Source organism: Mauremys mutica, chromosome 5, assembly GCF_020497125.1.
Source record: "Mauremys mutica isolate MM-2020 ecotype Southern chromosome 5, ASM2049712v1, whole genome shotgun sequence".
In the NCBI taxonomy this organism is placed as follows: Eukaryota; Metazoa; Chordata; order Testudines; family Geoemydidae; genus Mauremys; species Mauremys mutica.
The window spans coordinates 98,771,158-98,841,966 of record NC_059076.1 but is presented as its reverse complement, the minus strand read 5'-3'; the positions used below and the strand labels follow the sequence as shown (position 1 = coordinate 98,841,966).

Below are 70,809 nucleotides of genomic sequence, written 5' to 3'. Positions count from 1 at the left end.
ATGCGATAAGACCACCTATATAACATATTGAAAAGAAGGTTCTCTAAATAGATTTTCAAACTATTTTGCTACATGCGAAATTTCTAGAGCTTGCCAAGGAGCACTTTGGCCCTGTGCTTGTATTTGCATTCTTTAAAAAGGGAAAGCCAAAGGGCCAAAAATGCTGCGTTTCTGGTGGCGTTTCCTAAGATAATCGAGGAATCGGTGTGTGTGTGTGGAATTTTCTTGCCAATTATGTAATTTTCATTTCGTTAGCTATATTTTATTAAATATTTCCTCTCGGTGGCGGAGGAGGGAAGGCTTAGTCGAATCGCAGTGTTGTATAAACACTGGATATTTTACATGATTTAAATGTGTAGATAATTAGTTTTATTACATTCATTACCCCTTTTATGTGCTCTGTAACAAGTCAGTAATTAAAGTAACAAACTCATAAAGTCTTTACAGGGGCATTTAGGCTTATAGAGTATTTGCAACGCTAAGTAGTTTAATTCAAAGCTAGTCGATGGGCAAAGCGAATCTACAGCCTCTTCTGTTACTCAGTGTTTTATTCTACATTACAAATGCTCGGAAGCGCACTTAATTAAAACAATGAGTGGGGTTTTATTTTTGTGCATGTCACTGCAAGTTACCGGTAACTAATAAAAGAAGGAAAAAAGATTCTTAAGCCACTGAGGATCCTAGTGATAGTTTTATTGCCCTTGCATGTTGTACAATGTGTATTTGATAAAGAACGGCCTTTGGTGGCCCGTGGACACTTTTTGTACATCGGTGAAATGAAAATAAATGTGAACATGGTTTTGGTGCGAGGCTCTAAATGGTTTTTTTTCTTTATGGTCAGCAGACAAGGGGATAAAAGCGATGCAAACATCTGTCTCCAGTCCCCCAAAAACGAAAGGGCAGCAAAGAGTGATGTGAATCTAAGTGTTATTACAGCCGGGATTTGTCTTTATTTACCCGCTCGCTCATGAATATGAATACACATGTGGGCCAGGGAGGTACCTATTCACCTCTGAAACAACACATGGCATTTTTAAGAATTTCAAAGTGTGTCTCTTCCAGGGCACTTATTGTCTGATTTGCTCTTTCCTGGATCTGGCCTGAATTGTTTCCCTGGCTGTTTGTTTGTAATTCACAGCCCCTATCTTTCACCCAGGAACAACATTCTGGCACGCTGCGGAGTGTAAGTAAATAGGCGAAGATTTACGGTCTGATCCAGAGGCCATTGAGGACAATGAAAAACCATCCTTTGGAGCTCGATAGGCCCTCAATGCAGAGACCCTCAGCGACCGATCGCACCTCGTGGAGGGAAAATAAACCCTGCTCTCCCGGCGCATTTTACGGCGCGAAAGCCACAGGCAGGGTGGCGTGTGACAGGCCCTTGTCTGGTCTGTGATCATACCCCTCAGCCGAGGAGCCGGGACTTCAGGGCTCGGCAGCGGTGGGCGCACGAGCGCGCCGGGCCGTGGCTGTGACCAGTCCCTGGCGTGCAGGGCTGCCTGCGGAGAGCCTCGCTGGCACTGCCTCTCCCTCGGCTCTTGCCCCTACCCACACCGGTCCCTGCGAGCCGTGCCAGCCCGCTTGCTCCAGCGCTGCGCAAGGCGCGTCCCTGGCACGTTGTCGTCGGCCCAATCCTGTCCCCCTCTACTCGGATCCAGGCTCGCCAGCTCCGTGCTCCAGTCCCGTCTGGCTTCAGCCTGCCCGGCAGGGATTGTTCCCCCTCCCGCTTCCGCCCTGCGCTGGCCGGCACAGCGCCTGGATCCTGCCAGCCCGGGGGTTCTCAGCGGCGCCTAACTCACTGCACCCCCCTGCCCGTCGGGCCAGCTCTGCCCGTTCCCCCATTCCCACCGCTGCCCCCGATCGTGCCAGCCGTGGCCTCCTCCTTCAATCCCCCAGCCAGCCCCTTTGCCCTGCAAAGCCAAACGGTGCTGCCTCTGCGAGGGGGTGAGCGCCTCACGCCCAGTCATTACACGGGCGGATCTTCCAGCCGATCTACGGTCCGCTGAGCAAATGCACTTGACTCAATTATCTCCTTTCTGCGGGTTTATTTATGGGAGGTGGGTTTTGTGTGTGTTTGTGTTTTTTTTTTCCAGTGTAAAATCTTTTGTGGATGTTTTGATTCGCTTCTGCAGATGAAAGTCACGCTGGGCTTCTCCGAGGCGGACAGGCTCTGCTCCGGCCCCTGGGTTTTGTTTCGAGTTGTTCTTTCTACACGCGAGCTGCTCTCCCTAAAAGTTGTAGCAAATGGTTAATTTGATTATTGCAACTATAGGCCAACTGCTTCAGCAGCCTTCCCCCACGCGTCTGGTGAGGGGAGAGCGAAACCATCTATAAGAAATAATCGAATCAAAATGAAGTGTGGAAAAACCCCTTCTGATTTCCAAGCGGCACAAATAGAATTAGAGCCCCCAGTAGCTTTTTTCCAAAAGAGACCTTTTGTCTAGATCACAAATTCAAATCCAGCCAACCAGAGCTGGGGACAGTTCCCTGCCCGGCTGTTTACTGATACAGGCTCGAGAGTCAGAGAGCTGTGTGCAGCTTTCTCTCCAGATTACTGACTCAGTAAGGACAGAAGTAATGCTAGAAGCAAAAACAGCTCAAAACAAAGGAAAGTCAGGGACGGTGCGAAGCGGGGGGAATGTTTACATGTTATCAAGTACCAGAATTAAACAAGGCTGAAAGTTTAAAAGAAACGTTTCTGTCCTATTCTTCGCTATTCATAGAGGAGAATCTTTTCCTCCACCCTGAAAGTCAGAAAGAATGTTAGAGGACAGCGAAACAAAACAGCAAACAAAATGCCATTGTATTGAAGTAGCGATTCATGGGAAAACGCTTGTCAGGCCCATAATGTCTCACTTCTATGAATCTGTTTTACCGCAGGCTAAACACAATAACATGGGGATGAATAAAATATTAATACCAGTGAGAATTTCTTTTTGATTGCTTTATTTGGGGGGAAGCCTTCCAATTATCCCGCGGTGGATGTCACGTCAGAGTCGATTTTTCACTATGCAATCGTCGATTTGGTTAAAAGAGGAAAATGGGGCTTTTATTTTATCCATTAGGCTTATTACTGCGGATCACTATCCTCTGACCTGTATCATTGCGCCGGAGTAGTTATCAGACTAGCTCCCCATAATATAAAGCAAGAAACAGCAACAAAAATAGTGATCAATTCATTTGCCTCGAGAAAAAATGCTATTTTATGTTGGTTTTCCCCTTCCCAGATCTCATCATACTATAACGTGTAACGTACATGTAACTATTCCCAAGTGCTTTTGTGGGTATACGCTACACTCTATCTATCTATCTATCTATCTATCTATCTATCTATCTATCTATCTATCTATCTATCTATCTATCTATCTATCTATAATATTTGAGTGCCTCCAAAGCATCTAAAATAGAAGATAAACTCACTCTTCTTTCTCAGCCTGGTGTTTTGACTACGTATGTATCAGAGGGAGTGGGTGCGTGTGAAGAAAGTATTGAGGGAAAACTGAGGAATTGTCTGGGGAGTGAGGGGGCGAATGGAGACATAATGTATCTGCATCTCCTAGTACGGTGCATTTATACTAAAGGTTTGCACCACCAGTACAGCTACATTGATATAGCTAGACCCATGCAAAAGTCACCAATGTAAGAAGCCCTATTGAAGGAAGGGGTTTCGCAGTTAGTTTCGAAAGTGGTTAATTCCTGGACTACATCTAGTACAAAAGGGACCGACGCTGATATTTTTCAGCTTCTCAGAAAGTTGTTTGCAGGCAGAGGAGTGAATGTTCTGTTATGTGCGTGCGTTCATGTGTGAACTGAGTTTATTTGTGTGTTATGTGCGTGTAAGAGTATTGCTATTTACATGCAGTGTGCGAGTAAAGGCGTACGTTGCGTGCATTCGTGTGTTGTGCCTGGCTGAGCGTTTGTTGTGTGTGTAATTGTGGGGCTCTGTGCTGAGTTTGTGTTATGAGTTTATGAACGTTCTTCTTTTTCTGTGCATCATTGCTGTGTTTTATACGAGTGTGCAGAGGACAGCTTTTTGGCATGAATGTTCAGGTATGTTGTGCGTGCCATGGGGGCATGTGTTGGGGCTGGTCTCTGCCGGGGGGATTGCCCGCAGGAAAGAAGCAGGGAAGCGCTCGCCTCTGGCACACAACAGGCTCCCTCCAGCAGAGGGACCTGCGCGTCACTTTTTGCTGGCGTTCCGTTACCAGTGGTAACATCTGCTGGGCTGGAGGGGGGCGTTTGAACAGACGCACAGATGTAAAGGTGACATCTGCCTGTGACAAAGGAGAGGGAATTAGATTAGGCAGGGGGGCCTTTCCGTCTGCAATAAAACCGAAGGAAACACTAGCCCTCACTAGGCAGGCAGTGCAAGAAGGGGAGCTGAAAGGGAGCCGAGAAGAGCTCGATGGGCAGCTGCTTGTATAGCCGGGGTGGCATGAGTGTCCTGGGGACGAGAGAAGCAGGGGCTGCCTTCTCCTCCAAAGCCCAGCGGAGATGGGTCCAACCCAACGCTGCCTGTTACTACGGGTAACATACAGCAGGAAAGCAAGGTACTGCAGTGATTTGCTGCAAGTGAGCCTCAGCTGTCAGAAAAGCCATCAAGGATAATTCTGTAATAATGAAGGCACTCAGGGCACTGTGAGTGGCATGGGAAGTGGCTGGCCAGACAGTTACAGATTGGGCCATTTCTTTTCTTTTTCCTTTCAAATAGGTTTAGGAAAATACAAACAACAGCCCCTGTTAGCAGAGTTAAGCACTCCAAATCAAGGAAAGTAAAGGTGGCCCATTCAACCTTATTACTGACCTGCACCTGCATTATGAGCCAATCTTTAATTGCAGGGGCACACACTATTTCTGAAATGACCCTATTTAAGAGCCTTCTGGTCTTCTCCCTGCAGCCTTGTAGGCAGTATTTTGTCAGTTGCACAGAGAATCGTTGATGTTCACAGTGGATATTGTAGAGGGAGAGTCCTTTACTTAGCCCTTCTTTCATTCACTGTGCATCTTATATTCACATGACTTGAGTAGACACTGTCTGGCATACCCATAGTAGTACACAGTAGCAGAAAGTATTACACATGTAACCAAAGTTGTAGAAAAAATAGTATGTAATACTGGATAGTGTTTGAGGAAGGGGGAAGAGCTAGGTTTGCATAGCCTACCTTAGGGCCTGGGCCAGAGACCACTGAAGTCAGTAGAAACCAATTTAATCTCTTTAGGTTGACTTTGACTTCAGTGGATTTTGATCAGGCCCTTAGTGTTCCAGAAGGACAGATAAATGGCTGGTGTCAATTCAAAGCTTAAAGTAGCTACACGGGCATGGAGTATGGGTCTGATACCTTAGTCATTAATGAGACTATCATTAGTAGATTGAATCATATCTATTGAGATGGGCGTAATAAAATATGTAGAGACAGTTGGGAGAGTGGTCACTGAAAATAACTTAAAGGAGAACCAGTGTGGTCCTGCTGAAAAAGAAAACCATACTCTGTGTGCATAATAAATCAAGCCCTCTGCTTCCCAAAGTGGAAGAACTGGATAGGACAGAGGAGAAGATGTGACAGGGCACATTAGTGAGACTATCACAATGATATACCCCTATGGTGGTTATTAATCAGACTGGGCATGTCTGTATCTGTGTAGACCTAAAGAAGTTAAATGAAGAAGTAAGAAGGGGGAAAGGTATGTATATAATCTCCAAATCAAAAGGGCATAGAAAAGGTAAGACCTTTTCTCATTGGCACTACAGAAGAAACAGCCAGTGACAACAAGCCATAGTTTGGCAACTCTGAATTTAAGGCTTTAAGGATACAATATGGCCTAATACTTCCAGCCTCCACCACCCACAAGGGAATGGACCAGCAGGGAGAGCGGTAGAGATTACTAAGAGAATTTTACAACAAAAAGACCCCCGGCACCGCACCGAGCCATGGGCAGCCCTTCTTCCCTTCCCCACTCCTCTGCCAGGAGTCACTGAAGTGAACCTCCTTCTGCTGCTCATGGGTCAACAGATCAGAACAGTGCTACCAACCGTAGAGGCAAATTTTTATTCTGTCGCTAATTGGCCCTGCTTAAAGGATGTGAGGCCATGAGATACCAAAGGGGTATCAAACTTTCTTCTTTAACCATAAAAATGCAGCTGAGAGCTTATTCAGATGTAAACCAAGGGACCCAGTCTTAATAACACTAGTTGAGGAAAGCATATTGGGCCACCAGCTTTTTTCACTATGGCTATAGTTATATTCCAACACAGCTGAGACTGCTCAAGATACTCTGTACAGAAGAAAGAGGTGGTGGCTTTAGCTGGTTCCAAGCTTGGTCGAATTGCTGTGTGGCCCTAGTCTTTATTTTGATTGATGGATTTAGATTTTAAAAGCTTACTGTAATAGGGTGGCTTGGACTTGGGCTGGAGAGACTGAGCCTAAGGCAGCCCTGATTACAGGATATGCCCCACCTGAGTGGAATTGGGTGATTCCAATATAAAAGGCAGCAGGAAGGTGCAAGGAGGGGTATGGCTAAGAAAGAGTAATTGAGACTGCCAGAGGGTTGGCTCTCTGGCAGTAAACTGGGGAAGCTGAGGAAATAGGTAATGATATGGACCTGGGACTGGGAGAGCAGCTCTGAGGAGCAAGTCCGGCTCCTGTAAAGCCCATGCCAAATAAAGCCTGTGAGTGGGAGTTAAAGAAGGGAAGGTGAGCAGAAACGTTTGGGACTTTTGAATTCTGTTTTTTGGCAAAATCTGTGGAGATTCAGGCTGTGGAGAACTGGTGAAGACTGATTTAAAGGATGTGAGTCTAGAAGGTCACTGGCGAATGAGTGAGTTCTTCGAGGAGCCTGGGTGAAGGGGAAATAGAGGCCTGAGAACCACAGAGGCAACCTTAGCCAGTAGTGGGTACTCAGGAGGTATTATGTGGCCCTGGTGCTCCACTAAGATTATACATACTAAGATTAACTGCCCTGTGCTTTTGGTGCCCCTTCCACTATTAAAAGAGTACAATCAGCAATTACATTTAACTGCTATAATACAGTGGTGACCACCTGTACAATCAATGGGCTTTTAGCTCCACCTACGGTACAGTTACTTCTGTATTGTAATACATCCGAGTCCTGCTGTATTTGGTACCTCTCCAGAGTTCAGTCTCAGTGACTTGCCTTAATCACTCCCCCCAACTGCCCCCCATCCCACTATTTTTAGTTCCTGTAGGAGATGTGGTAACCCGCTTCCCTGGAGAAGAACATAATCATACATAACCCATTCATAGATTCACAACCATGGTCCCCAGAGATACTACATGGACTCATAGAAATATGGGGCTGGAAGAGACCTCAAGAAGTCAAGACCATGCGCTAAGGCAGGACCACATAAACCTAGATCATCCCTGAAAATTTTGTACAACCGGCTTTTAAAATCCACAACCACCCTTGGAAGCTTATTTCAGAGCTTTTCCTTAATATCTAACCTAAATCTCCTCCCTTTTTGCAGAGGAAACCCATTACTACTTGTCCCACCTTCAGTGGACATGGAGATCAATTGATCACACTCCTCTTTATAACAGTCATTAAGACTATCAGCCTCCCTCCCCCCACACCAGAGTTGTCTTTTCTCAAGACTAAACATGCCCAATTTTTTAATCTCTTCTCATAGGTCAGATTTTTCTAAATATTTTATCATTTTTGTTGTGCTCCTCTGGACTCTCTCGTATTTGTTCACATCTTTCCTAAAATGTGGCACTCAGAATTGGACACAGGACTTCAGTTGAGGTCTCACCAGGGGTGCTGGAACTGGGGGGCCAGCAGGGCCATGGCTCCCCAACTTTTAAAAGTGTGAGGGCCATGCCCACCCCCTTCTTAATATCAGCATAGTTTTGGGGGTAGGAGGCCACATTGTCCCCACAAACTGCAAGCCTCAGGCAGGCATGGAGTGGTGCCAGCAGGGGCTGCAGTTTGTGTTGGGGGATCCCCTGCCGTGAAGTGCAGCCCCTGCCAGCAGCACCAGCCTCTTCCTGGTGGGGGTGCTGAGGTGAACCCTCAACTTGCCAATGTCAGTGAGCCCTGGGGGACATGGACTGGGGACTTCTTTTGGAAAACCTCCCTGCCTCCCACCCAGGAAAGGTGGAGGATGTGGGGCTCCCCACAGCGGCCTGAGCTCCCTGGGTGGCTATTACCACTGCCTGGCTCAGGTTTCCGGCCTGGCCAGGGGGAAGGGCCCCAGGGGCAATTAGAGAAGCAAGGGATGGGGCCACAGAGATGGGTGGGACATTGTGTACCCCCCACTTCTACTGAGGTTCCGGTGCTCCTGGGTCTCACCAATGCCGAACAGAGTGGGGCAATTACCTCCCGTGTCTTACCTACAACACTTCTTTTACTATACCCCGGTATATTAGCCTTTTTGGCAACTGCTTCATGTTGTTGACTCATATTCAATTTGTGATCCACTATAATCTCCAGATATTTTTCAGCAGTACTACCATCTCCCCCATTTTTGTATTTGAGCATTTGTTTTTTTTTCTTCCTAAATGTAGTACTTTGCACTTATTTTTATTGAATTTCATTTTGTTGATTTCAGACCAATTCTCCAATTTTTGAAGGTCATTTTGCTTTCTAATTCTGCCATACAAAGTTCTTGCAAGCTCTTCCAGCTTTGTTTTATCCGCACATTTTATAAGCATACTCTCCACTCCATTATCTAAATCATGAATGAAAATATTGAATAGACCTAGGACTAACCCCCTGTGATACCCCACTCGTTTGACAACAAACCATTGATAACTACTTCTTGAGTATGATCTTTCAACCAGTTGTGCACCTACCTCATAGTATTTTAATCTAGACCATACTTACTCAAAAAGAACAGGAGTACTTGTGGCACCTTAGAGACTAACAAATTTATTTGAGCATAAGCTTTCGTGGGCTACAGCCCACTTCTTCAGATGCATGGAATGGAACATATATTGAGGAGATATATATACACATACAGAGAGCATGAAAAGGTGGGAGTTGCCCTACCAACTCTAAGAGGCCAATTAAGTAAGGGAAAAAAAACTTTTGAAGTGATAATCAAGATAGCCCAGTACAGACAATCTTGATTATCACTTCAAACGTTTTTTTTCTTACTTAATTCACCTATTAGAGTTGGTAGGGCAATGTGTGCAGATTAGATTAAAATGGGTAAGTAATGTCAAACTGTGACATACCAGACAGCTATAGATGATGGTTTTGGGTGACGTTGGTTTGGGTAATACCTTGAGTTTCTTGTTCTCCTGGCTGGAAGAAATATGCTCTTCAAAAAAAGTGCCATGACAGTGCTGAGAGAGTGGCTTGTTAGCTGCTCCTTAGTCAAAGCTGTGATTGCCTGAATGTGGGGTTACCTGCTGAGGTGGTAGGGGGAAGGCTTACAGGAGAAATTGCCTTTAGTTCCCTTGCATTTCTGTACCCTGCCTTCCTTCCAGTGGTTAGGCTATTATGGTTTTGTTTAGACTGGGCTTTAAAGGTGTGTTAGACTAGAGAACCCATTTTAAAAGTTTAGCATAGATAAGGCACACCGCCTTACACATGTGCTAAGCTGGTTGTTAGCCATTGTTTAACTTTAGACGGAGGATATGGCTACACTAGGGCAGTGGTTCTTAACCAGGGGTACATCAGCTCATCTACATATTTGCTTAGTTTTACTACAGGCTACATAAAAAGCACTAGCGAAGTCAGTGCAAACTAAAATTTCATACAGACAATGACTTGTTTACACTGCTCCATATATCATACACTGAAATGTAAGTGCAACATTTATATTCCAATTGATTTATTTTATAATTTTATGGTAAAAATGAGAATGTAAGCAATTTTTCGATAATTGTGTGCTGTGATACTTGTATTTTTATGTCTGTAGTTTTTAAGTGAGGAATGCCAAGAATTCTTTAATGGGGAAAAGGCATTTAATTCTCAGAATTATGAGTGATCTGGAGAAACTGAGAAGGCAAAAATTACCTCATGGTTATGTATTGGCTGTGGATACAGATAGTTGGCCACTTCAGAGAATGTAGCCTTATAACATACAAAACTAAACCAAGACTGCACTACTTTTCCATGACCAAAAGTAAAGCTATCTCGGGTCAGCTCATATCCAGTCTAGCCCAGATCATTTGCATCCTCAACGGAAAATATTCTTTGGCTGAATCCTACAACCCTTTCTGACTTTGGTAGGAGTTTTGCATGAGTAAGGACTGTAAAATGAGGCCTTTTTCTCTGATGACATGATTTCACCTATCAAAACCAAGCAAGTGGAGTGCATATTGTAGGATGATAAAGGGTAAAAACAAGGTCTCACCCTAGTTGAATATTGCTGGAAATCCAACAATTGTGACACTGCTATGTCCATGAGCTGTGACACTGCTATTTCCATAACAACACTGGAGTTTTCAGCTGATATTATTAAAAGTTTCTGTAACAATACTGAATCCTATATTACCCAGGGATATGATACTGGAAGTCGGTGATGAAGAATAAGTAGCTTTTTGAGATATGGACAGAATGGGGTTACTAGCTACAGTTTTTAATGGTAGGAACTAAGCATAATTGATAATACTTCCTAAATTTAATTATTTTATTTTGTGGCCTACAATATCCCCTTGTTTTGGCCTAATTGTTTTGACCTGCTATAGTGGGGAAAAATAGTTTGTGTTCTGAAAGTAGAGGGAGGTGATTGAGGTTATCGAGTATTTTTTGAGATTTTTTTTCCGTAATATTTACATACCTCTTTGAAATGTTCATCCGCTTACAAAAACATTCCCTAAATTCACTTTGCCAGGAAAAGATAGAACATTTACACTGGATATTATAATAGCTCACCCATAAATTAAGGTTTATTGTTATTTGTAATATATAATTGGAAAAAGTATAAAATTATGAATAATTTTCAGTTAAGTTTATAAACGTTAACCGTGCTGAATTATTGAGAACAGAAAGCACAAAACTATTTCACTGAAGCTGTTTGACATAGTGGTATAAATGGTATGCTGTGAAAAGTCAGTATTTAATTACTGAAAGAAAACAGTTAGCCTTAACAAAAGGCAGAAAATAATATTCAGATCTACAAATATGTTTTTTTTCATTTTGCTTGCCACAACTGACAATTGAGATTTAAGGATATTTTTGCATATTTAAATTCTAAATTAGTCAATTGCAATTTTTATGTAAACATATTTTATTTTATTTTCTCTTCCATTTGATCAGACAGGCATTTTCTTACATGAAAGAGATTCGTCAAACTTATCTTCTGTTTAGTTTTAACCTCTAATTTTCATGTAAGGACCTTGTATTCTGGGCTTAATTTATAGACACACTGCAAAAATTTCAATTTTAAATCTCTCTTAATTACCCTTACTACTATCATTATAACTGTTGTCCTATCCATAAGATTACAAAATGTGTCATTTTAAAGATACATTTACTAATGGCGTTTTCAGTTTCTGCTTAAGTAAAATGTTTCCAACTTCATCTAAATTCAACTACCCTTACAATTTACATTAGACAACACTCCATCAATAAAACCATCAAAATGATCTACTGCATTGTAGACAAAAGTTATTGTGTCAAGTTGACACTAATCAGTTAATTCCAGTAAACCTTCAGATAAACAAAAGCTTGTTGTCTATTACTGATGTGTGTGATTAGCCCCCTGTATGTCCTATAGCTATGCACATCTATAGAGATGTATCTGGCAGACACTTTGCCTGAGGGCTCTATATGTAAACCAGGACAGGATCTATAGTTAATGATGTTGACCCTGAGTCCCCCAACAGAGACTGAATTCAGTCCTCATAACATCTCGACAGCTGATATGTATACTGCGCTAATAATATTATCAATTACTTATGCTACTGTGATTCACAGTGTTCAATGCTGAAAAAAGATTCTCTTAAGTTTCTTTCACTTCCCTTCATCTGTTTTTTCATAATAAGGGCCATTTACCTCATAAGTCTTGCTAAGACACTTTGCTGTATCTTGCGTCATATTGAGCCCCATATTCTACATTGTGTATTTGGACCGCAGGAGCAGAATCTCATTCACTTATGCTTTAATTTAAGAAGGATTGGATTGAGAATTTATCAACAGCTTTTATCCCTTAAAGCTACTATAGCCAGAAGTCAAGATTTTCAAGAGTGACTAGTGATTTGGCATGCCTCCATTTCTGGGTGTCCAACCTGAGATACCTTAAAGGCCCTGATTTTCAAATGGCAGGTGCATAAGCCCCTTCTGAAAATCAGGCCTTTTTAAAGGTGTCCCAGGTTGGACACTGAAAAATTGACACATCCAAGATCACTTTTGAAAATCTTGGCCAGAATAATTCAGGCTCCAGATCAGAGTGGGTGGATCCCTGCTTCCATGTTGACTTCCATAGCACTGAAAGGGTGAGGATCCAGCCGCATGGCAGAATCAGAGCCTTAGGCCTGTTCTACACACATTTTTTGTACAGGTAAGACTAAGTTGCTTCGGCTTATTTACCCATCTAGTTATAGTGTGGATGCATTTATAATATCCACAGTATAGTGTGGATGCCTTGTACTGGTATAACACATTCTGCTTCCTGTACAAGAACAAGCTATATTGGTATAAGCACCTTTACACACTTTTGTCCATAGACAAGACCTTAGATTATCAATTTTTCTGGGGCAGAGACCTGTTTTATTCTGTGTTTGTGTTGCATGATGCACATTTCAGATGCTACCCAGACAACAATTAATAATAGCATGAGGAAGGATTTTATGCCCTTACAAAGCTCCTCTCTTTCCAGCTCTACTTGTGGGACCAGGAATTAGCTCTTTAGACTTCCACTCCAGATCATGTGCACTGGCAAGAATACAGGAGTTGAAATCAGCCCTGCTACTCCTCCAGGAGCCAGAACAGAGAAGCTGAGCCATACTTACATACAGTGAGCAGCTCTGGCTGAAATGATGACAGGGGCCACTGTTAAAAATTAAATTCTGCCTTATTTTTTGTGCAGTTCTTGTGAGTCACATTTGCGAATAGTAGCGAGAGATTTAATGATCGCATCTTTTTTATCTTATTTCACTTCGGTCGATGGCAATTTTTTTCTGTTAATGTCGACTTAGAGCTCAAAGTAATTTAGTAATTGATTCTAAGCACGGCAGCTCGCCAATGGCAGCTTTCCATTCAGGGAAATATCTTTGCTAATTTTATCCATCAGAACAAGATTACCATGCTAATCTCTCCCAGCCACAATACCGTGGTCATTTGGGACACACTGATGCAAATGATGTTATTAAACACAAACCCTTCACCCAGGACAGGAGAAAAATGAAAGCAGGAGAGAGATGAATGAATAAAAACAAAATCCTTTACAAGAATTACCTAGACTGAGCTGGCTTGGCTTGCAAGTCTCCCCTTCGTTGCATCATGAGGTTTTAGTATGTGCAGTGTTCTTATTTTTGTAACAATCTTTTCTAGTTTTGTTTTGTTTTTCTTAAAGGACCTTTTTCCCTAAAAGGATTTAGATAGTTCTGGGAAATCTTAGACTGTAGGGGTTAGAAGTGGTGGATGTTAAAACTGAGTCCTGAAAGGTAAGGGTCTGTCCTTTCTCTGGAACAGTTTGTTTTTATTCTACAGCTATCATTAGCATCTGTTAGAATTTCCATTCCAAATCCCTTTTCTCTTGGGTTGGAATGGGATCTAGCATGTAGCTGCTCTGAGTCAAAAGCTTAGGTGAGGCCCTGTGATCCCCTTTAGCTTCACGTGAACTCATTAATTATGGGCCCTTTTGAAAGTGCCCCTTAGTCGTCACCTGTGGCTCCTGGGCTGTTCACAGGAGTGCAGAGGCTCTCCCTCACGTGCTGCAGCTTTGGAGCCCCCTATTGGGAGTGTGTACTGCAGTCTTGGTACCTCCATCTTGTAAGGTGCTGAGCTCTCTGGCACTAATCCTTCCAAGCACTGAAGCGTATGCTTAACTTTAAGAAGCTGTGCAGAGCTCTATCAGTTCGTTTATACAGGAGATGTCAGCAATAGATAACGTGAGGCTCTTCTGGCTCTGCTTGGTTTTAGGAAGACACCCCAAAATCTAACCCCTTTCAAAATCAGTCAAATTCTGATTGAGTGCCAGTTTTGACCCTTTTGTAATTTAGACCTGATTTATCAGATGCCCAACTGTTTTTCTTAAAGAGAGATTTGTCATCACATAAGTTTGTCATCACAAATAGCATTGAAAAAGTGCTGGTCTATCCAAGCTAAGTTTTTTTGTTTGGTTGGTTTTTTGTTTTTTTTTTAATGGCGTTTGGCTCATTATCTGTTGGTATTAAATGATATCTTAATAATCATTTGCTGGTTTTCTTCAGGGAAGAAACCAGAACACTTCCTTAGGTCATGACTGATGCCATCTGGGAAGTAAAGAGATCCCATCTATTTCTGAAGCTTGTATTTTTTGTGTTTAAATAATTAAAATGCTTAATTTCAGAATTTCTCTCTTGCCGTAATGTATCATCTCATTAGACAATCCAATGTGAATGACAGAAAGTAATTCATTTAATTGTATTAACATTTTTTATTATGAAACCACATTGGAATTGTGTATAATTTCATATATTAAGTTTTCTGTCATTTATTTTACTTAATGCTATTTTCTTTATCATTTATTTGTATATTCTCTCTAGCTTGTTTTGAACCAACTCAAAAACGAAATAGCTCCAAGCAAATAAAAAGAAAATAAAGGTACACTTTCAAGAGCCTTTTTTTTTAAAGTATGCATAGTCATACTAGACCAAATTATACAAAGAGAAGTGTCTTTTGACTTGTACTTCAAATGCTGGGGGAAAGAAAAGCTCAAAACATTAATTTTAAAGGTTTAAAAAAAGAAGCAAACAACTAAAACTCCTAGAAACATTATAGGGCTGATAGTGAGTAAATTAAACATGTACAAATTCTCAAGGGCAACATAGCAGAATCACTTGTGGATGTTATGAATCACAGTCGACTTTTATAAAGCCAATATTTTTGATAGACATATGTATTGTGTTAGCAGTTTAGAGAGTTCACAATACATTCTAATTCTCGAGGAAAAGCTCAGATCTGGAAATTTACTTAGAATCCAGCTTTCAGTGCAGCAGGGGTCATTGCAGATGTGATACTGTCAGCCTTCGGGGCAAGGTGGTTCTCTCAGCAAGCACCCTTTCTTAATGCATGCAAAGACATCACAAATTTAAGGGTACAGCAATGTCAGCTATCTAGTGTGAGAATTGCTCCCTGTTAAAGTGGTGGCGATTCTATTGACTAAGAAAGAAAGGATGGTCCAGTGGTTAGAGTATTAACCTACAACTTGGAGACCTGGTTTAAATTCCCTGCTCCTCCACAGGCTTCCAGAGTGACTTTTGGCAAGGCACATCGTCTCTGTGCTATTTCTTCTGCCAGGGCCGGCCCACAACATTTTGGCACCTGAGGCGGGGAGCTCAAATGACGCCTCCATGCCCCCTCGCATGGACCAGAACTTTGAAAGGTCTCAATTCTGCCTTCTTCCTGTTCTACTCCTCTCATGGTACTGCTCTGCTATCTACCCCAATAAAGGAGGACTAACAACTTAAAATGCCTTGTTCAAAAATTTTAAGTAACACTTAACTTTGAAACTCCTGAACAGCAAATGTAACTTTTCTTGTCTGCATAGTAAACACTGGCATTTTTATCTGTTTGAATAATCAAAGTGGTGCTTTCTGTGCCTTCTTGATTGCAAAGATTTGAACTGCTTCCTGAAGGTCCACAGGCTGGGCCAGATCATGCTCTATTGAGATAGTTGCAAGGCTGACCAGCCTCTCCTGTGTCATTGTGGAGCGCAGATGTGTTTTTATCAACTTCAGCTTGGAGAAGCTGCGTTCTCCACTGGCAACTGTTACAGGAAGTGTTAGAAGTATGCACAGAGCAACAAAAGCATTTGGAAAGAGGGTGGCCATCTTATTTGTGCACATATATTCCAGAACAGCCTTTGGAGTTGATCCTGCTGAAATGTATCTTTAAAGGGCTTTTAGTTCATCACCTAAATCACTCGCATCAATATCACGCATGTCATTATGTGTCAACACTGTCTCTAGTGCCCTGCATTGCTGGTGTAGGTCTTCTTCAGGTATAGTGAGGAGTTTTGGAATATCATACAACATCCCAAATATATTGTTGTGTTCCTTGAGCTGCATGAAACGTTCTTCAACTGGCTGTATTGCACAATCTAGCACCTGGTTAAAGAATTCAACTTTGAATTGTTGTTTAGGGTCTCTTATGGGATTATCCCGTGCCTCGTAATCAAAATGTCGTCTTCTTCAGTGACTCTTGTATTCTTGAACGGGTGGGAAAATATCTTCAGTGTGAAGTTCCTCTGCCAACTTCTGTGCACTCTTCAGAACGTTTTGAAATCCCTCATCTGACCAGTAAGGCTGTAGGTATGACTTTGCTTTGTCCAGTTGTTCCATTGCTCCAGCTATATCAAGGTAACATCTTGGAGTCTCTTCCTCACAACATTTATTTCAAACAGTATGTCATGCCACAACACTAAGCCACATAGAAATTTGAAGTTATGTATGTTTGTGGTGATTCCATTTCCCCCTGCCACTGTTCTCCCACAAACAGTTCCTGTCATAGCATTATCCTCCATAATGGCAACTATGGCATCATCTATCTTCCCAATTTGGTGTTTGATAGGCTTTATCACCTCCACTTGACTTTCCCATCATGTGACACTCAGTGGTTTCAGTGTCAGAGAGGATGTTCCCAGATGTTGCTTCAAATTTTGCCATCAATGAGTTGATGCAGAGAAAAATACATAGATGCTTTGAATTACATTAAAAAATTCAGCAGCCTCACTAGATGCTGATGCTGCATCACTGACCAACAAGTTCAATGAATGAGAACTGCATGGGACAAAAAAAGCTCGAGGGTTTAACTCTCAGATCCATGTCTGAACTCCTCTGTTCTTTCCTCTCATGTTGGCCCCATTATTGTAGCCCTGACCTCTCGTGTCAGCTATCGCAATTCCCGTATCTTCCAGCTTTCTAAGAAGCACATTTGTCATACCAGCTGCTGTAGTATCATCAATGTCAATAAATTCTAGAAAATGCTCTCTGACAGTCACCATTGCAGGGACATTTTCACTAGGTTTCTGTTGTTACAAAACGCACCATTAAAGTCATTTGTTCCGTATGGCTGATGTCAGGTGTGCAGTCAAGAATAACAGAGTAATATCTTGCCGTCTTCAGATCTGCCACAATCTTCTGTTTGACTTTTGTTGCCAGTAATTGTATGATCTCATTTTGAATTGTTTTTCCAAGGTAGTGGTGTGTGTACATTTCTTGGATGGTGACTCTCTTCTTAGATGCTCTTGGAGTACAGCATCAAACTCAGCCATCAGCTCTACAATTTTAAGGAAGTTTCCATTGTTTGGCACATACAGCTGATCTGAAGTGCCATGCAGTGCTAGGTTTTGGGTAGCATGCATTCTCACAATGACAATGAGCCTTTTCAGAACATTTTGCCAGTAAAGAGACTCTGATGCAACCTTCTCTTGATGCTGATCATCTATGGTGGCCTTTAACCTTACTCTCATCTCAAGCTCTTTCCACCTATGGAATGCTCTCTGATGATTTGCTGCCTTCTCATGGCATGCCAGATTTCTAGCCAGATTTTTTCCAGTCCTTTGTTCCTATAGAACCCAATGTGGCTGGAACATTAGACTGGGAGAGTTTGCAACAAAAAAACAGTATGCAGCATTCTGGGTTTTTGAGTACATAAGCCATGGCCTCTCCACTTTGTCACCATTGGGGATTTCACACCAGTAATGTGTTGGATGGAAACACCTATTTTCATTGTCTTTAGGGAACATGTAGTTTTTCACTTGCTGTGGCCCATGCAGTACAAGGAAGTCCCTCAGGCTACTGCTCAAGTGGGTCCACAGTCCTGGATAATCTAGACTTAAGGAACTAAATTAATCAGCAGCTATTTCTTGTGCCTCCACCACACTATTCTCTGATCTACACTTTTCTTCAGGAATGTGCATGGTTACATCCATTTGAGATGGAGATATGGATGCTGCAGTAGCTGCCAGGTCACCTGCACTCTGACTAACTGGAAGATCAGGCATCTCCTCACCACTCTCATCCTCACTGGGGCTGGAAGGCTCACCGTGAACATTTATGTCTATGTATCTCAGGAGAACTCCTTCCTTCTTAGATAGAAAAGCCTCCTTTGCTTGCTTCCTTTTTCTGAAGGCTGCCCCAGAGGGGCATTTTCTTCTTTCACTCATGACTGCTGTTCTGTGCCAGCTATAGTGGCTCTCATCACTCAGTTGAAGGGGACAAATAAGCAGGCTGGTAGCAGGTCCTGAGTGAGGGAAGATACCAGCATCTTAAGGGCCTAACTGGCTCCTTCTGCTTCAGTTGACTGCCTGTTCTCCTCAAGTGGGTTCAGGGAAGCAGCGGGAAGTAGGAAGCTCCCTGAGAAGCTGGTGTTAATCAGTCCAGGCTCCTGGGGGTGCTAGAGACAGGGCCGGCTCCAGACCCCAGCGCAGCAAGCACGCGCGTGGGGCGGCCCTTTCCCGGGGGGGCGGCAGGCTGGGCCGGCGGACCTGCCGCAGTCATGCCTGCGGGAGGTCCACCGGAGCCCCGGGATGACCGGACCTGCCGCAGGCATGACTGCGGAGGGGGCACTCGTCCCGCGGCTCCAGTGGACCTCCTGCAGGCATGCCTGCGGCAGCTCAAGCAGAGCCGCCGGACCTGCGAACCGTCCGCAGCTGCGGGAGGTCCAGCCGAGCCGCGCGACCAGCGGACCCTCCGCAGTCATGCCCGCGGGAGGTCCGCTGCTCCCACGGCTCCGGGGCGCCTCCCGCGCATGACTGCTTGGGGCGGCCAAAAAGGTAGAGCCGCCCCTGGCTAGAGAGGTACATAAGAGGCTCTTCCTCCTCCTCTCCCTCCCTGCAGCTCCTGCTGCTTTCTGTTATTCTCTCACCTTTTCTCCTGCCTGCCTGTTATGTCTCTTGTGCCCTCCTTCCTCCAGCACAGCAATCCACCATCTCTGTGCATCTAGAGCAGAGAGAATACATATGCACCAGCAGCAGACACAATTTTCTACACTCTGGGTCCTATTGGCGCAGACCTCCCCCGACACTCCACACAGTCTGGCACCTGAGGCGGCCACCTCAGTTCGCCTCATGGTAAGGCCAGCCCTGTCTTCTGTCTCCGTTTCCCATATATAAAATGGGGATAATAGTAATTCCCAACTCCACAGGGGTGCTATCAGGTAAATACATTAAAGATTTTGAGGCATTTAGATACTATGTTATGGCGGCAATATAAATAATACCTACGATAGATACAGATAGGTCTCAACAGATGTACTCTGGCTTTATACTGGGACGACTAAGATCAGAATTTGGCCTTTAGTCTTTAGAAAAACATAAATACAGTGTTAAAGTTGGTACCAAATCTAGTTTTATGCAGATTTCTAGACCAGCTGAAGTTGAGGGGCATTCAGGAATCTAGTTCTGGCCCAGCCCTAGCATTAGCTGTGACCTAGGGACCCCTTGATGCCAACTGGCAGTGGGCACAGGGGGTGTGTAGGGTTTTACTTGGATTCCCAGGGTCAGATATATGCATAATATCTCACTGAAGAGTGGCATGTGAGGTTTCTATCAAAAGTTAGTGGCTCACTATGGTCATAATCATTGTGAAATGTGTATATGGGGTAATATTTAAGGAGTTGTGTATCTTTACTAAAAAAATATGTTCTTAAGGTCTGGAAGTTAAGGCAGGTCACTCAGAGGGGAGAGATCTTGGAGAGGTTCCTCAGGCAGGAAGTACCAGACACCTGTCTCCCTGTCTGAGTCATACTGTATATCTCATAATGTAGGCCTATTTCCATACTGAGCCACCAGTGAAATAACAGATTGTGAAATTTCAAGAAAGGAAATCAGAAAGATGGAACAAAGAGCAGGTGGTGTCCTGTTTATGAATAAAGACAAAGGATGTGATTGATATGTTTTTTTGGGGCGGGGGGAGCAAAGAAAGACACTGAATCCTTCATTGAGGAGATAAGCTGACAGCCGCACTGTCTCATGAAAGAAGGGTCACAGACAAAACTGGCCATAAAGCACTGCAAGGATTTTGGGTGAGCATTGGCTCTATGGCCTTGTCTACACTGGTGACGGTGTGTAGGGTATAAGTAGCTACACTCTGTAGTGATGTTAGCTACATGTGGCAGTGAAAGGCTTTTGCAGCAAAAAGCTGGCAAGGAAAGTCGCCAGCAGCAAAACACTACATTGTTAAAAATTACAGTGTAGACAGGGGACGCATTGCTTGGGTGTGTAGAGAGCTGTGTAGGATACATACCCTAAAATTCTGGCATGTCTTTACTCTACTTGCCTAAGCAGTGCCTCACCAACTGTCTACGCTGCTATTTATACCCTGGGTCACCTACCCCTAACTCTGGCCCTGGCTGGGTGATAAGCCGAGTGGTGATCTGAGGTGGAACTGGTACGATGGGGGGTGCAGCTTCTTTGGAAGCAGCAAATCTGTGACGACTGTGAATGACCAGGGGTTGACAACACACTAGTGCACACTAAATTGTATACCCTTATAGTGTGGATGAAAGCACTGTGTAAAAAAAGTTAGGCACCTAACTGCCTTTTAAAAAACTGTCCCTTAAGCGTTTCAACAGTGAGCAGAGCAATACCTAAATAAATACCTTTACAACTCTGGGCCTGTGTGCCTAAAGACAGCTTCAGGTGTGCAACCTGAGACACATTAAACTGAAAATGTCGACCAGAGTGTGCATCTGCTTACAGCCAGAACGTGGGCAAACATCAATGCTACATGACAGTAAATGGGTGTGACCAAATGGGAAGTGGCTATGTTACTTTTTGCTATTTCATTTGTTTGTCCACAGTTTCCAAAGGGTGAAGAAAGAAAAAAAGTTCTAGTCCATATTAGAGGAAGACCAGGTTTCTTCACGTTGCAGTGCAAGAGGAATGATAACATGGCTACTTTGCAGAAAAAAAACAGTGAGTGAAATAAGCACAGTTTTTAGGGTTGCCAACTGTCTAATTGCACAAAGCCAAACACCCTTGTCCCGCCTCCTGCCCTGCCCCTTCTCACACCATCCCCCTCCCTCTGTCGCTCACTCTCCCCAACCCTCACTCGCTTTCACTGGCAGAGGGTTGGCGTGTGCAGGCTCTAGGCTGGGGCGTGGGGCTGAGGGGTTTGGAGTGTGGGAGGGGGGTCCAGGCTGAGCCTGGGGCAGGAGGTTGGGGTGCTGGAAGGGATGAGGGGTGTGGGCTCTGGGAGAGAGTTTGGATGTGGGAGGGGGCTCAGGGCTTGGGCAAGGGGTTGGGGTGTGGGAGACGGTGAAGAGTGTGGGCTCTGGGAGGGAGTTTAGATGCAGGAGGGGCTCAGGCCTGGGGCAGGGGGTGTGGGATGCATGCTCTGGCCAGGCGGTGCTTACCTCAGGCAGCTCCCAGAAGCATGTACCTGTGGCTCCTAGGCTCAGGGGCGGCCAGGAGGCTCTGCATGCTGCCCTGCAGGCACTGCCCCCACAGCTCCTAATGGCTGTGGTTCCTGGCCAATGGGAGCTGCAGAGCTGACATTGGGGTGGGGACAGCACGCAGTGCCTCCCTGATTGCCCCAGTGCCTAGGGGCCGCAGGGACATGCTGGCCGCTTCCAGGAACTATGTGGAGCCAGGTAGGGAGCCTGCCTCTAGCCCTGCTGCACCTCCAACCGGACTTTTAGCCTATTAAAATCTCCCAGATTGCTTTCTATAGCAACTGGGAGATTGAGGCTGATTCTGGGAGACTCCCGACCAATCCAGGAGGGTTGGCAACCCTAGCAGTTTTGCTAATATAATTAATATAATGTATGCCAGGGGCTTTTGCTGGCACAGCTACGTCAGTTACAAATTGCATTTCATCACAGCTTTGACCACCACAGCTGTGCAGGCAAAAGTTTGTAGTGTAGAGCTGGCCTGTGTCTTATCTACTGTAAGCTCTTTGGGGCAAGGATTGGCTTCAAGTATGCGTCTGTATACATCGGGATCCTGATCTAGGTGCCATTGCAGTACAAATAATAATACTGTATGTTGCCATTTTTTAATTTGTCACTCTTTTATATAAACTAAAAGCTGTCAAAAATCAAAACAATAACAAAAATCCAACAATAACCATAACCCAAGGTAACATTTTATTTCTTTGTCTCAGCAAGTATGAAATGGACATGAAAGAGAGAGAAAATTTTCATTAAGACAGTCTTTGAGTTCCTACGGTATGCAAAACCATGGGCTTGGTTAAACTTGAGCCCGATCTTGAAACTCTGTGTCTGTTCATTGATAACCCCATTATGAAATTCCAGAGATCTAATGCAATTGTGTCTAGGAAGATTTACTTGTTAAAGGAAAACAGCTTTCACATAATTAATCTACTATAACAGAAAAACAATCCTCCATGCTATCATCTTTGCATTGAAACTAATCAAACAGATCATCCTCCAAGTTATTTTTAAACTGCCTGGAAGTGCATAGTTCTTATTCATTGTCAAAAAATAAATATGTTCCATTTCAACAGAGCAGTTCACTAAATGTATCTGAATTTTAGGGAGGAACTGATCAGATTTTAAGAAAATGCATCAAGTATATGGTACCACAGAAATTAGAGGTGCTGCAAAATTTAGAACTCTTTTAATAACTTGTAGATAGGCCATCTTTTCTATGCTGATTAAAAGCCTGATCCTGCATCACTATGGCCAGTGGAAGTTTCCCCGTTGACTGCAATGGGGGAACAGGTTTGGGGCCTTAATCCTCTTCTGGTATGGATGCTCTCTGAATACAGGTAAAAAGTGATGTTGCAAATGGAGTTCAATCCACTAATATCAGATCTGAATTTAGCCCTCAGAAAAGCAACATTTAGAATCTATTAACAATATGAACAGCTTCATTTAGCTTGTGGGCCTAATAAAGGGCAGATGTAATAGTGATATAAACATTTTTGTTTTCTATTTTATGTATTTTAACTTTCTTTTCCTTTTTGGAGATACGCTGGCAGATGATGACGCAGCTGAACAGATCAGCCAATGTGGGGCTGCAGAGTCTCTGATGAGGCTCAAATTTGCAACTAACCCTCTACTCTCTTTGGAAGGCGGCAAGCAGGTTTGGGGGCCTCTGTTTGTTTAGCGGTAAACAATCCTTGCATCAGCCCAAAAGTAATTTTTGGTTTTTCAAAATACCTTTCTGGCCACTCTTCCCTGTTCCCAGATTACTCTGAATCCCTACAGAGAATTGAAAATCGCCACATCATTTTTTGGCCTGCTAAACCCAGGGTTGTGAGTTCAATCCTTGAGGGGGCCGCTTAGGGATCTGGGGCAAAAATTGGTCCTGCTAGTGAAGGCAGGGGGCTGGACTTGATGACCTTTCAAGGTCCCTTCCAGTTCTAGGAGATTGGTATATCTCCAATTATTATTACCTTTATTACCTTCAGTGGAAGCTGAGAACATCTAAAAGTAGGAAGGTGAAACTGGCTTATAAATGTACACTGAGGGCCAATTTACAGCAGTAGATAGAGATCATACTGTATCTGTTTCATGGAATCATTGGGCTGAAAGGGACCTCAAGAGGCCATCTTGTCAATCCCACTGTGCTGAGGCAGGATCAAATATACTGCATCACACTGATCACTCTTATTCCGTTTGTGATCCACTATAATCCCCAGAGCCTTGAGTACTACCACCTAGCCAATTATTCCCCACTCGTATTTGCACATTTGATTTTTCTTTCTTAAATGTAGCATTTTGTACTTGTCTTTATTGAATTGCATCATGTTGATTTCAGCCCAGTCCTCCAATTTGTCAAGATCATTTTGAATTCTAATCCTGTCCTCCAAAATTTTATAAGCATACTGTTCATTCCTTTATCCAAGTCATTAATGAAAATATTGAATAGTACCAGACCCAGGACAGTGTACTGTGGGACTCCACTAGATATGTCATCTCAGTCTGACAGTGACCCACTGATAATTATTCTTCGAGCTGTGCATCAGTAATTTCATCTAGACCACACTTCCCTAGCTTGCTTATGAGAATGTCATGTTGAACAGTGTCAGAAGCCTTATTAAAATCAAGATATATTGTGTCTACTGCTTCCCCCCTCTCCACAAGAGCAGTAACTCCCATCAAAGAAGGAAATTAGGTTGCTTTGGCATGATTTGTTCTTGTCCATACTCTGATTTGTTTAGTACCTACTCTGGCGACCTGTGTAGCCAATTACTACCACACACCCTGTCCTCTTAAGCCATATCTACGCTAGACATTTTTACCCGTATAATCATGTTGACTGGGGTATGATTTTTCTGCGACATTTCTAAACCAGCAAAAGCCTAATGTAGATGAAGTTATGCCCGCATGAAAGTGTTTTTACCAGTATAGATTATTTGACTCTAACTGGGCTAAGTTATACTGGCAATAGCAGTATCTACACCAGAAGAGATAGTTGGTATAGTTCTACCAGTATCGCTATAAGAGCAAACCTTTTATAATGTAGATATGGCCTAAGGGTCACACTGCAACTACCATCCTTCCCCAAACAAGACTGGATGCACCTCACTTCACAGCTTGTCAGAGTGGCTCTTTAGACTGCCAGAGACGTCAGTGTTGAGAAGACAAGTCATTTGCTCTTCCTCGAAGGCTGAGCTTGCTTCCACAGGACCTTGTCTTGTCTGGTTCAGGAGTCAAGTGTTACTGGGATCAGGAATCAAACCTGAGTTTCTCATAGGCAACACAGAGCTCTAATTTGAAAGTTATAAGTGTGAAATAATAGCAGTTTATCTTTTTTGTGCTCCTGTAATTAAGAACTTGAGCTTGTTGAAATATTTCATTTGAAAACAATTGGGATGAAAATGGGCTTTTTTGGAAAGGAAACTTCATAGACATTTTTTGTTGCTTTTGTTGCTTTGCTTTTCTTCCTTCCAGTTTGTTCAATGAAAAAGTGAAGGAATCAATAAAAAAAAAAGAAGGTTTCTGAGAACCAAAATTTAAAAAAAAAAAAAGACCCCCCCACACTTGCTTTATTTTAAAAATCAGCCTAAAAAGTTAAAAATACATTTGAACTCTCAGTATACAGTAGCAAGTTGACTGAGACATATCAACCTGATTGAATATTCAGACACTGTATGTAAATTGTGTCCTTCCAATCTGAAAGTCTGTCTACCAAATTTCTGCACTAATGGGAGCAACTGCCACTGTAGCTCTGATATCTCTTTTTCCATTAAGTTCAACTGTGATAATGGTATAAAGAGTCATTTCATTTTAAGGCTCATTTTAGCTTACATAGTATTTATTGGATAACAAATACATCTAGCATATGTGGCTTTATTTGAATTGATTTCTCTTTGTCTTGTGTTTTTCAAGAAAAGGAAGATTCACGTTACCATTGAAGTCAGTGGGACTACTGACATGAGTGAGCACTTTTCAGGTGAGTAAGGGCAATAAGGTTGGTACCTTGCCATATATGAGATAAACATGCCAACATCTTTAGAATTAGAAGTGATGGAGCACAGTGGTGAGCCCATTTGTGTGTTCCTGCCTCCTCTGATATGGCTCTTCTTGCAGCCTCTGTGCAGGGATTCTTTCACCTTCCATTCCATGCCATTCTGACCTCTTCCTTGAATAGGGCTGCCTGCCAGTATCCATGGCCTGGGAGAATTTGCACAAGCTCAGAAGTTACATAAATGTTTTGTGTTGAATTTTGGTCTATAAGTGTTTCTTTAGAATTCAATATTTTAATCAAGCATATAGATGTGTGTGGTGTGTGTAAATGTACCTTTCATAATATATGTGCATAAATGCAATTGTGTGTGTATATGTATATAACATAAAAGAAAGTATGCTAGAAGAACATTAAGCTTGCAAAAATCAAGCACTCAAAAGTTAGGATATGCCAGTATTAAGGTTGCCTGTGCAACCTTAACTTGTCCCCTGTGCATATACATCATGATAATTATTTGATCGCATACTATTTTTTCCAAAGGACCCTAGCTTGGTTCAGTAAATGAGTTAGTTAATGGTAGCACCACCGACAGCTGAGGTTATCCGTCACTTTTCATGATAAAACCTTGTTTCCAGTTGCTAACTACTCTGCCAAACATTAATTGTTCGAGATGAAATTTTCTAAGCTAGTATCTGCCTCAGGTTGATTTTTTTGGGAAAGTTTCAGCTAAAATTATTCAGCAGTTGTCTGAGAACAAGGTTAGAGAAAAAATATTTTTTCTTGCCTATGTCAACAAAAATTCTTCCCTCTGTTTCACTGAGAAGCTCAAGCAACTTCATGCTTTGGAGCAAGGGCTTGATATTTAGCAGGGGTTCCCCTGATGTTTGGGATTTACCTTTTGCCATTATCATGACAATATGCCCACATTTGTTCAAACTATTAACCTCCAAAAAAAAAATCCCAGTTTGCAAGTGCTCTGTAGAGACTTGTTAGAATTTGACAGCTAAATTCTACAAATGTTCTGTCTACACTGAGCATGCTTCAGTCCCACACTGCTACTACATGCCAATCACACTGTGCTTGTGCCATCCCACAGAGCGACTGAGCCTGTTCAATCCAACGGCTGGTGGTTCTGTGTAAGTCTTTCCCTGCAATTATTTCTCCCGCTGTTTTGGTGCAGGGCACTAGAATTGAGGGCAGGGAAGACTGTTTCTTTTGTGCTCTCAGTGCTCCTTGGTGGCACACAGGAGCAGAAGGAGGAAGAATCTTATGTAAATACAGAGACCTGAAGACTACAGGGAGGGAGGTTGAGGGGGTTATGGGAGCCAGAGAGGGGGAAACAGAAGAGGAGGGGGGTAAGAGCTGGGGCATGAGGATGGATATATTCAGAGTGGGAAGGGGGCAGGAGCCAACAGGGTGGTAGGCAGAGAATGATGAGGTCAGGAGTTCAAGAACTAGGGGAGAGCAGATGAATAGGAGGAGAGGGGGACATGGTCAGAAATTGGGGTGGGGACAGAAAGGAGGAGAGTGAGATAGGGGCTGGGGCCATGTGGATGGTGTAGAACTGGACAGAGATAGGCAGGGGGCACAGGGTCAGAACAGTCTATAACCTCTACAGAATACCACCCTTCAAAACCTGGAATTGCACCTAGGAGAGCCCTGAGCCTCTATATTTCTTTGTTATCAGCAAATAGCTATGATACCACTGGCAAAAAGTGTTTCTCATGCTAGTGGCTGGTCCACGTAGAAGATAATCTCTTACTGCTACCAGTTGCTCTATTAGCTCATGTGTTAGAGGTCTATGCTGTAGATCAGTCATTTTCAACCTGTGGTCTGTGGACCCCTGGAGATTTCCAAAGGGGTCTGCACCTCCATTTGAAAAAATTTAGGGATCTGCAAATGAAAATGGGTGGAACACCACTGCTGCAGATCTAAAAATCCAAATTGTTGGCCACTGTGTGTGTGTGTGTTCCTTGTTTTCTGGGTACTGTGAAACATCTGGGGACAGATCTGCAGAAGTACTGAGTGCTCACAACTACAACTAAAGTCTATTGGAGCTGTGCTGTAAACATGTAAATTGTTATAAAAACTCTAAATATTCTGAAAAATCAGGTCTGAGCTGTCACAAGTGGGACACTCAAAATTAGTGGACACTTTTGATAATTTTGACCTCAATTGATTTGTATCTCAGTTCCCCAGCTATAAAAAGGGATAATACCACCCCTCCCCCAGAGGGGTTTTGTGAAGAGAAATTCATTAATGTTAGGGAAGCTTTCAGATACTATGGTGAAAGCACTATAGAAACACCCAGGGCAGGGTTTGGATAGTATGTGGTAAATAAGGCTTGTGGCCACACACTGGAAGTGAAGATTAAAAAGAAATATTGAATAAAGATGATCTCATTCACTGAAGGAGGCAGGGATCCTGTGAAAAAATAATTGATCGTGTAATTAAAGACTGTATCATAATATATATGCACAAAGAGGGCCGAAGTAAGGTTGGTATTTCCAAACTTTTGAGTGTTTGACTTTGTAACCTTAACATTCTTTTCATTGAGGAGTTTTTGTTTGTTTGTTTTTTATTTTGTTTTGTTTTTGGATGTAGCATTTCTAACTGCACCTTCCCTATTATTTATTTAAGAAAACATTTGGATTGCTTTACATACCTTATGAAGTTAATTAAATAAAATTAAGGCTAAGTGTCATAAAACATGGTATAAACTTGTTAATGTCAAAGGAGATATTTAAAAACTACTATCATGATGTGTAAATTTGACACGTCAGTGTTTTTTTCCTAAGTTTATGTAGTAAATAACTTTTTTTTTAAATCCAAGCTTGTTTGTCAATATGATCTAAAATTTCCTCAAATTTGAAGCTTGATTAGAGTAAATCTATGCTTATTTTTAAGATAAACAATATCTTCTAATCACTAAGTGCAAATTTTTCAGTTAAGCATGATTTTTATATTAACATCTTTTAAAAATGTAAATGTTTGGGTTGTAACTATAATTAAAATACATACTTGAAACTGTATTCTCCTGCAATTTTAAAAAACTTGATTTCATTTTACATCTTGTTATAGCAGTTTCACTATAAGTTGCTGTGTACCAGCCTGCTGTCTATGTCTCCACACGTTGACCTTTGTTGTAAGATCTGCTATAGACATCACAAACTCTCACATCAATTTACTACAATTGGATGTGGCATCTTCCAGCTAATTTGATTTAGCAAGAAATGCACCTGGCTCTGTTTTTCCCTATAGAATGTTGAGGGAGTTCTGAGTTCTCCCAGATGCCATCTATCTGAGTAGCCCATGTGTTTTTCAAGGTCTAAGCAGTTTGTCTTCATCTCCCAAAATACAACCCATTACAAAAGGAGAGTAAGTGAATTATTTAATGTAAAGATAAATTTGATTGTAGGTGCAAAAAAAAATTCCTAAAATGCAGACAATTTTTTTTCCCTTCACACTTCAAAACAAACAAACGAAAAAAAACATTATATTGTTTGAATGAGGCAATACAGAGAGACCTTTTGTGGGGTGGTCTTCCTGATGTTTTTCAGATTATAGAGTATTAGGAACCAGACTATTCTGGTGGTAAGAAAATAAACAGGATGATCTAGCAGTTTTTTCCACTCCATACTGTTATAGCTTCTGTTGTTAACATATGATTTAAGTATACACATTTTAAAAAAGAAATCACTATTCTGAATTACATTTAAGCTTAGTGAAATTAGACAAATGAAATCACTGAGTGCAAAATGAATGTCATTTTTTTTTAAAAAGCCACATTATCTACCAGTGTAAACTTGTGAAGTCTGGTTGGCATCAGTGCCAATAACATTCACCAACAAAGAATTTGTCCCATAACATTATCACTCCAATATAGGGTTTTTTTTTGTTTTTGCATAAAGATAAATGGAGCTACAGACTATTTAAGTCAATAAACACATGGACATAAAGTGTTTAACATACATTAACTTCATTTCATTTGGTTGTGAATGGATAACCTTGCAGTACTGAGAGAGAATTCTGTGAATACTGTTTATCTAATCTGTGTTTGGCTCAGTGTTATAATTGTTGTATTTGTCAATTGGTTGATTGTACTTGGAGGAGCAATCCAATTCTACAGAAATGGAGAACCTGATTCTCCAAGCACCCAAAACTTCCGCTGAAGTGAATGGGAACCCAATTCTTATCCTGTACGATACAAGTAATTCTTATTGAAGTCAGTGGGAGTTACTCAGGGATTGCAAAGGAGCATCTGTGGGTGTCTATTGGAGAGAATCAGGTCCCAGATGTTTTGAGTGTCGACTCAGAACCCTGTGGAGTCGTACTGTATTGTATCACTGCAAGAATAACAAAATGTTGTTTAAATGATTTTTACACACATAATCAATTGTTCAGATGACTATGGTAGTGGTACTTTGAAAGTATTAATAACAAACCAGATTAATTTTACAGATGGATATGTTGCTGTACTTCATTAGAATCATTCAATCTAGCTTTACATAGACATGTAAAAAGAAATGCTACTTTCGAGATGGAGTTGGACCAACTGAAAATCTTGAATGATCTATCTGATCCTTCTGTCCATAGCTACAAACTCATGTACACAGAACACGTTTCTTAATTATTGAGCAATATTTTTTAAACATTTCAAATTCTGATGTAAAATATTAGACTATAGTGAAATCATTAGAAAGACACTTTCTACTCATTATGGAATCTAATTCAATTTTACATCCACAACAAAATGCCTAAATGATTTCTGGAAATGTTTAGAGTACGTTTGTTTTCATATAACTCAGCCTGAGAAATAAAAATTTCTGCTTTTGTTTAGGAAAACAAATACCCAAGAGTTTGCAGTGAAGTATGGGTAATGCACTGTTTCAAAACTATCTACAGCGGTCATCATTTTCTTTACAAACGTCTATACTTTTTTTCCTCATAGAATAATCTTTGCTGGTAATGGTTTCTCTTTTAAAACCATTTGTCTATAATTTCCATTTACTGTAGTGACACCTAATGGTGGGAGAAGAATTGGTCTCCTGCAGTCTTGTTTGCTGCTGAACAAAGAGGTTTCTGCATTTTAAACTAGTGGGGAATGTATGGATTGTTTCCCCTTTCCTCTAAGAGTAAACACTGACATTGCTGTGCTCTGGAAACCACCATTCAGCTGCAGGAACAAAGCACCTAAACCAGAGGTCTAAAACCAGGGCCTTTAGAAATCAAAAGACGTAGCTTTGTAATTTTTTTATAAGCTTGTAAGTGCCAAATAGCTGTTAGAAGTACATGGGGACAGTCATCTATTGTAGATTATCAATAATTTAAGTAATATATAGTAACTGTTCACAGCAGATGGTCATAAACTCTACATCTGGAAGTCTCATGCTCTGGGGGTTAACATTTGTGATGGATATTTTTTAATTCTAAAAGCTATCAGAAAGTGAGCTGTTCAGGTCAAGAATAAGTTGGCAAGTTATATGGCAAAGATGTTCAGAATTTACTTCTGTATAACAGGCTTATAAAATGCCTTTTTATGCAGCTAAGACCAGCTGGGCGAAAGTTAATCAGACAAATGCAATTATAGGAGGTGTAAGTCTTATTAATGTATTAGGAATTCTCAGGGTACTACTGGACCTTTCCAGATATGCTGCTGCATAATGAGAACAGGATAACCTTGATCAGGAAGCCAGTCAGGCTGATTTTTCCCTTCCCTCTACCCAATAATCTATGTAATATTTACTTGATGTGGATTGAAAGGAGTAATAGATTTAATAGGTTCCTGTTCAAATTCAGACAACACCGAGTTGATCTTCTATTTTGTAATAGATGCAGCCCAGCCTAAGTCTGAAATGACAGATTGCCAGTCAACTTTACTGGGAGCCTTTAGATACACAGCAAGCAACAGTCAGACCCTATTTGATTTTCTGGTGTAGTCAGGCATGCTTTAAGAGTGCAAAAGCAACTTGTATTCTGAACCAGCTGCGGCCCAAATAGAATCTTCTGTGCAAATTATTCTTACTATGGGCAGTAATAATCTGCATGAGACCTGGGGTAGCCAGCTCAGGGAATGTGTGTTTTTAGGCACATTGATTCTTGGACTCCAAGCCCAACCCCAGAATGCCCTCTATGCAGATGGATTGAAAAAAATTTCATTGTGAACTCCACAGGGAAAATCCTGGCCCCTGTAAGTCAATGGGAGTTTTCGCATTAACTTCAGTGGAACCAGGATTTCACCTTGTGGGTTTTGAGGGAGCCTATGGCAGGTCATGAGCTGTGCCCTGCTAGGCCAGCTCTTCTACTGCATACATATTTGCCCGGAGAGAGGCCTGAATTTGATCTACCTACTTGTGAGTGCCTACAAAAATGATTTTACATGATTGTTTTTTAAACTTTTACTAAAATACTCTGGTTATAGGTGAGCTTTCTTTGCTGTAAGTGTATTATTGATACAGCAGCCATGGGATCACACTTTACCCTCAGACTTCCATTGTAGATCACTGATATCTGAAATGATTTTCCATTACACGGGCTCCTCGTAGTCTTCATATGAAGCTGTTGCTCTGTTGGAATTCTTTCATTTCAAATCAAAACAGATCTACATGTCCTCCCCACTTGTAATGACACATTCCCTAAAGGAGGCCTGGATTGACTAAGGAGGCCTATTGTCCTGTTTGTGCATACACTCAGCTCCCATTAATCTAATTAATGAGAGCTACATGCCCAAACAGGAAAAAAATTCCAGCCAGTACAGGAAAAGTGATGCAATTTCTCTGCTCTCCCCCTTCCAAATGGAGATCCAAATGCTAAACCTAATGCTTAGTACCAACATGCAAATTTCTGGTGCAGCTTAGAAAATGGGGAGTATTTAAAATAATGGCTGCATTACACTTAATTGCGTGTGCAGCATTTTCATCACTGATGGATAAAACATAGGTAATAGTCTTTTCAGATTTTATAATATTCTTCATGTAACAGCTCATCCAAAGCTAAAGATCCTGATACAAATTTAAAATATTCTACATTCTACTTAACTCTTTCAGAACAACGTCTGTGAGTGACCTCCACTGAAAGGCAATTGTTTTTACTGGGTATGATGCAATACATGCTGGTTAAGTACGCTGTGTTTCACAGGTTGGTGAATCAAATTGTGCCTATGTGGATACACAAAAAGAGGTGAGGGTGTGAGGAGCTTTTCCTATTATAGGGCCGCCATTCAGAGACACGTAATCCATACCCCCTAGCACCTTCCCCTCTTCATTGGCCAGCAGAGCCAGCCAGCCAAGGAACGTGGAACATGCTACACCTTCCTAAGGATATTGGAGCTGGTGCATATCCCCTGTGTGCCTGGAAGCAACGAGAGCTGTTGTGCAGTCTGGTCCTGTGTTTTTGTGTCCTACAGTCACACACATGATTAGTCATAGGAGCAATTATCAAACATATTTCATCTAAACTGTTTGAAATCTGTAGTTTCAGAAAGAGACTGGTCCTAATCCTGCAGTTTTTACTCTCCCAAATAATTCTTGGAGCCAGTAGAACTACTTGCTTGCCAACAATGTTAGGCATCATTTTTGTGCTGATCTGTGTTATGTCATACATGAGACCAACATTTTTAATCTTTGTAGTTTAACATTAGTGACCTATATTCATAGTTGGGAATCTCACTATAAATTGAACTGCTTATTGATAAGCACCCAGATTTTACAATTTTGGGAAGGCCAATCTGGAATGGCAGACTGTCAGAAACCATGATGGTGGCTGGTCAGGTCCAGTGGTTGGCGCCATGGCAGTCATGCCCAGTGGTCAAAGCCAGGATCAGGAGTCCAGAGCAGGGTTGGAACAAGGCCAGAGCAAGTGCAGAGCTGAAGCATGACCAAGTTAAGGCTTGTGGAGTTTGTTACCACTATCAGGCAGGGGAGAATTCCAAGCCATGAAGTGACACTGAGCAGACTGAGGTGCTGTTTCTCCTGAGAGGCTTGTATTCCTGTCCTGGGAGTCACCAGACCAGCTCCTGAGTTGTAGCTTGGCAGGAACCTAATACAAGAATGACGCAATACATGTGGCTTTATCAGGCTCTAGTTCAGGGATGACTCATCACATTACACAGCTAGGAAGAATCACAGAAACCTCATCCTAGAACAGCAAGAAGGTGGCACATAGACCCTTATTCAGACCCCAAATCCCAAACACATGCTTAGAGTTAAGCACATGCTTAAATGCTTTGCCGAATTTGGGCCACAAAATGCCTAGGTTGAGACCCCTATATGGATTGACAATAGGAAGATGTAAAATATTGATCATGAGGCATATTGTTCCCTTCAGTAGTGAAAGAGTCTGCTGGAAACTCCACTAGGTTCTCCTCTTTGATTTTAATCAGCACGTTCTCCTCAAGGAGGAAGTGTTATATTGCAAGTGTTATACCATCCTTCTAAGGGGGCAGGAGAATGAAAGCTGTTTGGGCATACAGAAACGAGAAGCTGCCATAAAATGGAAGAGAGACTTGTACACACACCATACACTTCATAGAGAAAACACAGTTTACAAAATTGTACAACCACCACAGCATAACAAAATGTACACAATCCCATCTACTGCACTCCTGTGCAAGAGGGTGTTTGACAGGCTGCCATTTGTGCCTACCTCCCATTGGTTGGTTGCTTGTAGACTACATAGAGAGGGAGATATCACCCCCACCTATTGGCTTCTCCTTATTGAACCTTCCACACCTCTCCAGTCTCTCACACATCACCATGGGCAACTGTTTATTTAACTACTGTCCTGGTATTGAATCTAGAACATATCATTCCTGTGATATATACCTGGGGCTAATCACAGTGCCTTCTTATTAGCTTTTGCAGGAATATTGGGCCTGGAAAGAGTATTGTTCAGGCATGTATGACTAGGGCTTCATTTTTTATGGGGGGAGGGGTTATTAATTTCATGTTGGGGGGATTCATATTAGCAATTTGTGTTTAAGATAGATGTCAAAAAACTGAGGGTTTGGGGGGCTTTTTCTTTGTATATACTGTAATGAATAATCCCTTTGTAATGTTCCCTAGTGCACTTTAACATAGTACTGTTTCAAACTGCACTATGTTAAAGTGCACCAGGGAACCTTAAGTTGCACTAGTAAGGTTTACACACACCAATTAAGATGCTTTAAAAATCACAATCCCTCAGTTCTCATTACTGCTCCATGTAGACAAACCCTTAGACACAAGTAACCATTTCTGGTCTTTTCTTGGGTTTGTTGGATAAACACTGATTTCATTGTTGTTTTTATTTTATTTTGTATTGGGGGTGTTGCAAGGGTGTTTATTGGTTACAAGCAAAAATCTGAAGCTCTATGTATAATACACTGCATCAAGCTCAGAGTGCTGCAGAACTCTTGTAGGAATTATGCTTGAAAGCTTTGTGGAAATGTCTGTCTTAAGGAGGAATTTGAAGAATGAACTCCACAAAAGGAAGTAAGGGAGCACAATACAGTAACATTCTGGTAGAGCTTCAACTAGGCAAGTCTCCCAGGCTACTGCCTGCTCTTTGAGGTGTTCTTGTGCACATCTCCCATTAAAATCAATGGCCTATTAAAGTATTCAACCCAGGCATCCGTCATTGACTCACACTGGATCCTTCTCCATTGCTTACACCAAAAGCACCTAAAAGACAAGACACCAAAAAAAGGGATTAACATGGGACACCACTTAGAATTAGTTGAAATGACTGAATGAAATTGAAGAGTGATGAATGACCCTCAAAAGTTCAGAGAGTTTAGAGCACCAGGCATTGATTAGGGCTAAACCCAGGTCTCCAAAAATCATATCAATGAGCCAATTAAATAATTAATTGATAAGGGAAAGGAAGATTCAAATCTCTTTCCTTATTTCAAATACAAGGGTGTTTTTTTTAAATCATTTAATCAAAGAACAGCCCATTAATTTAAAAGCAATTTAGGAAACTAGGAAACCACCAGCCACTTGGTACTTTTTTTTTTTTTGCAACTGGGAGCTTTACTGTGGCACTGCAGCCCCCAGCATAGCAGCAAACAATATGATAGCTTCACTGGGGCTACCGTAGGTCACATGAGTGAGGTTATAGGCACATCTTCCTTGGATTGTGGCCATGTTGGATGTAATATCCAAGATATTGCAAAAAGATAGCCACTAGAATAGTTCAATGTTCTGTGTGTTAGGGCTGTATCACAGTGACTTTACTATGAAACTAGAGTTCACTGTTAACCAAATTTACAGAAGAAAAATCAAGGAAGAAGTCCACATAGTTTTAAATCAAACAACTGAGTAAAAAGGTGCGTAAAGTATGTTTATCTGTTAAGAAAGAGTGGGGGTGGGAATTTGGAGTGGAGTGGGGAAATCCAGGCCTGGGCTGTACTGACAAGCTTGGATGCATATCTGAACTGTCAGAGCCTCATGAGTGCACAAAATTTGGCTGGAAATCTCATTAGTAAATATTTTCTTGTGAGTTCTAGTAGGCTCATTTCTAAGTATCTGTTATCCTTTCTCATTGCATTTTGCCTCTCTCACTTGAAGGCTGACTCTGATAGAGCCAGAAAATGCAAATATGAAAAATGTCATTGTTAGCCACAGCAAAGAATCCTGTGGCACCCTTGAAGAAGTGGGTATTCACCCACGAAAGCTCATGCTGCAAAACGTCTGTTAGTCTATAAGGTGCCACAGGATTCTTTGCTGCTTCTACAGAACCAGACTAACACGGCTACCCCTCTGATATTGTTAGCCACATAGTTCACAACTTTCCAAAAGGTTCGGTTTGACTTTAGTTTGGGAAATGAGCAAAGGTTTAGAGAGGTTCCAGTTTTAAAATATATTTAACTGAGTCTTTTCTGAGAAGCAGATTTTAGTGGTGACTCTTTGATTTTGTTATTTGGAGCCCGCTGGTATCAGAGACTGGAAATCCTCAGCTGAAAAGAAGGTCAATGCGCCTCATTGGGGTGCCTCTGTAGTAGTAGTAATAATAAAAAAACAAATAAAACTAATTAAAAATAAGTGTATTTGCTGCAAAATTATTAAATTAAGGCTCAAATTCTCTCCTGAACAAAAATCAGCTTGGCTTAGAAGGCAGGGGAAATTGAAGGACTCAGGAATGATTCCCTAATTCTCAAGCTGCTCAATGACCAACATAAATTAGAGCAGTTTAGGGGCTGCTTTAATTTACATCAGCTTGCTGTAGTCCCCAAGGCACCACATGCCAGTTGAGAATTGGTGAAGCACAGGTGTTTTTGGTTAGCTTCCTTAGGCATTCTGCCCCAGGATAGAGAGGGCAGTGGGTGTAGATTTTTTTTTTTTTTACACCATGTGACAGCAGCCCCAAACAGGGAAATCTCAGCTAGCCAGTTGGAGCCAGTTATTGGCTATTTTGCACCACCTGAGCAGCACAAAGTGACTGGTTCTGGAGGCGGAAATGTAGCTGAAATCTTTGCACTCTTGTCGAGTAACGCAGTGTTAAGGCAGTTAGTTGTAAATGCAGGGGCTGCAGTGGGAACATTTACAATACTTTTCACAAAACCATGTTTGCACATACAATGGCTTGCAAATGATCCCCCATGACTCTCTTTATATCTTGGAAAAATTCTAAAGAGGTTTTTTTAATCGTTTGCATTTAGAAGCAATGTTATTTGTTCTCAAAGCTCTAACTCTTTCATGTAAAATTATTTTTGTGATCCAGATATAATTTGAACTTTTGGGAGGATGGGGGAGTTGGAACTTGGTATTTCTTTAAATTCCAGTTTCTTCCCATTGAGGAAATCATTTATTCACTTTGCTCATGAAATTGATATTCCAAAGGGCAAAGCAGCCAAAATAAAAAGATCTTGTTTCAAAATTCCTATCAATACCAAAAAAACCCTAAGAACATTCCCTGTTAGGCTGTATATTTAGAAAGAATATTTTAGCCTCTCTTTTCCCCTTGACTTTCTGAAAGTAAATGTAATGGTGCAGGTCTGCTGGATACACAAAGTCACAGGAAAATGGCAAATTTGTTTAGGGAATGCATTAGTGCATTTTTTTTACCTCTGCGTTCTTCAAAACTCAAAAAGCCAGTGCCAGATTTTTATTAGCTTTTGTTATTAACAATTTGAGACCAAGCAGCTGCAAACATTTTCTTTTTTGGGGTGTGAGTTAAGAAGTTGAAGAGAACTTCAAAAGATTATACAAGTGGCTAGAGACTTTTTTATGAAAAAGGAAAGATAAACCTAGAGTCAAGAAAAACTACAGAGCAACTAGGGCCTGATCCAAAGCCCATTGAAGTCAGTGGCTGATATTGTACACAATAGGAAACATAAATACTCAAGTCTCTAACGTTAACAAGTACAAATTCTATTATTTCATAGAACATGAATATGAATACTCGTTTTCATTAACCACACTTAAATGTGTTATGCTTTTGTGTTACATAAATTATTTAGCTAGTCAGCTTTGTGTGCTTTTAAATAATGATATATTTTCTCACCAGTATTCCTAATTAGGCATATATTATGTTGTAAATGTATTATTTGTCACATATTTAAGGCTTTGTAGTTAATTTGACTTTGATTACATATATTATGTAGTGGAATAACAGTACCTGAAATCTCTTCACTGACCATTATTTCCAGTAAAACATATTTGTTTCCATTCCCTGCAATGTAATAGAGGCCTTTTAACTCACATGACTTATAATTAAAAATGCAAATAACAAAATGACATTCTCAAATTTGGACAAAGAAGGGCCTGATCCAAAGCCCTTTAAAGTCAATGGGAGTCTTGCTGTTGACGCCAATGGGCTTTGGATCAGCCCCGAGTCCTTAAAGCTTAGGCCCACATTGAGTATGTAATGGAGGATAGCAAAAAAATTAAGTTGTGTGCGTGCAGAGAGAGAGTCATTTGATTTTACTAGGAAAAAAGGAGAAAATATATATGTAAGACAGGCTGCATTTCTGAATATTTTTTTTAACAAACATGTAGACATAAAATATTATATCAGAAAAAAATCCTGTCTTGTGTTGTTCTGGAAAAACTCTAATAACTTACATGAAACAAATATATTTGGAGAAAATGTGACTTTAGTCATGTTACATAGGACCTGATCCTGCAGACCCTTATCCGTGTGACTGGCCCCACTGTCCAATGGGCTATCTGAGTAGAAATGGACTATTTCAGGTTTGCAGAATCAGGCCCATAGGCAATGAGAACATTGCATAGCTAGATAGATCTCATATTCCTACACCCTTGCTGTAACTTGTACCTAGGGCATTACAGACCTGATATGTTTTGCAATTAGCTTTGTTCTATAGCTCACCACCAGTTTGCTTTCCTCAATTTATTTTTATTATGGACTGTTTTTCTGAACTACAGAGATCACATAATCAGAACTATATATTGTAATTTTTTTTCAGAACGATGCCTTGTGTTGGTCAATTATGTTAATGAGAGAGAAATCTTCAAATTGGTAGCTAATGACCCTTCAAAGTAATACGCATGTTAGCAAAAAAGACCATGTTTGATAATTTTCTTGAAACTTAGCAAACAGTTAGAGTCCTCTGATTTCAAGCACTGTATCTGTATTAAAAATAACACAATATCATGTAATTCCTTCGTATTTTCTTCTAGCACAAGCGGGGAAAAAACACATTCCCTAATATATTTTATGGGTACACTCTCTTTGTAATATTTCCTTTGCAAAGGTCCTGTTCATATTTGTATCTTATTACTTTTCTTATACTGGATTTATTGATAGTTTCTAACAAAAATATGATTTCAGTATATTTACTGAACAAAACTCGATATAACAGCCTCCAATTCAATTTTTTTCATCAGAATGGAGAACAATAAAGAACTTAAAGTCCTCAGTTCAGACACATAGCATCAAAAAACCCTATATTGTTAAACGAAATAACTCAATAACAAGGAAGTGATAGATATTACTTAAAGAACAACATTAGCTTTGTTTACTTTCTGTGTTTCTAATAATCTAGACTATAACTTTGAGAATTACAAATATTTTGCTACTGAAACATGTATAAATACAATCATATTCTGTAGATGGGTAAAAATAATGACCATACACTAAGAAATACTTATTGCCTGTTGTTGCTGTTAATTGTCATGCTATATATTCCATGATGTGATTCCACTGGAAAAGAAATCTTATCACAAAGCTTTTCAATAATATTTTGTAATTGTGTCAGTCTTTTTTGTAAGTTAATCATATTTGTGCTTTTGGATTTTTGCTAAGAGTTTATATTCTGCATTTGTAATTGCTTGATTTTGAAGAACTGTTAGAGGGGTTTTGTTTTGTTTGTTTTTTTACATTGACCATTAGGTAACGGTTCGATTAAATAACTCTTGGTTAACAGTAGATTTTTAGTTTAATAGATGGATCTATTCATTATTTACTTGTTTTTATTCTCTCATGTATTGCCTAGTGATGATTATAGTTGTTTTAAAGATAATCCTTACTTATTGTATATTGCATCATCCAAATATATTGTAATGATTTTAGATTTTCCACCTAAATTACAGGGCACTTTCCACTGAAAATGGTAAACAATATTACAAACTTAAAAAAAAAAAAAAGTAATCTGATTTCTGGGAAGAGGGAACCCAGTGAAAGATGTGTGCTTTTATAAGGATGGACAATGGAAAGCAAAATAATAACTCCTAACTTTGATTGTTCAAATATATTCTGCAATACAGAGAGCTGCATGCAAGCTGGAGCAGGCATGGGGCAGGAAGGTTAAGTAGAAGAGAAGGCACAATACTTCAGATTGGCAGTAGACTGCAGCAAGAATAATCTAATCAAAACTAAATTCAATTATCTAGTCCCAGGGCAGGCTCCGGGGACTGCTGCACTGAATGCTAGCAGAGCTCCTCCTAGACGTTTTTCCCCAGTCAAACTCATATGATGAATGCAGATGAAATTTGAAATATGAAAATCTGAAATAATTTATGGAAGTTGTCAGAAATTTGGCCTGCTTGTGGTGTAATTTCCTCTGAGACGAGGCAGGCTGGCTCATTGCTGCTAGTCTCAAAGCAGTTGCTGGTCTTCCAGTGGATGGATCAACCCTTTAAAATGCTCTTCCAGACAAATTACAGCTCATTACAGACAGCCTTGCACCATGCCATTATGTCAGAGGAAATCTTTTTTCATTTGCACAAATTTGCTTGGAATTCTCATATTTATTTGAGCATCCATTATCGAATCTGAACATTGAATTATCCACAATTATTTTCTGGGTAGGCGGATGTTTGTGTATATGGAATAGATGGTGACTGTTTAGTTATAAAAATATTATAGTGTTGCTGAAAATCCTACATCTTTTAAACCACTACATTTATGTAAAGAATTGTTATATATATCTATAAAGAGGTTATTTCCTGTAGATATTCATTTATAAGATGTATTTACTTTCTGAGAAGAATCTTATGGAAAACAAGTCACTTGGCAATGACTGATTCTCTGTTCTTTGTATTTATCACAATTAGAACTTCTGTCTGTGCATATATAATTTGTATATAATCTGGCCCTGTATGAGACATCTCTGACTGTTATTTACTTTAAATTACATTTGGTAATGAACATGCTGTCTCCATTACTGCAGTACTCACATCTTGTACAGCCCCCACCTCTTCTTTGCTACACTTATATTAATATACCTATTTTAAAAGTAAAACTAAATGCTAACATGGGTGGGGAGGGGGGCGGGGAGAGAAAATGGTTATTGGCCTGATCCTGCAGTCCTTAGTTGAATTAAATAAATAAATATTTTAAAACTAACATATAATTGTCTCTATTGATTATGCTTCCAGTAGCCTTGGCAAATATTTACAATGACTTACTTAAGTACAGTGTAATATTGTATTGATTTGTTTGCTGTTGAAGGGCCTGATTCTGAAAATAGTTGCACAGATGAGTATCTGTGTTCATATGACTAGTCACATTGAAGCTAATGTGGATACTCACATGAGTAATACTGCTTCTGTGCCTATTTTTAGGATTGAGGCCTTAGATTCAAAGATTAAAAATAAGGTTGTAGGAATGGCCGTACTGGATCAGACTAGTTCACCATCTACTCCATTACCCTTTCTGACAGTGGCTAGTACCAGACACTTCAGAGAAAAATGCAACAAACCCTATAGCAGACAATTATAAAATAATTTGCCCATAACTAGCCCCAGTCACTTAGTGGCTGATTTATACTTGAAGTCTGAAGGTTTTATCCCTTCTTTAAAATAATGTTGTTTAATCCTGTAACTCATTAGCCATGTCAATTTCTAACCTGTTAAAAAAACCCATAAAGCTCTTGGCCTCAGTTATATCATGTGGCAATGAGTTCCACGAACTAATTATGCGTTACATTGAAAATTGATAAAAGGATTTTTTAAATACCTCAATTTTTAAAAATACTTTTATCTATTTTATCTGCCTTTCAGATTCATTGAATGTCTCCTTGTTCTTATATTATGAAAAGGGGTAAACAGGAGCACACAATTCACCTTCTCATTACCATTCATTTTTTTTATCTACTTCTATCATCTCCCTGTCATTTCTATGTCTCTTTACAAGGAAATCTCTTCAAATCTCTAATTGTTTTAGAACCCCTTCTATTTTTTTGCTGTATCCTTGTTCAGATGATTTAACCAGACTTGAGCACAACATTTAAAGTGAAGGCATAGCATTTATTCATACAATGGCATGATAATATTTTCCATATTATTTCTTATTCCTTTCCTTATGCATCCTAACATTTTTTTTTAACCCTGCTGTTTATGCATATTGTGTAGATGTTTTCACGGCGCCGTTCGCAGTCATGCCCAATTCTTGCCTTAGTGGTTATGCCTTAGTGGTTTGTTTAGTTAGAACCCAGTTCTGTGTCTGAGAAGTTCAAGTGATTCCTTCCAATGTGCATTTCTTTACATTAGTCAGCACTAAATGTCACCTACCATTGTGCAGCTCATTCACCAAATTTTGTTGGGCCCTTCTGAAGTTCCTCATAGTCTTCTCTTGTCTTGACTAACCTAAATAATGTGGTGTCCCCTGTAAATGTTGCCAGCTCATTGTTTTTTAATTATCTGAAAGAGGAGACAAATACTTCAAACATACCAATCCTACTACAGAACCTTAGGAGACTTCACTTTTGCCATGAGGAAAATTGACCATTTATTTCTACTTTTGACTTCAGTCCTTTAGCCAGTTTCTAATCCATTGGCAGTTCTTTAACTGTCTTCCCGTGATTATTAATTTCCTCTGAATTTCTTATGGGAGTCTTTGTCGAGATAATTAACTGAGCTGGTTCTTCTTTATCCAGCATTTTATAGACATGTTCAAAGAATTCTAATAGATTAGAAAGGGAGGATTTTTCTTTCCAGAAGCTCTGCTGGTTTGTTTCTGTCATGTCATATGCACCTCGGTGTTTTGTATTTGTCGCTTTAATTATTAAACCAGTTTACCTGAAACAAAAATAAAGCTCATTTTTTGCAGTTCTCTGAATCATTCCCAGTGGCTTTTTTAAAGCTATGTACAAAATTTGTTACCTTCCAGACTTCCCGCACTCTGATTACTCCTTAAAATAGCCCTTTTTTCTTGAAAGAGAATAGATTTGAAATACATGTGCAGTGAATTCAATGATGCTGAGAACAGCAATACCTGTTGTTTTATTGTAATACCTTAAATTGAATTGTAAACCAAGAAGAAATCATTTTGCTGCGACCTGAGCTATTTATGTTAAAGATACATAATGCTATTAGTACTTCAAACCCTAGAACCACAAAATCATTAAATTGAAAAAGCTGCGAGCTATTTTATATGTCCTACATTTACATTTTACTCATAATAAATATAAATTGAAATAATTCCCTTTTTAAAAAAAGACAGTAGGAAAAGTAATTATATGAGAATCATGAATTGATGCTTATTAGCCTCTCTACATCTTTTTTGTGTTATAAGTTTAGAAATTGTAAGTAAAGTCACTTTTTTTTCTTTCACTAGGTTCATCATGATGGAAAAAGCAATCGCAAGAAACAGGTAATTTTATTTAAATATTTACATTGTTTCCTTCATTTTAGACAGCAATTGCAGGGCTAGAATAGGTTGCAGCCTCTCAGCTTCCCTTTGCTGCTGGAAACTTTGTAATAGCACTTAAAGAAAGAAAGAAACTGGGTAGGAGATTATTGCTTTCATTGTGCTATTGAATATATGTATTATATAGTCACCCTATAGATTGACACAATTAATTGAATGTGGGACAAGACAAACGTTGTATATGACAGTGGGGTAGTATTGAAAGATGACCCCATATCTAGAAGGCTAAGAGTTATGGATCCATTGATAGCTGTTACTAGCATTTTAAAGCGTGGCTGTTAAATTTTGCCTGCTGCCTTCTGGCTGCTGGCTTGCCTGTCTGGGCAACAGAGCATTTGAATGGAACTGCAGGCAGCTTTGGAACTTTGTTCTTCTTTCATAATAACTGACCACTGACAGGAGGAGCCTCTGAAACAAGCCCCACAGAACACTTCACAGCTAATCTTTGTTGCTTATTTCATTGACTGCACTTTTGTTGTTAAAGCTACATAACTAACTGAGAACCTTTCAAACTGCTACATATTGTGACACAGCTGGAGAAAAGTGCCCATGTGCATAGAAAATATTGTAAACAAAACTGGGAGTTCCAGTAAAACATTCAGTACACTCTCTATGGAGATAAGGTACCCAAGTTTTGACCTTAGTGCATTAAGTTAGTTACCTTAATCCATATTTAGACACCTAGCAACAGTGGTGGCATCACATCTATGAATATCAGGTCACTTTTATTTAGGTAACTAAATTTGGATCTGAGTAACTTACTTCAGTATCTTATCTGGAAGATGTTGGCCTAGGCTTGCTTGCTTTCTTTCTTTCTTTCCTTTTGTATCTAATTTTATATATATATATAATGGTTGTAGTGTAGTATTAAGGTTTTATTGTCATGAATATGGAATGACTGCATTACTCACATATAGCAAAGCCAACAGTGAGTTATGCCAGTCATCACAAATAAGAGGCCATTAAATCTTTATACCACAGCATACCTTCATGCATTCCACATACATCATGTATTTCACAGGGAAATTATTTTAGCAATGTTTCTGAGAATTTTTTTTAAAGCTGTCAGAACTGTTTTCCCCATACCTCTGTCTACATCAGTACCATGAGTCCATCTGTGCAGGCCTCAAAGGGAGAGAAAAGTTATAACTGCTAAATCTTAGAAAACTCCCAAAGTACCTGAATTTGCTTTTCTGTGTGTAATAAAGTTGCAATGTTAGGATCTGACATGATCTGTCCAGGCTGGGGAAAAAAGCCTTAGACCATTGTAAAGTTATGGATTCCTGGCTGTCTGCAGATAGAGAACAGATTCAGAAAGGTGCTTAAGAATGAATCTCACTAAATATGAGTAGTCCCATTGACTTCACAGGGTTAAAAATGGGCATTGCTGAATGGAGACCATAAAGTGTCATTTCTACCTTAGCTGGTCATGAGATGTTGGTTCTTCAGCAGATCCCTAGTCCAGGACTGAATATTGCTTATTGTGGGTACCAGGACTGTATAATTTCACATTGGGCGATAGTAAGAAGTATTTTTTTTAACTATAGGCTTTTTTGAAGCTACCCAGTTTTGGAATATTAGCTGTAGTCCTGGTAGGGATGGATTGGTGGGCAGAGTGCAGGTTAAACAACCAAGTGCACGATAAATGGAGTTTCACATGACTCTGAAGTTTATTACAGTGATATTGGCTACACACACATATATTGGTACAGACAGTTATCTCTATGATTTAAAAGATACTTGCACACTTATGGCAACCTATAAATAAACATTTTCCTTGTCAATAATGATTATAAATAATGAGTCTGCTCTTTCTTTATTCTGGCAAAATCCATGATGAGGATAGGAAACTTATGTATTCCTCTGTGCAGTTTCCACCATATTACTCTGTCAGGAAGTGGGTGGGCCTCCCAGAATGTCCATTTTCCCCACCCCTGAATCCCCTGGAACTGGGGAGTGGTTTGGTCACTTAATTTTGTGTATCCTCTGGGATCCATGCAGATAACAGAGATATGTGGAGTCCCTGTGCCTTTGCAGCTTCCTGGGCCCTAGTTGGCCTCTGTAGCAACACTTTTCTCATGGGAGTTGTGCATGCATAAACTCCTCTGCTGGTCACTGCCCATAATTCCCTGTTATCCCTAACCCTTCCCTTCCCCCTTTGCGTGTGTGAGGGAGACAAACACTTAGCACAGAGAGATGTCAAGTAAGACAATGCGTTAATTAAGTTATTGAGAGATTCTGCACAGGACCATGGTTATAATACAGAAGAAAGCAGCCAAGCTCCTGATATCACCCACACCCACCCATTTCCTATTTGTAGAGCATCTGCAGAAGATTTTCTGTGGGTGGGAGGGGAGATGTACTGTGGAGCTGGCATCTCCCCCATCCACTTCCATGCCCTTTCCAGCAGGATCCATTAAATATGGGTCTTCTCAGCTTGCAGAAGGTGGAGAGGGGATGATCCGGTGCAATAGTTTTAACCATAATAGGAGGAAACCTGGTTTGGTTGTTAGAGCATTGGACTAGAAGACTTAGGTTCTGATCCCTGCTCTGAGATCCTTACTTACTGTGTGACCTTAACAAGTGAGTGTGTCAGACTGATGGTTAGTTCACAAGTAGCTCCTGGTTTGGGGTGCCTGAGTTTAGCAATAGTTTTGCTATTCAAAATGTTGGCCTTAGCCTTGCTATGCCTCGTTTTCCATATATGTAACATATGGCTAATACCACCATGCCTACCTCACAGGGTTGTTGTGAAACTTAATTGGCTAATGTTTGCGATGTGCTTTGAGCTCCTCAGAAGGAAGGTGCTTTATAAGTGCTAGATAAGATTGCTTCGTTACTGTTAAATTATTAATGAAATATAAAATGCACTGAGATCCTTGGATCTAGGACACCATAGAAATGCAATGCAATGATGTTATCAGTGCTAAAATAAAGAAAATGTAGAGATAAAAGCAGTTAGATCAGACACAGTTCCTTGTAGGAAAAAAATACAGTATTTAAAATGACAACGAATAGTTTAAAAATTTCCCTTTCCAATGGGATGTCTCCTTTCATGTTCATGAAATAACTTGCAATGTACTAATAATTTCAGTTAACTCACTGACTTCCTTTGCCTCCTATTTTTAAAGCATTTTATTATTACTTTGCCAGATAACAATGCTCAGGAGTGTTCTATGTCTGTTCTGTTCATATTTCTTAATAAAGCGGCTCTATTATTTTTTTCCTAACTTCCTGGGGTGCAGGAAATTTTGCATCGTATACAGTTAAATATTCTGTTAAAGCAAGACTTCTCTTCCCATCATCTGCAAACTATGGGCCCGATTCTGAAAACCTTACTGGCGTGAGTAATCCCCTGGAAGCCTGTAAGGGGCTGCTCATGTGACTAAGGGTTTGTAAGGTGGTTCCTGATAGATCTTGGCCAAATTCTGATCATTTTACTCATGCATATAGCCCCGTTGAAGTTGAGGGGGATTACTTAAGTGAGTAAGATGGGTCAGATTTAGCCCACTGACTTCAGTGGAAATTTTACCAGAGTAAGGGCTGTGCGATTGTTCCCAAAGTAGATAATTTAAAGACAAAGTGATAGGGGCAAACTGTAGAAATGAATAGCCATCCCTTTCTTAGGAGCTGATATATTGTTTTGTCCAATTCTAGGCCTGTTTAATAAAATATGTACATTAATTATGCATTTTAAACAGTATTGAAGAAAACACATGCAGGCATGGATATGTTGCAACAAATATTTCCAAAAATGTCCTTTATTGAGAAATATAAAATGATACAATTACCTTACTTTTGCACAGTGCTTTTCATCCCAAAGGATCCCAGAGCAGGTCTGCTGCTCTTGGCCTTGTGTATTCAAAACAGTATTTCATTTGAAATGGAGTGGTATACATAAGGACTACAAGATAAGTCCCTATATTGGGCTGTTTCTAGCCATTGATTTGGCCATATAGCATCTCTGTTCCTATAGAAATCACTTTGCCCATTATTGAAATGCATACCTAGGGCTTAATCTTGCAAATACTACTCAGGATTGTGCTTCAATGGGACTCCTCATGGGAGTAAGCATTCTGCTCAGCAGGGAGTGTTTATAGATCAGGCTTTAGATACCAAGGGCTGGTCTACATACACAAGTTTGGTTTTTTTAACCAAATTAAGCAAAATTGACATTGATCATTCTTCATTCAAAATAAATGCGTCCGAAGTAGGGGTTTGCACTGATTTAACTAAATCAGTTTGTACACTGTCATCCAAGCATGACCTATTTGGCACTTCTTTTAAACTCCCTTAACCCTTCAGTTTTATGTTAGATCTGAAAGATGCATTTTCCGGCAGTACAGTACCCTAGCACCAAATACCCTAGCACCATGCTGGCACATGCATTCAAAGGGAAGAATGCCACTAACTGATTCACCATCATCACATCACTTCCTATAGCCTCTGGAGTTTTCTTGAAATATTGGCCTGGCCTCCTTTTACCTTGGGAGAGCTGAGGCGTTCACAGCTCCAGGAGATATAGCTCAAACTTTCCTGTACAATAGGCACCCAAACATTTTGCTCAGCTCCTTAAACAGATGCATATATTTAAATCTGCCCTCTTGTACTTTCAGCAACAATGGTTCTTGTGCGTCTCTCTAGAAAGAGACACCCTTGGGCTGTATGTGTGTTTTGTTTTAATTTCAGCATCCTTGTGCCTATGTAATATATGTAGATATGATTTTAAAGGCATTCTTTTCTTTGCTAAATAACGAGCTATTCTAACAGGGAGTGGAGACCGTCATTAATCACCAAAATGTTCCCCTGGTAAATTACCAACTGGACCACGCACGTGTTCCAAGGGGGTGGGGGGGAACCCAGCTTTGTCCAGCGCTAAAGATGCTGCGAACGTTCCGTTTGTACTTTGACTCTCTTCAGGCTCTTTTCTCTGTCCCCCTCCGGCTCAGCCAGGTCCCTGGAGCGAGTGCCCTAGTCCCATGCTGTGTTCTCGGGCAGCTGGAGCTCAGCCCTCCCTCCGCTGGAGGGGGGGGGGGGTGCGTGTGTGTGTCAGATACGTCCCCTTTCACCCTCCTCACTTCCTCTCCAGCGCTCTCCTGCTTCAGGCGGCTGGTGGCTCAGTGCACAAACTGATTAGGTAACAACAGAGCACCTTCCCTCCCTGTTTTCTCTCAATGCGTTTGGGCCACGGCTTTTGAAGGAGCCCAGCCCTGCCACTATCCAGCCATTATGACGGGATGTATGGGGCTTTATCCGGGAAAAGCTCAGCCTTGCCCCTGGCTTCATCAATCATTTAGACCAGTTCAAATCCCCTTCATAGTGTTCCGCCTCATTAAACCCATCCAGGGGCACTGAAGAGAGGCTGGATAGCCCCAGAATGCCTGTACACTCCTTCTCACTAGCTGATAGCGCCGAGATGAAAAAGGCCGCAAAAACATTAAGGAAAAGAATCGCGTAAAAAGCATTGCGCTGCTATATCGACTGACTTCACATATTAGCCCAGGCCGCGAACCTTTCCAAGGTTCCTATGATTACAGCTGGGGTAGTGAATTGAGGACTGCTTCACACACTCCGCCTGGAGCTTAATTCTGTAAGATACTCCAAGGCCTCAGGGACTCTCCCTAGAAAAATCTAGGCTCTTAGAATGAGTGTTGTGTCTTCATCTTAAAGCGTGGGTTAACAAACAAGCGCATTTTGCTGCGATTGTCGGGGGATCTGAAAATTGGAACTACCCTTTCCCTTTCATTTTACCAGCTGCCCACATTTTCCTTGCTTTTGTAATACACTGTGTCGCCGGTATCAATGGACCGAGAGTGTTTTCCTTAAATTGACAATATAGATGAGCTCTGACTCCTAATATTACAGTTTAAAAAAGAGAGAAGGGTTCAAAATGCTGAATATATATTTAAACAAATCTGATTTATATATAGTTATGATCTGTATTCTTAAATTACAGATTCTTCCGGGGCAACATTTAACTTCTTTACATCTGTTTGACAAGTAAAGGGAATATGTGAACACATACATTAGAGAGAGAGATTAGTGTACCTGGTCCATTTAAAAAATGTATTTTTCGAGCATTTAGCAAGAAAAACAGAACAATAACTACGTGCCGATAAATTAATTTTTGTAATAAAATTTTCTGATATGACGGTTGCATCACCTCAAAAACTATTTTTTAACATGTAAGTGCAGCCTTCTATAATCACTTAGAATAGTACTGAATTAACTAAACCTAAATGCCACCGAATCCACAAAATACCTTGGAAATGTAGAAGTCAGTTACACAGTTATAGAAATCCTAGAAAAATACTTTTAATAAGCCTGATCAAACCCAGTCAAGTCGTTCTGCTTATAATGTGGGCGGGGAACGGAATCATTCTCCTAAGTGAGGCAATTTAATTCTCAAACGTTGACATTTACATTTAAAACAAAGAGGCGTGAGGTACATTAGCACCTTCCCCTTTGATATGAATAATAAAAATGGCATTATTACAAAAAGAGAAAGTGTTAAATGTCAGGAACCTGGGTAGGATTTTGAAAGGCAATGCACTGAATCCAAGTCTGTACTTTAACTTTTTTAATAACGATTTTTCTGTGCTGTAAACTTGCACCGAATCCTGGAGGAATTACTAAATCAGATTAAGGTTATATTTTGCAACAGACTGGATGGAGCAATAAAGGAGAGAGCGCGGAAATGGGACTTCACCCATCAATTAGATCTCTATTAGCAGCCGATGCAGGCTTCACCACAGGAAATGTCACATCCCGGCATAAGCAGCCCCTTTCACTTTCTCCTGAAATTAAACAATTCTTCATGCTCGCAGATTCAGCGCAAACAACCCTTTTGTTTATTCGAGTGCGTGCGTGTGTTTTAACTGCACCTGCTTGCTCACCAAAATAATAAACGAAGACGCGCATGAGATCCCAGTGTGAACAGGTTGCTTGAGACACCTGCGCAGCACACCCGTCAGCCCAGCACTGAAGACGAGGGGTTGGCGTTATTAATATGAAAAGGGGTTATTATAGTCATAAACTGGCTTCGGTTAAAGACGATTACCAACACAATGGACAATATTTTGAATAGCACTTCGGCTCATCTGCCTCCATAGATCATATCTGCCAAAGCCCAACCGGTTTGCTGGCTCTGATGGTTTTGTGTCACGAAAATGTCAGGGCGGGGGAGGGGTGTTAAAAGGTTCAGCAAAATGTAAGAGAGTCAGCGGCTGGATTAATTTATTTCATGTATTCGGAGGTTATTTCAGCGGCGTCTGAGTCAGTGTGGACGGTAAATAAAGAAGCCCGTATCCGCGTGTGATCCTTAAATATAACCGCAGCAGCGCAATGGGCTTGGTACATATTAAGGAAATAAATCACCGTGTCACTTCCTGAGCCGGTCGCTATGGGATTACCAGGACGGCACCTTTCCTACCCCCCCGTGGGCCTAGGACCCGGCACCTTGCTCTCGGTGACAGGGCAGGGTGGTTCTGGTGTCCGTGCTTGCAGCGGAGCCAATGCAAGGCCCTTGGTGGCGTGTGGGCTGCAGCACGGGAGCGCTCGGGCTCTGCCGCCGGGCTCCTCCCTGGAACCAAAGGTTCCATCAGCCGGGAGTGAGGCTGGGGGCGACACGGGCCTTTGGGCTAACTCGCTCCCCCCCCCCCCCAGCTCTCTGCATTTGCCCAGGAGCGAGAAAGCAAAGGTGCAGCCTGCGGGGAACGCGCCAGCAGGGGCCGTGGCGAGCGGGCGGGCGGGATAAAGGGAGCTCTGTTGCTCTCCTCCTTGTTCTTGCGGCTGCTCCATTCAGGCTCCGAATTCAAATGGCTCTTTACAGGCCAGCCCAGCTGAACGTGGCTCAATGCCTGAAAGCTGCCGGGCTGCCGCCGCGGACATGCTCTGCGCCGCCTGATCGGATAATTGTCATAATGCGCTTTTATGTAGCGCCAGCCTCCTCCGGTGAGGAGCCCGCGGCGCGGCTGAAAGAGGCTTTGAGAGACCGGGGAGCGAGGCTGCTGAGAGCGGCGAGCCCCCCGCCGGAGTGAGTGGCACCGAGTGCCCCGGCCAGGGCGCGTCTCCCGCCGCAGCCCCTTGTCTCCGCGCCCTTCCCCTGCGCCTGATTAACATGCACAGGCAGTACGGGGCTTGGCCTGCAGCCGCCGCGGCACTCGGGAGCTGGCCAGGGCCCGGGTGCAGGCTCGGCCCAGAACGACTTTCCCCAGCCCCGCGCGCAGCCAGACACACCCGGCTCGGCTGCATTGCGGCTGGCTGGACGCGAGCCCGGCAGAGGCGGCCCAGGGCCTTTGGGTCCTTTCACCTCCCGCCAGCGCAGCAGTGACTCCGGCCCGCACACGCCCGTGTGACTTGTTAGCACTACGAATCCCTCATAGGGCGGTATGACGGATCCACAGGAGCAGAGCAATGCCGATTGTGGCTGCACGTTGACATAACACGGATACATTTATCCGCTCATACTTCTGCGTTTGAAAAACCAGGGATTAGGCAGATATTGGACAGTGTGTACGAGCCCACGGGATCCTAACGCCAGGCTCGCGAACACGTTCCAGATACGTATTTACAGGATAGTCGGGAATGATTTGCACTTACATTGGGGTGAATTATTTACATTTTTAAACGAATCGGATAGGTTGGAAAGCTCATAAATATTTACACGAGCGGGTAAAGAATCAGCATTTGAATAAGGAGCCTTTTAAAAATTATGAAGATGATGGTTCTAATGGCTCAGAAAGCCCATTTAAAAAAATGGATATTGTTTTTTTTTCTTAAAATCACAGCAGGAAAAGAAATACAATCACAGCAATACCTAAACACCTTCCTGTAGAATAGCAGGTATATAACCCACAAGTGTGATGTTAAATAATACAGATTTTCTCCCTAAAATGCTAGAGATATTTTCATAACGCCCATTAATGTTGGTAGGAATTATCTGCGCGTAGCACAGGATGAAAAATAGACATTGTAAAAGATATGGATTTTTTAAAACCCTAACTAGGTATTTTTGCAACCGAGGAAACAATTTTTGCGTTTAAAAAAATGCCCGTAATTTTTTGTTTGTCATCAAGCCATCTCCTAGTATTTCATTTCTGGAGGAGACCAGATCCCAGACCAAGCCTGTGGCAAAACTCCCACTTTCAGCCGCCTGAGTAGAGGCTGTAGGTTTAGGATTTTCCCATTTTGTTTTGGTCGCACATTGCTCAGAGTTCCTGTGTCAAGTGTGTGTGTGAGAGAGGGAGTGCCCGGGAAACACAAACACAAATATCAGCACTGAGATCTTTGGGTTTATTCAGGTCCATTCAAATCTCTAACACAGCTTTCCTGCTCAGAGAGGCAGAGGAGCTCAGCTGATATTTTTATTCAATGTATTCCCTCCGCCCCCACAAAAAAATGGCTGGGATTTTACTTGTGTGTTTAAGGGAAAGAAAGCTAACACTGAGCGGTAAGTTTCAGAGTCACACATTCAGTAGGGCCAACGAGAGGCCTGATCTTGCTCACTTGAAAGTCAACAGCAAAACTCCCATTTACTTTAAGGAAATCAGTAGCCCCGGCAAAGTGTGTACACGTGAATGATTTAGCCTGTTCTGTATATGGATTACATATTCCAAGGGTGTTTGATTGAATGCTGTAGTGGTTAGAATAAACCCAGCTGCCTTTATTATTTCCCTAGTTGGCACATACATGTACATAGACCGTCATATGTACGTGTGTATCTGGGACACCACACAATACTTTGTTACCCAGTCTATCTGTCCTGCAGTGCAAAGCTTCCTCTGATTTTAGTGGGAGTTTTTATTTGGCCCTTACCAGAAATAGCTCCCTGGTTTTGTAAAGTGGCACATGATTTTCAAACAGATAACTTTCTTGTTCCTACATCAATGGCCATTTGAAACATGTGATAATACAATATTTTAATATCCAGTTGCAAAAAATGCAGCTCAAATATTTTTTAACTTGTGGGGAAAAAAGATCATTTTTGTCATATTCAGATGGAATTTTACCAAACTTTCCCAAAAGATTCGCCTTAGAGATGAGAATAAGCAGAGATACTGGCCACACCAGGATTGGTTTATTACTCCATTTAAGAGGGGGTGGGGGGCGGCGTATAAAGACGTGATGTCCATGAAATCCTAGTGTGTGAAAAACCTGCTTAGCCTCTTGGCAAACGCCAACCACTGGTGAGTGGAATGGAGCAATTCATTTTAAATTCCTTATAGCAGTGCCTTTAAAATATATCCCTGGAAAACAAAACATTATTTTCCTAGTACTGAAAAGGGGCCCATAACATAACCATGCTATTGTCTTGGATTTATCGAGATAGTGAGATAGCAGAGAATCTATTAATTTTTAACAAAAGTCTTGGTGCTTTGGAGAGTAGAGTTTGAAAAGAAGTGAAAGACCCGCTGTGAGGACCTAGGATAGCATTAACACTGGCATTTCTGGAGAAACGTTTTCAGGGTTGTTTTAATAGGAACCCTGCGTCAGCTCATGTTACAAAATGTAATTAATAGTAAAAGCAGCTTTCACCAGATGCATGAGAGGAAGCTGTACATTGCAGGTCAGAGGCTGCATTATCCATTAACTGAGTGTTTAGCACTTAGTGGTGTTGTGGTGTTCAAGGCCTGCGAGAAAAAGCTTGAGTGAAAAAAGCTCTCTTCCTCTTATGTATATTGTATATGACAGAGCTGGTGGAAGAAACAAGTGATTTTCCGAGATCTATCCTCATAATAATTAACCAGTGAGTAAGAGAAGTCACTATCCTGCATCGTTCTGAACCAATGAAAGTACACACGTTTTTTTCCAGCTCATATTGGAATAATCTTCCAGTCCTTGCTCCTACAAAAGTCTCATTGACTTAAATAGGAGTCTTGGCTGCTGGAATAGGTTAATTTTATGCTATATCTATATTAGATTGCACTTTATTTATGTTTATAAGATGTTGTGTTTCTTATAGCTTTTAGTGCACAAGAGCAGTTAACAGAAAAATCACAGAGTAATAAGAATTAACGATGAAAAAGACTCATTACGTCCTCCCCTCCCCCAGCAGGAGTGTTCCCTTTGTTCCCTAGTTGTAGGGGGAAAGTGTGTATATATAACTGGTATATAACTCGCTAAGTACAGAGGCTAGGTGGATGGAATCATAGGATTGGCAGAGACCTCCAGAGGTCATCTAGTCCAGTCCCCTGCACTCATGGCAGGACTAAGTAGAGACCATCCCTGACAGGTGTTTGTCTAACCCGTTCTTAAAAATCTCCAGTGATGGAGATTCCACAACCTCCCTAGGCATTTTTTTCCAGTGCTTTACCATCTTGACAGTTCAGAAGTTTTTCCTAATGTCTGATCTAAACTGCCCTTGCTGGAATTGAAGCCCATTGCTTCTTGTCCTATCCTCAGAGGTTAAGGAGAACAATTTACTTCCCTCCTCCTTGTAACAACCTTTTATGTACTTGAAATCTGTTATCATGTCCCCTCTCAGTCTTCTCTTCTCCAGACTAAACAAACCCATTTTTTTCAATCTTCCTTCATAGGCCATGTTTTCTAGACCTTAAATCATTCCTGTTGCTCTTCTCTGGAATGCTCAAAAGAATCCACTGCTTAGCTGAATGTATTTGATCAACTGAGGTTATATAGCTTGCTCCTCCTTGTAGGACCTGAGACGGGGAGTCAAGAGGCGTGGATTCCATTCTCTGCTCTGCCACTGACTTCCTGTCTAACCTTGGAAGCGTTACTTAACCATTCCGTGGCTCGGTTTCTCCGACTGTAGAATGAGATTAATTATATGTAACTTCCTTCGTAATGCACCTTAAGATCCATGGCTCTATGGGAGGGCTATTTTATTAATATAAGTATTAAAGATGTTTATGCATATTAATATACATCGCATAACTATGTAATGGCACATGTCTGTACACAATGCACACCTGTGTTTACTAAACGGCAAATTGGACGGCACCACTCATACTACATTCCTATGCAAGATGTTTCCCTCCAGAAAAGTTCACGCCAGGAATCTGGCGAAATACAATGACGGAAAACGTGTTAAAACCAAGCAGCAGTTTGGGGCAGCTGAGTCAAGAGTAGAAAGAAAATACGGGCTAAACCGAGCATGAGCCGTGTGGCAGGCAGCATCTCCGCTAGGATTAAAATAATCTGTTTTACTGTGAGAAAAAAGAATGGAAACTTTTTTTTCACTCACAGATCACTTTCAGATAAAATTTCAATCAGACCGCCCCCCCCCAGGCGGACTGGTAAGACCCATTGAGGCTTCCTTATCTGCTTTGATTTCTTTTAGAGCGTCTCTTCATTCGCCTTATTCAAAAGGCCCTTCGTCAAGTTCAAGAATACACTCTGAGCAAGTCCTACAGGTTTGTGTGAAACCCAACTTGGACCACATGTATCGAAAGTAGGCACGGCAAATCATCAACAGAACACAGTTAAGCTTGATGTGGGCTACTACCATCTGCTTAGTTTTAGGATAAGAAGAAATAATCTATTGATTTTGTCTCTAAAAAAACAAAAAAAAACCTTTTTTCTGTTCTTTGGGGAAAACAAGCAAACAAACACATACCACTTGGTAACTCAGTGGGGAAAAAGGTCAAGTTACTATTGACAAGTATGTAAAGACATCTTCTAAACCATGGGAAAACATGTATAAATTGTTTCGACTCACTGCATTCAAAACCAAGGAAGTGAATTACAAAACTGCACTTCTTGCATTGTTGGGCTGAATGGATATCTATTTATCATCTCATAAGACAGCTCGAATGATCTTTATCTGCTTTGCCCACTTTCTGACCCAAATTCAGGGTTTTTATGGAAAATTGCAGTCAGTTTGATTGATGAAATCCAAAGATGTCTAAAATGGCACCAAAGATCTCCAACTGTGCAGACTCCAACCGAGGGCTTCAATGTTGGCATTGTTCCTGCAAAAAAAGTTGAGAAAACGAGCAAAAGTTAGGGAATTTCTGTTTAAAAACTTCAAATTTCAATGAAGATCCCAAACCTATTATCCCTATTCACAAGGCGAACTGTGTGAACATAAAAGTATTTCCCACACATTGCAATAAAAACAACCACCTTAATTTTAAACCATGTCATAAACCTCCTTTGTAAAAAGCTGAATAACTCTCTATGACAAAATAGCAGGTCGCGTTTAGAAATAAAATATTTAAATCGCATGAAGAAGAATTGTGCAAGTTAAAGAGGTTTAAAGGAGCAAAAGAAAAGATTTGCGGCGCTATATCTCTGAAATGAAATACGTCGAACTCCTAATCGCAGTTCCGTTTTAAAACTAAAACATGACTTAAATTTAATGGTCTACGTTTTAAAGAAAGCTGCGCCCTAAACAGCCCTAAACTGCCATGAAGCGCATTCTCCACAAAATACCCCTTTCTCACAGGAGCATTGTAGAATGATGCCTGTTACAATTTAGTTGGTAATACATTTAACTCCAGGCTGCAAACTTCCTATCTAAATGAGAGCTCAATGCCTCTTGGATCACACTAAAATCAAAGGGAAGCAGCTACAGTGCAGAATCCCAGTGTTATTCAGTGACAGATTTGTTCGTCTGTGGCTCCCCTGTCTTGTTTAGGGCTCTGCATTATTGTGGAATATTGTCACCTGCCTAATTGTTCTAAATGGCCACCTCCTATTATTAATAATAGCTGGAACGTGGCTCCTAGACATGTTACCAAGGCTGGGAAGCTGATGAATGAAACCCCTACTAGGGCAAAATCTTGGTGGCTGTCTTCTGTCCTATTACCCAAGGGGGCCGACTATAAATCTTCCTTCATTTTAACCACGTTTACCCTCATACTCCTCCAGGCTAGGGATGCTGTGTTAAGATTGCACTGATGTGCCAATGCTTTGGACCAGCTGCTCCTAAATACAGACAAGTCCTTGTCAATTAAGCCATTGAGGAGCAGGTCCTTGGAGCCCTGGGGCATTTTAGCAGCCAGCAGTGTGCAGCCCCAACAATTAGTATCCATTTTGAAGGGACCTCCAGGGCACAAATGCACAGGCAGGGAAGAATCAAAACACCAGGCAACTTCAATTCTGGAAATTGGTCACATAATGATACTGAACAGACCGGCCACAAGAAGTGAGCCAATCTTTCTTGGGAAGGACATTTATTCCTTTACATATTCTCTCCATCCGCCAAGCTGTATGGCCAAGCCATGAAGCAAAGTGTTGAATTAGGAGAGATAAATGAACACATTCATTTGCCTGTGTGAGCTGAAGTTTCCTTTGCGGTTCTCCTTTGTAACTCAGTGTCACCTCAAGCAGCTGGTGGCATGCAATGCTCCCATGAGCCTGGCCTTTGGCCCAGGAGGAGCTGGACAAGGCAACCCGCTCCAAGGAGAAGAGCTGCGATGTCTCAGGTCAGAAAGGCCAAGCTGCCAGTAGGACAGGCAGAGCATTAGGAGTTCAGCTAAACAAAACCCGAAAGGGATTAGGAAGCCTAGGGGATCATTAGGGAAGGTGTTTGTTGAAGTAATTAGGAAGTTGGTAGCTAGGGGGGAAAAGGCTTGTTATACAAGGCACCTCATCAGAATAGCAGGTTGGAAATGCAGAGAATATCACAGCACAAGACTATGTGACCCTACCAAGTTCAACAACAGAGCAAACAGCACATGCCATTAGGGACAGCAGTCAACCGGGAGGTAACAAAGAGGGGAGGGCACTGGAAAAAATGTTTCAGTATTAAATATGGAAAAGTATGGGGATAGGGGCCGAGGGTCAGTAAAAGTCAACAAGAGAGCAGCCTTAATGGGAGAAAGAATTTAATATAAAAAATCCATAAATCTGCGTGGGAGGGCAGCCTCAGAATAGACAGAAAAGAAGTCCGGGTTGGAGTCAACATTCACTTGGTAATAGCGCCATAATAGCTAGGGCCAGGTTGTTAACATTTAACACAAAAGTTAACAGGAGAATAAAAGGATAAAGGGGGGCTCCTTTAATTGTAGATTCGCGGAAAGATTTCCATATGCCACGTTAAATGGATAACACCGGATCCGCTTTACAAGGACTCGGAGGGGACTTTTCAGGGGAAGCATCTTCTCTTCATCACCCTTCACTCCTGGTGCCCCTCCCCATCTTCCCTTCCTATAGTTAGGCGCCGAGTTTCCCAAAGGACAAAAACAAAGATCTTGTTTCAACAAACGTTGTGCGAGAAGCCTGAGCTCCATTCCCGTATTTCAGTAGGCAAAGGAATAGGGCTAAAATAGTAATGGGATCAGCAATTGTAGCTAAGAGGCGATAGATCAAAATGGAAACTGGTTACAATAATCTTACTGAATGAAAAGTGCAGTGTTTCTTTAGTTGGTGTTGCAACAGCTCACAATAGTGACGCACTAGTTTCCCATTACAATTCTGTTTTAAAGGGCTTCTGGTGTGTTTAGGTATGTTATTTGTTCGTTTACACGTTTAAAAATGAATACTACCTACAGAGATACAGGTAGATGTTTGTGTGTATTTCAGCATTTCAGTCATTCAATATTTTTCACTTTACAATGAAATGCTGTGAGTAGTTGGTCTATAGTGTGGACAAACTATTTGTTTGCGTTTTTCCTTTGGAAAATTATTTTATGTCACATTTGACTACTGAGCACGTGCAGTAAACGGTTGTGCTGTTGAAGCCAGTGCACCATACTGTTGTCACTCAGATAACGGCATTCAGGTGTGTTGCGAGATATTGGGTTAAGGTCTCCAAACTCGCTCGGGTTAAACCTCATGCTTTCAGAAAGGACACGAACAAAGGTGTCTATGAGAGACGTGCCTTTTACAGTGGTAGTGTGAATGTCCCTCTTGCTTCTCTATTGTCAGGCCTGCAGGTCTGCCTCCATAGCTGTTATATTGCATCAGGTTAATAACATGAGATGTGAGAAACGGTTCCGTATCTGCTTACACGTATATAATTGTGTGGAGCCGCATCTGAGCTACAATTATCTCCTCCTTCTACAGGGACTCTTCAAATCGAACAAATACTCCAGCGAGGTTGAGGAAGTGGTGAAGTTGTCCATCTGCTGTTCCAGATGTAGGTCTCTCAAGAGGGTCCGCACCCTGCAGCCCTTATTCCGTCTGGGCCATATCACAAATACCTTCCGGACCGTTCCAGGGGAGACTGCAGAGTTGTCATTCACTGGGACAGTAGCTTGAGCAGAGACCGTAGAAACGGACTCGCACGAGGTGATGGGCTTGATTCAAAGCCCACTGAAGGGAATGAAAAATCGCCCCTTGGCTTTGGACCATTCGCTGTATCCCTTATGTACAACTAAACCCCCGGGGCTGAGCTGAAGCTATGTCTTCAGGCCAAATTCTAGGTGTGCTCTCAGAACACGTATGTGGCTTTCAGTAGCGTACTGTCTGAGCGCCCCGTTTGTTGTATTTGGAGACGTGAGTGTGCAGGAGTGGAATCGTCTATAAACTCCGTGTCAGTCTGCTTATCCCATGTGCTCCGAGGCCCTTCTTCCGCAATCCTGTTTAAAAGTAAATCAAAGCTCACATTTTAAATATTCCGGCCCGTGCTTTGGCCTTTCGCAGAGTAGCCGGTGGGTTCATGCCACACGAAAGGGAAGCGAAGAGTAGGACAGAATTAGGACAGTGGTGGTGGTGGTGATGGTTAAAAATTTAACCCAGGAGAAATCGAAGCTTCGTCCTCTTGGGCACGGATGAAATAAAGAGCCTGTACCACAGTCTTTGGGCAGAACTGGCTTGGGAAGTAGCTCGAAATTTGTTTATATTTTAATAGCTTAAAAACCTGTCCCCTGGCTCAATACAGCAGTGTTTTCGCACTAGTTCAGGAGGTCAGGCAGGCGTAGCCACAGCATGGGAGTTATTTATGTCAAGTCGGGTTATTGTAAACTAAATCCAGCAAATTGCAGATAAGCTCATCAGGGCCGCCAGTGGGCCAGTGCGCCGAGGTCAGTCTGTCCATCCGCTTGGAGACAGTAATTGTCCCAGGTCTGACACCGCGTCGGGGGCTCGCAGCAGCTCCATCCATCTCCATCCAGTTAGCGCCGTGCTCCCAACAGGGCGCGGGCTGACTTGGCTGTACATCCTGCAGCTAAGACTAGCTGTGCTCGGCCCTGCCATTCATGGCCGGGGTAGCGCTGCCCAGTCTGCTTTTGCTTTCGGGAGACAGCAGAATTCACAGACACAGTTGGCCCTTGTACAGGGACAAATAGGAAAATTGGCTGTTTTAAAAAAGCCTTTGACGGGCAAGTGTTTCAGGTCCCCCCGGCAGCACCCCCAAAAAGACGGGGGAGAGAGAGAAATCCTTACTGAAACATCGTTTTACCAGAGGAAGCTCTAGCACTAAAATTACGTCCGTTTTCCTGGATTAATTCCTTTTATTTTACTAAATAATGATTTACACAGGCAATTTCCCCTCCCCAGCAGTTTTACTCTGAGAGCATAATCCCCCCACCCCTCTTTCGGTTTTTCCTTGTTAGTCTCCGATCTGTCTCCCCCTGAACCCAACTCTATAATTCCCCATAAACCCTTATTATTAGGGAAATTCTTCCTTTCTGACAATTTAATAGTCTAAAGTAATCAGCTGCGTGACATCGCCCATCCATCTTCTCAAAAGAGAAAACAAAGGGGATGTTTTTTTCTCCGGGCCTCTCCAAATCCTTTTCTATTTTGAGAAGGGCTCCCCACAATGGGATCCTTATGAACCATAATGGTTATGTTTATGAAGCCAGCGATACCAGTGTATGAAGACAATTTTATGCCTAATTAGAAAATGATGTAACCAAGAGGGAGACAAAGAGGACTTGTTTCCCATGGCTAGGTCCCGGGCCATCACTCCTGGGCTAATGTATCGCCTCTGATGTGCCTTACGTCCACTATTTTTCTAACATCCCGTCCATTCGCTCCTCAGACTGTTTAGGGTGTTGTGGACAGTTAGTAAAACAGCTCAATTTAGCGGTGGATTAAAGCAATTTTGAAAGACGTTCTGAAGGGAATCGCAGGGAAAGGAGAGGAAGGGGCCCTCCCCGCTTCTATCCAAGGGGACCTCACCTCTGTGGAGACTCCAATAACTTCAACCCCAGCCCTGCTCGATTAAGGGATAATTTTTAATATATATGCAATAAATGTTCACTTTGTTAGACTGAATGACAGACAATAATATCGGCAAATCTTCATCTCCATCCATTACCGGCAAATGAGCCGCACAAAGGACATATTTGCTTTTGATTAATTTATTTGCAGACGCTGTTTGATAAAGCAATAACTATTTGGTTAAACTTGACATTTGGTCTTCGGGGGGTTATCTGACAAATCCCCCCTCGTTCTGGGGAGATAATAAAGCTGTTTAAATTGGATTAATTATTAATTGGTTGCAATTAATTTCCTCTCTTTCTCTGCGATGACAAACAATGAGTATCACTCCTTCCCAAACAAAAGACTGCCCTAAGAGCTCCTCACCCATTACAGATTTTTTTCCAGTTATTCTGTAGTTAAAGTTTAGATCGAAGTGAGGCTATCTATCTATCTATCTAATCTACCCACCCCCACATAAGTAGTCTCCAGGATTCTCTGCTCTTCCCTTATAAAGGCAATACAAATGTTTATATGGCGTCGTTTATGTGCCAGATAAACATATTGCCTCCCGCCTTTTCAAGACACAATTGGACAAGATTTTAACTTGGAGGACAGGCACCTTTGTAATTCCTCCCAGCGGTTATCAGGAAGAAACCAGCTTCACGGAGCTCTGGGGAAACACTCCCACCCCTCCAAGTCCTTCCTTGCTCAGTGAGTGTGACAGAAAGTCCCCTCGTCGAATGGAGCAGGGCAGGAGTTTGGGGCATGCTGCGGCCCAGCCGCGAGCCCCCAGTCTCTGTATGTGACTGCACTGGGTGGAACGCACCAAGCACCTTACTAAAGAAAGCGGTATTGTGTAGCGATGGAAACACCAGGTTCGAGCCCTTTCTCCTCGTTTGTGGCTCTCTTCTTCAGATCCTTTGTCCTACTGCTCGGGGAGCCCAGAGATGGGAATGTGACATAAACCTAGAGGTGCTGCCGCGAGGTCCAGGGAGGGAGAATTTAGCTGAAGACAAAACTCCCAATTCAACTCCAGTGATGAATTGCTTTGGAGAAGGGAAAAGGGAGAAAGTTTCTCTCTCTCTCTCTCTGTGTCTTTTCCCCTGATGAATGGGCCTGGAGGATGGATGGTCCAGAGTGTGTTATATCTTCATCAAACTGTGAAACCCCTCCCTTTACTAATAATCTGTCACAACTTTACAGAACACACACTGAGACCAAAGGGAAGTCTCTGCCCTGGAGCCTTGTCAAGAAGGGCTTTATCCGGGCAGGAGGCTATGGAAAGGACGGGGGAGGGGGACGAGCCAAACCAAAGGCTGCCGCTGTGTCAAACTTTCCCCGATCGCTCCGGACTTCAGCCCTCTAGGGGAGAGAAGCTTTAAACAGAGAGATCCTGCGCCCACTTAAATCATCGCGAGTAGGAACAGGATCGGGATTGTAGACTCGGCATAGAGTAACTCCCTTAGCCATTCTTTAATCTTTACTCTATTAGTTTGTTCTGGCTTCAAAAGCAGGAAAGTCACTGGGTTTGCGTAGCAATGTTGAATCCGTATAATTCCATGCCAATTAGCCTTCGAATGTGTGTCTCACATTGCGCGCAGAATTATTCCCACTCTGCAGAAGGCAGGCGCCTGGCTATGCGCTGGGAATGTGTCTGTTGAGTATCATTTCAATGGCTGCACAAAGAGACGTCTAAAAATATCCAATTCAAGGAACAAAATCACCCGAGAAAATCTTTGCTTCGTAAGGAATGTTTTGTTCTTTGGAGAGGAGCGGGGGAGAGAACACGGAATGACATGCGTTACCCCTGTGCAAAAGGGGAGCGCATGACTAGGAGCAGCATGTGCACTCGCTTTCGTTTTAAATAACATTTTAAATCAGTTTTAAGTTGCGATCGAATTAGCTGTATCTTCCTTCCGTCTCTATAACCACACACATACACCTGGTGTAGACAGAAATTCCAGCAGATGTAAGGGAGGCGCATTTGTTGTATATACTCTTTACAACTTCAGGACTTATTTATTTATTTTTTTAAAAGTCAATATTAAATGCTGTGAGTGTATAGCTATAGGTTATATTTCAGGACTTGGGTTTTTTTAATGGATCACGATGAAATACTTGAAATATATGATTCAGAGTATTTCATAGTGATCCATTTTAAAACCCAAATCCTGAAAATTAACCTATCTCTATAGCCAGAGATTAGCTAAATCGATGGTTGGATCTATTTACCCAAAGAGAGGGTGTTTGTCCCATATTACTTTAGTTTTATACCTAATAATCGCCGCTCTATCCCGGGAATAGGGTAAGGCACAAAACTGACGCGATGAAAGACATTAGTCTAATGAGGTTTGTCTTGTGGAAGCTGTTGATATTATGTTTTCATTCATCTCATTTAAAGTCCAAGGAAATGCATTCATAAGATTGTTTCTTTATTTTTCCTTCTTCCCTTTTCTTACTGTTTGAAAAAAATCGCTTTCTTTGGCTGTTTGCTTTAGGGCTTTTCATCCGTGTGTTTCAGATAAGAAAAGAAATCAGGTTCTTTTATTTTTCGATTGGATCCGAATTCCTATTTTGGGAGCCTTTTGATGTCCCTATTTAGTGCCTTTGACTTCTCTCGTGAATGGCAGCCTTTTGTTTCCGTCCCACATGCCCTTTAAGAAATTCTCCCTTAAACGCCTGGTACCCGCTGATGGATCCGTTTTCAAATGGACCAGAAGGAAAGGGCGATGCGAGAGGGGCCCGTTTCCTTAGTAATTGCTCTCGTTTGGGTGAAAATGCAGATATTTTGTCTGATGTGGGAGGATTTGGCGCAACAACATCAGCAGGGGTTTAAAACAAAGATTGTCAGCTGCGATCTCTGTGCACAAGTCAAGGAGCTCCTTTGGCAGTGCTTGGCGCTAGATAGCTGGGGAGCTGGAGGTGTTTCCGAGACTGGGGCAACTTTGACTTAAACCCCCCTCCCCCAGTCATTACTTCTATTTCAATAAGCGCCGTGGAACACTGGAGACAATGCATGTTCATTGAGAAACCGCTCGCGCGGCTGGAAACTGCTGGAGCGCCGGAGCTTCTGACCAGCGCCGAGAGCTCTAGAACCGAGTTTTCTTTTCTGCTGCGGACCACTGTCTGTGGCGTTATTTTCAGCAATATGTCCCCTTTCCCGCTAAATAAATAAACGCGCCTTCCAAATGACCTGTCAGAGGAAGCTACTACTAAAGAATCCGCCGTCCCTTTAGCTTCTTACCCAAAGCATCAAGAGGCGTTTTCGTTCCCCACCACTTTTTTATGCTGGATCTCCAGTAAGCAAAGCACAGATCTCAGCGAGCCCCGGTTACTAAAAATAACATCGTTCACAATTCACAAATCTTTATTGTTCATAAATGTTCCCCGCTTTCCCAGACTCGCGCTTCAGTTGTTTACCCTGCCAAGTATTCCAGCTAAACAAGAGATCTTCCTAGTGTTTTGTCTGCTGTCATTCGTGGGGGCTCTTGACCAGAGTTTGAAGTAAACGATTATAAATCTATGGAGTAGGAAAAGCACCATTGCCATTGAAGATCCAGTTACTAGCTCACAGAGAGGGCAAGTCCGCATATTGTGTACATATAAAGTAAAGCCACAATTCTAGTTGGTTGCCTATTAAAAGCTGCAAAATTAATGCCACGACGACTTTCCTTTTCTTTCACTCACTTTTATACACTCTTTTATACCCTAACTTTTATGACTCCGGATATTGACGGATAATTAAATATCAAGAGGAATAGACAAGGCTGGATTGAGGATTTAAAATTATTTCTCTCTTTCCCCTTTCCTCCCCACCCACCCGGAGAGCCCAGTATTTCGGGTTTTAAAGGAAGACTGATATTTGGAACTTGGAAAAAAATAGAGCCAGGTGCCTGCTACCTGGCTGAGATTTCTTTGCTGGATACTCGGGGAGCTGGGCAAAGGTCGAAGGGATCGAAAAGCGAAATCCCCCTTGTTCTGTTTCTTTTGGCCGGACATTGCAGTGGCCGGAGTGAAAGAATCGCTTTTCTTGGGGTGGGGGGAGGAGTTCTTCAGTACAGGCACCATCTCCCCAAAAGTACCAGAACTACCAGGAGTCCTCCAAGGGATCTAGTCTCCAAGGGAAAGAGGCTCGCGCTGAAGAGAAGGGGAAAAAAATCAAGCAAGAGTTCCTCTAGAATACAAATGTGGGGGAAAATATTGCGGGTATTTGGAAACAAATCTGTAGCCAGATATAACATTCATATTCTCCATGTACAATGGCAGTAAGAGCCGAAGGAAAGGTGCCTACTTACGTTTTAGGTGACTGCTTTCCATTCCGTACCGACTTGCCTCCTCTGCTGTAGATTATTTTATACATTTCTCCGAGATACACTTATAAACAAGTGGAAATTTTGCATCCTCCTGCACCATTTTATACATGATGAGCCATCAGTAATAGGATTATTAAACAAAAACCGTCTGAGGCGCTGGCGTTAACCTTTTTTAAAATGGCTAATTAGGTTTTGCACAGAAAAATTAGATTTAACATTGCATTGCCTACATTTTCAGTTGATGCTACAATAATTTGGGGGTAGGATGGGTAAAACAATTCGAACAGATAATAAAAAATTAACTATTTTAACATATATTACAGGTTCCCTTTGCTAGGATAAGGCAAAGAATATTTTCATGATCAAATATTATATACATAAAACTAATTATCTTTCGCTGCTGCCTCCATCAATTACGGAAGAGAAGAGAGGTCCAAGATGCCCTCTTGTGGTTGAATGGGAAAACGCACTTGCCAGGTGTAAAATGGAAAATGGCTTTATTATTTATTATTGTTCAATGTATTTGATAGTTTGAAAAAAAAATACCATTCTCTGAATGAGTCCGTAGATAGATTCACATTCGTATAAAACATAGGACATTGGCGAGAGGGCGTGAGGGTGATTACTGGACAACATGAGCTGGAAAGCTGTCCAAAAAAATAATCACAAACGCCGTAGTTATTAAAGTAAGAAAAGCGAAGCGGTTCATTTCTCTCTCTCAACACATTTGTGTAGGGTTCCGTCACAATTGTGGCCACAAGAAGTCTTTAACATCAGGCACTTATAAATGCGCACGTATATATTTATCAGAAGCACAGACGGAACCCAGACAGAACCCATCCTGGCTACGATACTGAAATCAGAACAAATGTGTCGGAGAGCGTTCTCCTTGCAGTAGCCAGGACATCGCAAACCTCAGTCTCCTCTAGCTGATGCTTAGGACAAAATCTGGTTACGATTCTTAAAAAGGAGCTGCTTTTGGAACCCCATCTTTCAGTTCTGATCCGAATGCATCAAGGGTCTCCAAAACAGACGCTCAGACAAAACTATTTTCAATCAGTTGCTTCCTTTCTACCGCCCCATTTCCCCAGACAGAACACCTCCGTGGATGATCTTTTTTGTTTTTTGTTTTTTTGTTTTTTTTTTGGTGAAAAGAAGATTTAGGGAACATTGGACAAAATAGCGGTAGTAAGGAAGAGAAAGGCAATAAGGAAGCACAGTCCAGAAGTGAAGCGGGACGGTTCTATCTTATTTTTGAATTGTAGTTATGTGAATACGCCAAATCGCTGAGAAATAGTGGCAACACAGCTACAGCTATGAGATGGGTCTTTAAAAAGATTGCACCAGACTCCGGAAGACTGGAATCTGATGTGTGCGGGGGAAGCTCAGATAAAGACAAACGAACAAACATCAATGGCAGAAGTCTGCTAAATCAAAATTCGTATTTAGCCAAATCTGCGTACTAAAATCCCCTGAAATAAATGCCGTTTTACTCACCCAAGGTGTCTATGAACATTCAGCGTTGAGTTACAGATTCATTTTGAAACAGAAAGGGACACAGAACATGACGGCGTAGGTCTTTTTAAAGAGTTCAGAGCCCTTTTAACGAATCTGCAACAAGAGCTTTAGGGATTTTTATGTATTTGTATTTAAAGGAATAGCCACTGGCTCTGATCTTTCTCTCATTACTCAGCTCCTATTGATTTCAATCGGCGTTTCGTTCGTGTAAAGGAGGAAACGACCAGATTTACCGACCTTCAGATTTAAGACCGAAATCTAAAGGCTTTCCTTAGTACAGGTGGAAATATCTATTTGCTTAGCATATAGGAATGTAGGTACAGGGGACTGAAACCATAGTCTGTCTGATTTCTCTACCTCGAATTGTTAAATAAATAAATCACATGAAGTGGGGAGACATTTTCAGAAGGTAGGGCTGTCAAGAGATAATCACACCCCTAGGGAGGATTTGGTTGTGTCTAGTGTAATCTCACCCGAGGGCTGTGATTATCTCATGGTATCCATACTCACACGTCATGCTTTATTTCTTAGCTAATAAATCACTACAAATGGCGCAGTATATGCTTGGGGCAGTACACCCAAGAAAGACAGCGTATTGAAACCACTGAAACTGAGGAAATATAAGAACCACTAGCTACTTCACTTTGAAAGGCTGGAATCTGAATTAGGTCCGACTGCAAGGACACCTTTTCATTTCAGAGGTCTGGCTTTGTATGCATGGGGGTTGGCTGGCTGTTGTATCCAACAATGATGCCAGGGCATCTCGTGTGTTCTCTTGTAGCTGTATAGTCCAATCTGTGATGAAAAATGTCCTGAATAGATGTCGCTTAGGAATGTGTAGACTTGGAATGATGCGTGGCCAATTTTTCAATCAGTTTTTCTCATCTGTCTTTGCCAAAGTTTTTACAACCTTTATTGATAGTTGCTCTCCATTCAGGTCTGTCCTTGACCATATCTTCAAAATTATCAATATTTATGCTGCATGAGTTGAGATTCTGATTAAGGTTGTTTTTGAAGCATTTACATTGACCGTCCTTGCGCTTTCTGAAATTCAAGAGGAATTTTTTGGGGAATCTATCATCAACTATTTTGATAGCATGACCTGTCCATCTAAGCTAAGTTTTGATAATCATTGCCTCAATGCACCTTCCTCATCCTCTTTCAAGGATGTTAATGTTTGATGCTTTGTCTTGCTACAGTGACTTTGTAACATCAATGGTGATGTTTGGGTCAGTGGTAGTGGTTGAAAGAAAATTTATTTTTTCCAAGCTGATGGTAACTCCAAACTGTTTAGTTGTCCCTGAGAACCTGTCAAGGATAAGCTGTAGGTCATTTTCACTCTAAGTACAACGTAATCACAGAGCTTCATATATGAGTTCTTTGAGAACTTTTGTCTTTGCAGTAAGCCTTCAGAGATTGTAGAGTTTTCCATCAGTTTATGCAGATGGCCTTTTGAAGATCAGAGAGACAAAGGTGGGTGAAGTAATATCTTTTATTGGACAACTTCTACTGGTCAAAGAGACAAGCTTTCAAGCTACATAGAGCTCTTCTTCAGGGCTTGAAAACTGTCAGTTGCATAATTTAGAGTGGATAAAAAACCTCACTTCTTCAGATGCATGGAGCCATGCATCTGAAGAAGTGAGGTGTTTTACCCACAAAAGCTTATGCCCAAATAAATCTTTTAGTCTTTAAGCTGCCACTGGAATCATTGTTGTTTTTGTGGATACAGACTAACACAGCTACCCCCTGATTATTCAGAGTGGCTACCAAAGAGGACCAGTGAAAGCATGAAGCTTTGTTTCACTCTGTTAGATCTGGGGAATGGTTCAGGGTGGCTGTGACAGTCTGCACCCCTAAGTTCACTCCTTTTCCAAGACTATAATGCATTTTGTACAAAGTGTGCCTTGTGAGGTGCCATTTGAAAACTCATGATTTGCTGATCTTTATTTTTCTGGAAAACATGTGCGGCATCATTTTATGTAAAGTTATAAGAGTCTACTGTATGATGTTACTAAGACATATTCCAAAATCTGGGGAAGCAGCCACAAACCATTTCCTCAGAGAGAAAAGGCCAAATGATGCTTCAGCCAGGTCAACTAAATCAAATGGACTATCACCTGGTTAAGTGGCCACTCTTGGCAGGAAAAAGGGAGTAAGCAAGAAAATTACATCTTGGCCAAGAAACAACTGGAGGTTCCTGTCCCCACAGACTTCCTGTCTCCTGAACCCCAGATAGAGATAATTCTCAAAGAAGAGAAAAAGGTATAAGAATGGGGAGCAGATGCCCCAAGATATTCCTCCCTTTCTCTTTACCCACAGCAGCCACAACTCCTGAGGAACAAAGAAACAGGTTTGGAAGGAAGGCATTGGGCCAGTAAGATTCTGAAAGGAATCCGGCCAGTAAGACTGCAGAAGCATGGGGTGAGAGAGACTTTCACTTTGAATTCTCTTAGCTTGTTAGTTGCATTTTACCTTTTATTTCTTTGTAACCAATTCCGACTTTTATGCCTCATTCCTAGTAATCACTTTAAATCTATCTTTCTGTAGTTAAATAAACTTGTTTTATTGTTTTACCTAAACCAGTGTGCTTGGAACAATTTCATTTGAGATAACAAGATTTGTGCATATCATTTTCTATTAATAAAAGGATAGGCTTTATATGAGCTTGTGTTGTCCAGGAGGGGGCTGGGCAGGACAAGATGCACATTTCTGAGGGAAAGTCTGGGACTGGGAATTTACTCGTGTGGCTCCAAAGTGTAATTCCAGAGTGGCTGGCTATAGCACTCATACTGTATAGCTGGGAGTAATTTATACACTGGCGGCTGTGTGTGATTGTTCTCACAGCAAAGCAGTGTAAAAGGCACCCCAGGTTGAAGAATTGAGACGACACAGTTCTTCAACACTCCAGATTGTACCCTGGGTAATTTCACAGCAGCCACCACGTGAGAGTACTTGACCAGTCATGGCTTCATGGAATTGACATGTGATGTTAATGAATTTGGTGGAGCTGTCATAGTTTCCTAGAATTTTCTAGAGACTATTTCTGCATATATGTTGAATGCATATTTTAGATCAGTTACGACAGAATACAGTTCCATGTTTTGTTCATTGCATTTTTCTTGAATCTGTCTCAAAAACAAAAACAATGTCTCTGGTGCTCCAACCTGAGCTAAATCCACACTGGGAGTGGGCCTCTGGCAGAATCTTCTTTGAGACTGTTTTGATAAGTCAATTGAGCAAAGTATAAGCAAGGATTTTACCACTAAGGAGATACCCTGGTAATGGCCACAGTCAGATTTGTTGCCTTTGTTTTTGTATAGTGTAACTATGATT

The 70,809-nt window shown here is 41.5% G+C and overlaps 2 long non-coding RNA genes across 2 annotated transcripts in view; both read left to right on the top strand.

The window, feature by feature from the left end:
* The first annotated feature begins 35,509 nt into the window (after positions 1–35,509).
* Positions 35,510–61,894, top strand: LOC123371962. Its single transcript, XR_006580026.1, has 3 exons — positions 35,510–35,801; positions 43,496–43,531; positions 59,561–61,894. It is a non-coding gene; the product is annotated as an uncharacterized LOC123371962 (long non-coding RNA).
* Positions 61,895–69,768: 7,874 nt separating this feature from the next.
* LOC123370956 overlaps positions 69,769–70,809 on the top strand; it is a 3,658-nt gene continuing 2,617 nt past the window's right edge. The window contains exon 1 of the long non-coding RNA XR_006579656.1: positions 69,769–69,897. This is a non-coding gene — a long non-coding RNA (uncharacterized LOC123370956). The remainder of the gene's footprint in view (positions 69,898–70,809) is intronic.